Below are 72089 nucleotides of genomic sequence, written 5' to 3' on the forward strand. Positions count from 1 at the left end.
TTGTTTAGTCCAATGCAAGTCATTATTCACAGTACTTGCTGACATTGCAGCCATTTATAATTTTTTGTAATCTTTGAAACTATGATTTATTATGCATTACTTTGAAGTAAAGTAAACACCAAACTCAACTATGTTTTGTTTCTTTAGATGGGGCAGGAAAAATTAATCATCACTTCATCACTTCATAACGCATAGACAATTTACTAAGGTTATGGTACTATCTAGCAAAACCTGAGGAATGTACTGTATAATCTGTAGTATCTATTTCTAAAACACTAATTTGATCTCTAAACAAGACTAATATGGCCTCTATCATTCACTATATTTGAACACTAGATGTAAGGAAATATCCCATTCTGAGGATGAAAAAATTAACTAAATCATGGGATATTGACATTTCTTTATTAACCTTTTCACTAAAGTCATTGGTAATCTAGTGCTAAAGAAGTCAAAATATTTTTTTTACAGCAGCGATCTGTCAGTGATACTTTAACACATGTAAAATATGTATTCAATTGCTGTTTACTAAAGTACTCAGTGCAATCATGTTACAGATGACTATGTATATAATGGTGACTACACATATTTAAATAGTCACATTAATACTGGCAACCTGGAGCTCAACAAGTAACAATAAATTGCATGAGTTACAATATTAACACCTCCGTTGCCTGTGTGGCCAGCTAGACATGATAAACCCAGTAAACCCAATCATTGCATTTATCACCCTGAATCAACATCTTTCCCATGTTTAATTATTTTTAAACAGAGTCAACTAATTGTGTCCCATTGAATTTGTAAGTGTACTGTTTATTCTTGTTTCCCAAATTTCATGACCTTACTGTGACGGTAGGGGTTGCTGGCATCACAAAACTGTTATGAAGCACAACTAGCTGCCCCTAAATCTATGTAACATGGCCACATTTGTAAGGCTTATTTTGGCCAAATGTATTTAACATCTGGGGAAGAACAGGGAATGTGTAAATGTATTTCCATGTCTGTAAAAATGTATTTCAAAGTCTGTATTTGTTATTACCTGTAAATGCAATCCCACAGTTTAGTGAATCAACATTCTTCTGTAAATGTGCTTTGAGTGTCAGCCCTGCCAGAAAGCAAATGAAATATTCCATTCTTACTATCATTTCTATGGAGAATGCAATCCACTTAGTTGAAGCTTTCTATAGAATTGATAGGATTAGGGACAGCTAGGTGTCGGGACTCCTGGGGGGAGGTGAAAGGCTGCTGATCAGATCTGGAAGTAAGAGCATTGTATCGCACAGACTCTGATTTAATCAGGGATGGGTTTTAGCATGCCCTCTGGCTGTTGTGGCACTAACTTAATTGGTGCTTAATCTGTACTCTGATTGTCCGGTAGAATCTCCCATGTAAAGGATAGCCACAGAGGGCTATATAAGGGGTGCTGCTGATCAGAGAATCAGTTCTAACTTCAGAGAGCCTCTGTGTGCAAGAGAGGCTAACATTTAGAGACACTCTGGGAAGGAGTGTGGAGATCTACTCTCAGGGGACTATCTGAGAGACAGAGAGACTGAGAGACATTCTGTGAAGGAGTTTGATCTTTACAGTGACAAGCTGGAGAGATATCTCAGACGGGCTGCTGTGTGTGATCAGCACTATGAGATTCTGGATGATAAGAAGACAGGACTAGCCTTCTTGAAGCAGGCCCCTGCACCTAGCGAGGCTAGTGTCTACTCCCCAGGCCCCCAGTTGGTATTGTATCTTGCTTTGTACATCATTGTTGTGTCTGCTGGCGTGCCAGAATAAACGAACAAAGTGAAGGATCCAGGGCACTACGGATTTGTAGAAGAGAAATTTATTCTAGGCACACACAACATTTCGAGCTGTACAAAACTCTTTCTCAAGTGACTGGCAGTCACTTGAGAAAGAGCTTTGTACAGCTCGAAACGTTGTGTGTGCCTAGAATAAATTTCTCTTCTACAAATCCGTAGTGCCCTGGATCCTTCACTTTGTTCATATACTTTGAAATTACACTAGACAGGTTTTTTTCCCTGAACCACGGAGCCCCGGTACCTCTAATCGCAAGTATATTGCTTATATTATACATGTTTAGGTGTGCAGACATAACTCTTTATTGACAAAAAGAAAAGAGTAAGAAGCGCAGACAATGGGGGTTGTGATTAAACTAATATACTTTAATGAATGAACTTGTCCCAAGAAAACATCCTCTGGGACAACAATGTTGTCAATGCGTGAATGGTAATTAAAACAAAATATATGTAGTGCTGATTGAAAAGATATGTGGTAACACCTGATCACTCTACAGGGGATTGAGAACGGGAGTTGCCCGATGTAAAAGTCTTAGGGCCTCATGCAGTAAGCGACGATTATGTGAAATCGGCAAGCTTATCGATTAGTCATGTTATTGGCGTTTTTCCCTCTCCGTATGCAGTAAGTGCCGAATACATTCAAAATCAACCCGAAAACAAATCCGCCCACTCTCACGATGATGAGCCGATCACACACAGGTGTATCGGCGTGCGTGGCGGGGTGCTGTTAGGTTGCACAATCACAAATCTTGCTGAATCAGGCGAAACAAGCATGTTTTTGATTGCGCGCCATATTTAAAGGCAACGTGTACTGCTAATCATTCTCTGTGTTGTTGGGAGTGAGAGAGAGAGAGAGACGCACAGAGCTGGACGATTGAACATTTGCATATTGACTGAGAGACTTGTTGTGTATTGGGTGAGCTTTGTCCTTTGTTGTTTTGTTTACATCTTTGTCTTGTTTTATATGTGGAAGTGGGTCGTGTGATTGCCTGTACATTTCTTGTCTGTTTTTTGTGAGTGCTGGAAGTATGCCCGCAAAGCGTGGGAAGAGTGATGCTGGTGGGAGTGGGAGTGCTACTCGTGCGAGTACGCGTCGGAGTGAACGTTCTGTTCAGGGGAGTGATGTTGCTGGTGCACCGAGTGGTGTTGCTGGGAGTGGGAGTGCTGTTGTTGGGAGTGGGAGTGCTGGTGCTGCGAGTGGTGTTGCTGGGAGTGGGAGTGCTGTTGTTGGGAGTGACTGGCAGTCACTTGAGAAAGAGCTTTGTACAGCTCGAAACGTTGTGTGTGCCTAGAATAAATTTCTCTTCTACAAATCCGTAGTGCCCTGGATCCTTCACTTTGTTCATATACTTTGAAATTACACTAGACAGGTTTTTTTCCCTGAACCACGGAGCCCCGGTACCTCTAATCGCAAGTATATTGCTTATATTATACATGTTTAGGTGTGCAGACATAACTCTTTATTGACAAAAAGAAAAGAGTAAGAAGCGCAGACAATGGGGGTTGTGATTAAACTAATATACTTTAATGAATGAACTTGTCCCAAGAAAACATCCTCTGGGACAACAATGTTGTCAATGCGTGAATGGTAATTAAAACAAAATATATGTAGTGCTGATTGAAAAGATATGTGGTAACACCTGATCACTCTACAGGGGATTGAGAACGGGAGTTGCCCGATGTAAAAGTCTTAGGGCCTCATGCAGTAAGCGACGATTATGTGAAATCGGCAAGCTTATCGATTAGTCATGTTATTGGCGTTTTTCCCTCTCCGTATGCAGTAAGTGCCGAATACATTCAAAATCAACCCGAAAACAAATCCGCCCACTCTCACGATGATGAGCCGATCACACACAGGTGTATCGGCGTGCGTGGCGGGGTGCTGTTAGGTTGCACAATCACAAATCTTGCTGAATCAGGCGAAACAAGCATGTTTTTGATTGCGCGCCATATTTAAAGGCAACGTGTACTGCTAATCATTCTCTGTGTTGTTGGGAGTGAGAGAGAGAGAGAGACGCACAGAGCTGGACGATTGAACATTTGCATATTGACTGAGAGACTTGTTGTGTATTGGGTGAGCTTTGTCCTTTGTTGTTTTGTTTACATCTTTGTCTTGTTTTATATGTGGAAGTGGGTCGTGTGATTGCCTGTACATTTCTTGTCTGTTTTTTGTGAGTGCTGGAAGTATGCCCGCAAAGCGTGGGAAGAGTGATGCTGGTGGGAGTGGGAGTGCTACTCGTGCGAGTACGCGTCGGAGTGAACGTTCTGTTCAGGGGAGTGATGTTGCTGGTGCACCGAGTGGTGTTGCTGGGAGTGGGAGTGCTGTTGTTGGGAGTGGGAGTGCTGGTGCTGCGAGTGGTGTTGCTGGGAGTGGGAGTGCTGTTGTTGGGAGTGGGAGTGCTGTTGCTGTGAGTGGGAGTGCTGGTGCTGGGAGTGGGAGTGCTGTTGCTGTGAGTGGGAGTGCTGGTGCTGGGAGTGCTGGTGCTAGGAGTGTGAGTGCTGGTGCTAGGAGTGTGAGTGCTGGTGCTAGGAGTGGGAGTGCTGGTGCTAGGAGTGGGAGTGCTGGTGCTGGGAGTGCTGCTGGTGGCGCAGTTGCTGATGGGGTGTCTGGTGGTGGCGTGCTTGCTGGTGGCCAGCTTTTGGAGGCTCTTCCATTGGAAGAAGGAGAGTCCAGTCAGCACCAGCCAAGCTCTGACCCTAAACCTGCTCGGAAGAAACGTGTGGAGAAGCCACGTAATCCTCGCTTCAATGACCAGGAAAATAGGGCTCTTGTCACTGGCATTCTGGAGCACTATGACAGTATATATGGACATTTAGTAGGTAAGTGTAACTTTACATTTATTATTCAAATACATGTGACCCTAGGTCATCTGAGTTTTGTTCATATGCAAATATGGGTTCTGAATATCTTTCTATGTTAATTAGTCTGGAAACACAGCTTTTTTTCATGCCTTACAAGGACAACTAAACACAGGCGGTCAATTTGCCAGAACTGCATACAATATGAATGCAACCTTGCTTACATGTATAGGTTTAGTAGTGAATGCTCATGTGCTGCACATATTACACATAAAACAGCATGTTTGCTATCACTTGGAACAGCTAGCAGTGTAGGAAACTGGTGCTTATATTATTATTCATTTACCTCATATCTTTTATATGTTTTTCAAGGGCGGACAAGTGCAGCAAGCAAAAAAGAAATGTGGGACACAATAGTCATTGGTGTCAATGCCTGTGGGAATAGTGTCAGGGACAAGTATCATTGTCGGAAAAGATTTGATGATATTAGGTCCAAATTGAAAAAGAAAATACAACACCAACGCGTGCATGCTACTGGCACTGGAGGTGGGCCCACACCACAACGTCTCATATTGACTCCATTGGAGGAGCTGCTTCGGCCAAAATTACTTACCGTCGTCGTGGAAGGCTTGGCTGGTGACCGTGACATTGGAATTTATCCGTCACAATTTCCAGCAGGTGATAAATATTACTGTACTAGGCGTGTCGTTGCTTACAGTTATTTTGCATAGTTACACTGCTTTTTATACTGTCTTCACAATATAAGCATACCTGCATCTATATATGTATATGTCTGATTCTGTATATATATATCTCAAAATAGACATATATGTAGTAGTCCTACTAAAAGCAGTAACTAATATAGCACGTGCCATTGCGTGCTCATTTACATGTGAATTCCCAAAATGCATAGCTGCAGTGGAAGCAATTGATGGTGGGCGAAGATGGGGAACAACAGGGTAGTACACGTGTAACACATGTTCATGAGAAATTATTAGTAGCTACAGGTACAGAACAGAAATATGTATCATGTTATTGTGTATTTTATTGATTTTACTCCGACAAACATGACATTACTGCCTATTTTAAGCATGCATCAAAGAAATTGCATGTAACGGCCTACAAACATCACTGGCACTAACACATCTATAGTTGCTTATGAAAAGGTCCATTTTTGCTTTATGTCATATACAGACAGCATAATGAGGCACACGTAGCATATGTTATGTCATTGTTTTCATAACTTAAACACTGCAGATGACTACTTAGCTCATCTACCATTGTGTTAAAGCAGCTGCAATTAATATCTCATCACAGCATACACTTCAACAGAGGGGGTGGGGTTCAGCACACACACTAATTACAGCCTCATTTCACGGTCAACTTAGTTCACACCATTTGCACCTGTTTCAAGTCATTGAAAGGTGTGGCTGATTAGGCTTTTTGGGGAAGGGAATACCTTTCTTACAACCTGAATAGCACAACTGAAGTTAATCACACTCATTTGAAAGCTTAACTCTAGCTACTAAATGCCCCAACAACTCATTACTTATCAAAGCGTACGTCACACATTAGTTCACTCATATCTATAGTTGAACTACTATGAAAGACACATTATCACACACTGCATGTGTTGTCTTGTTGAGTCACAGCCACATTCAGGTGTGCCACATCTTCGATTAATGTACCACACATATCCTCTACCAAAAACAACACTTTTTGCAATATGACCACCTTCATGATAACCATTGTGAATGGTCATCTCATGATAGTTATGTACATTATGATACTGATATCACTACACAACATATGATTTTTATGTACTCATTTAATCTATTTATCCTCACGCATTACTGCAGAAACATAGTATGTTGTATGTTAGGGAACTCAAAAATTCTAAGTACACAGGCATGTACAGTGTTATTACAACTATTTATGTTCACTTTCACACACATTTTCGGTTAAGGAACTGATGTTGTTAGTTAATCATAAATACAGAACATACAATAAGTGTTTGTTCAATATTTACACATGTAAATGTAAAACTTATGTTATTGTTATATATAGTTGCCCCTGGAGGACATGTGTCACCTGAGATGGAACAAGTGTCTTCACCTGGGTCAGCCAGCTCAACACTACTAGAAGGTGAGTGTATCATTTGCTGGCCATATAATATGTGCTCTTCTATATGTTATGTTGTCATGTGCATTATTTGTTTTGCACATCTTCTTTAAATAGGATTACTTAGTGTCAGTGAAAATTAAGTGTAAGGCAACATGTATTGTGTTAGTGATGTTAATTATCATGTAGGACTTCTGAGTTTAGAGCAACTTTTCATTCATTCATATTTCATACTGAGTCCAAACATTATTCGTAAGTCAAGGTAGTTTTTAATGAGGTTATAAAACGTATGCTAACATGTTAGGTGTTACTTAGGACACAGTACAATTACATAGTAACACAGCATACATTAACATGCCATTTAATAATGTGTACATTTCTTTTTAGAACATCATGGTGATGAGGATGATGAGTATGATGAGGATGACGCCACAGAAGAGACTGAAATACAATCATGTGACCATGAAGAGGTGCCAATAGAAACTGTTGTACCGCCAAATCGTCCATCAACTTCCACATACGATGCAATTGTAGCTTCAGAGGGAAAAATAGTGGACGCAGAAAATCGTCGCCATTCAGACATGATGACAGTGCTGGAAAGGATGATTGGACTGCAGGAAGAAACAGTATCACAATTGGCACATCTCCACAGAGTCTTCATTGAAGTGCCTAAACAGTTGCAAAAAATCAACACCTCATTCGAAGCATTAGTTGTTCAGCAAACACAAGCTAATTACTGGAGAATGACTAATGTACCACAATTCAACACCTCCCAGCCAGGATCTGTTCATGCAGGTCAGTTTTCACCACATTCATCTGATATTCATTCACCAGGCCCAAATGTTACCGGTCAAGTAGCAGACATTGCTGTGCAGGTTCCTGATGACATCCTACCGCTGCCATCTGTACAAATTCAGCAGCAGACACCTACAAAGGAGGCGACAAAAACAAAACAAGACACACATGAAACAGACCAACCATCACTTGTGCAGTGTCTACCAACTTGCTCACATGTGTCACTGGGCACAAGCCCTGTCCGTGAACAGTCACTACCCAAAAGCCCTGTAGGTGAATCGCTGCCCAAAAGCCCTGTAGGTGAGTCGCTGCCCAAAAGCCCTGTAGGTGAGTTGCTGCCCAAAAGCCCTGTAGGTGAGTCGCTGCCCAAAAGCCCTGTAGGTGAGTCGCTGCCCAAAAGCCCTGTAGGTGAATCACTGCCCAAAAGCCCTGTAGGTGAGTCACTGGCCACAAGCCCTGTAGGTGAGTCACTGGCCACAAGCCCCGTAGGTGAACAGTCACTGGCCACAAGCCCTGCCCGTGAAGTGCCAGAGGCCACTCAAAGTGGCTCTGTTGTGCCTAAAGTTGGTGGCAAAAGAAAAAGGAAAATTCAAGAGACAACAAGCAGGCCTGTTACTCGCTCGCAAAAGGAACAAAAAAAATAAATGTTATAATTCAGAAAATATGTCTTTGGCCTTGTTTTGTTGACTTCAGATTATCTAATTACTATTGTATGTATGCTGAAGACTGTGTTGTTTCCAAACTTTCAACTATGTTCTTGTACACGTGAAGTTTTGGAAATGTTAACACTCATAATTAATTGTGTTATAAATATTTATGTTGTAATCGTCTGTTCAGTAATGGTCCACCAGGAGCCAGTTGCTAAGTTTAGAGAAGCTGCCATTGACTTTGCAGCAAAACATTGCATTTGGGTGTGTTAATTGATGTAAGAATTGCATATGCATATTAGTCACATGCAATTATTAAAACACCTAAGTAAGTGCAAACATCTTTCTTGTACGTGTACAGCAGGATTATGTGTAAATTATTACTTACCTTTGCCTTGCTTGGCCATTGTAATTTTGTCCTTTAATCAGTTGTGTGTTCGTTTCTATAACATCTCAGAATGTATAATAATATATATACACACACACACACACACACACTGAGTGAGTGTGAGTGTGTGTATATATATATATATATATATATATATATATATATATATATATATATATGTGTATATATATATGTATATATGTGTACTGCACCGACACACTTTATTCGAGCAAATACCTGGTATGTACCTGGCAGATACCTGGAATGCGCCGCTCCTCACCTCTGACAAGCCCCGTTGCATTTGCCTTCCCAGCCTGGGTTCATGCCTGGCTGATGGGCGGCTGATTTGTTAAATGATAATGATTAGGATTTAATAGGCTGCAATGCTTCGCGTGTCTACCAGATGGCATAAATTCATGAATTGTAATGCAGTATATATATATATACTGTGCAGTATTGCAGCCAGGGGGAATAAAATGCTTCAATCCCTGCCTAGAAAATAACCCAATATACTCGGGCAGAAAACAGTCACAAACCTCAATACACCCGGGTATACCCGAATTCGTGGGACTAGCCGAGCTCGAATAAAGTGTGTCGCCAGTGTATATATATATGTATATATGTGTATATATATATGTATATATGTGTATATATATATGTATATATGTGTATATATATATGTATATGTGTGTATATATATATGTATATGTGTGTATATATATATGTATATGTGTGTATATATATATATATATATATATATATATATATATATATATATATATATAGTACTATATAAACTGGTATACACAAAGTAATACACTTCATGGTTCCTTGTGAAAGCACACTATTTTAATAATACAGGCCTAATGTTTGAGAAATATCCTAAGTATGAGACTCTAACAGTATTGTGCTTAAACAAATGTTTATTACTTAATTCAATCATGTTTCTCACCATTTAAATAGGTTTCATACAAGGTATACTTAATGCCATCAATGTTGTGTGTACTCCTGCAATATAAAAAAAAAAAAAATATTATATATAAATATATATATATTTTTATAAGAGATATATTTATATATATATATATATATATATATATATATATATATACACACGTATTTAAACTCATGCAGACAGGGAGTTAACCAGACTTTCACATACACACAGAAATGTAAGCGGGGAAAAAACATTTCTTTTTGCAGGTGTGTTTTTACTGATATGCCTGGCTAAGAAATATTTTCACACACTGTTCTTTGTTAGTTTTCAAAAAAACACTATGTGAACGCATTCACAGTCTAGGGATGTTTTTCACAAACGAGATAAAAGAAGGAGAAATGTTTCTCCCACAGTCCCATATCACGAACCACAACTGTTAACCCAATTAGACAAACAAATCCAATTGGCGTTTGAAATAAGGAGTCAAAGTAGTTACTTTTGTTGACCTTGACAAGGAAAAACAGGAGTTTGTTAGCCATTCAGCACATTCATTTTGATGAGCAAATAACACAGACCTGCACACAGCTTTTGTGCTACTCAGACATGGCTGATGAATTCGTTAACAATATTAATCCCCTTTTAGGGTATAAGTACATGATCTGTGAAGCCATCTTGAACAGTCGCGGACAGAAAGCAAGCACACGCCAAATCGATGATTTCATTCGAGCAAAATATCCTTATTACCAAGACCGTAAGCATGCACGGAATTTTAATTCCTCAATAAGATTCACTTTATCAAGTAATGACTTTTTTGAACGTGACCAGGATAAGCTACAACACACCTATGGTTTCTGGAAGATTGCCCCGGAAAAACAATTTATCCTGAAAGACGGCACTTATATTGTCGTGAAAGGCATATTTATTCCTAATGGCAATAGCAATGTATCCGCTACTACTGATCCGTTTGAATCGATACGTGCTGCAATATCTGCAGCCTCCATTCCTGAAACCCACATTGTACAAGAACAAAAGTACTATGATTATGTACCAAGCCTTTCAGCTGAAATTGCATTGGAATGGGAACCGGAAGAAATGAACCTACCTCCCGACCAATTATTTGAAGAAAGCAGTGGCGATTCCTATGAGCGCATCCTGGAGGAGATATGTGCCATACTGGATTCAGCGGTTGGGTTAAGCGTGGATGAAAATGGCTTGCATTTCTGGAGCGACCAGTTGCAGCCAGGCGAAGAGTTAATTCTAGAAGAATGGTAAATATAACAATCGTTATGCGTTGACTCTGCGTTTAAAATTTTTTTTTTTTTGTAACCACCATTTTCACTTTCAATGCGTGGATACAGCGTAACATTGCAGACTGCATAACATGTAGCGATCACAAACAAATTGTTTCCTAATACAATATAGTAGGACCTGAAAGAGTAGTACACATTGCTGACGGAATAAATATACGTACTTTCCTATCCCTTTAAACATATTAGCAACATTTTACCATTACTCTAACACATACCTGTTTTGTTATCATGCAACATCTACAACATTGAAAACCGGGTCCACCACGTATGACGTGGGACCCTTGTCATGGGCCAAGGCGTCCTTAAAAAGGATTAGTGATGTAAGTCCCGCCCCCAAGCGACGTGCGCGCCTCAAAGCCTATTGGCTGTCATGTTTTGTTATAGTAACGGTAACTGCAGTGTGTGATGCGTGCGGCTCAGTGTTTGTAGGCGTATCCTGGGCGTTAGCCGAATGTTAATTGAGTGGGAGGAGTGTTAGCGTGCGTTTCACGCTGGCTTAACATGACGTCACACGTATTGCATTTGCGCATTGTGTTATCGGCCGTGCTTTCTGTTCAAACACGTCTGTTTAAAAAGAATACAGATGTACTCGTTTAGAACGAATGTAGTTTCGTCTTCATTGTATTTGAAATAAAGATGTTATGTTTACTGGTATTTTCAACATGTATTGAACGCACAACGTACGCTTTGTTTTGCGCATGCGCTAACAGTTAGTGGAGCCAAGCGTGAAGTGCGTGCGCACACAAAGATGTGCGCGCACATCTTTCAGTATACAGGCAACGTTCACTTCTTATACATAGTTATGCCTGCTACAAATTTAAAGAAATATTACATACTGATGAACAGTTTTACTTCTAACATATAAGTGAGTGACGTGTGTATCTACACAATCATATAGAGCTGCGTAACGCGTTGTCACGGATGCATATCTAGTAAGGTGCCATCTTTGACCATCATGTGTTTGCTGTATTTCAGAGATGTCGGGGAAGATACAATCGGATCAATGTATGATTTCAGAAGAGTCTACCTTTATATGAGATGATTGTGAGGAGGAGCCACCGACTACTATACTACATATGGAACTAATTTTATATTGCTTGCAGCGCTTATTAACAAACAATTAAAAATGTGATACCCTTATGCCTATATTGCATAAGCACTTAATTAACATAATGATGTTGCAAAAGAGTGCCTCATGAATTTTTCTTGAGTGTTCTTTAATGACTACTAACATTTTATGACATGGTGTGTTTTATATATAACAACCATTCCCACTCTGCTAACACATTTGTGTATTCTAATATGTAATGGAACGTATGACTGTCGAAACTATGTAACAATAATAATAATAATATGAGCATGTTCATGTATAGGGCTGCTAGTTGTACGCAGCGATTTACAGACACATGTTTCAGCCTGAGGTCCCTGGCCCGTGGAACGTACAAATGTTTTTTTGCCGCATGAGGCACAGGGAGATAAAGTGACTTGGCCAAGGTCACAAGGAGCCCACACCGGGAATTGAACCAGACTCCCCTGCTTCAAACTATCAGTGCCAGTGTGTGTCTTTACTCAGTGAGCCACTCCTTCTCCCAATGTAAAGGACACTTACAACCAAGTAGCCATTTATTTTTAAAATCTCTTGTTACATGGGTATGTAGATAAAATGGTTTGGGACTGTAGCAAATAATGTTAGTGGCCAGATGTTATGGTCCCCTCCAATGCATGATGTTCTGAATATGACATCACCATCATGTTATGAAGTACGTTTCTGTGTATATTTCATTAACCTAACTAACTATAGTTTACTGTGTTTATTAATCGTTTAGAAATACATAGTATAGTCAATATGATGATATAAGCTACCATAATAAAGCTGGTGTTATCATTTGTCGGTGTTATACATGGATCCTACACCAATTGATAGAGACACAAACAGTTGTCTTAAAAAGTGTGTCTATGCTAGTGATGAATGTGCTCCCGTAAGTAAACAAATAAGTACAGTTATCCCCTTTTCTCCAACCACCTCTATATTACATTAATGGAAATTATAAGGAAACATACATAAAATGTGATGAAATGTGAGTAATCATTTTGTAATACAATGCACATGAAAGCTCAAGAGTAGCTAAATGCATATACATGATACAGAAAGTACATATATGTAACATTTGTGTTTAAACCAATATGTTGGGTTTTTAGTTCCAATAATTATAGGAAGATTGAGGTAGCCACATCTTATGAGAGATGTCAGCAAATATACATACCATGATCAGTCATACTGGAGATATACCTATAATGCAAAGGAACAATATATAAATTGCAAACATTGACATGCCATCTTCAGTACCGTAAACAACACAGCAAAGTGTGTATTTGGTGTTAAATGTACAACACCATGTATATTTCATGACATTCAAAATGTAAATCAGCCTGGTGTACACATCATCTGGATGTACATGTTACACTGCACCAATAACATTGTATGTAAGCATACTAGAAGCATGAATGATTATGGGCATAATGTGTTTTGTCTTAGCATAAGGAATAACACAATGCTAAAATATTATTGCTTTGTTACCCAAGTTGTATTCACATACACACAACTAAAGTACAATTGAAGAGGGATTATATAACCTGTGCAACAATAACATACCGGTGCCACATCCCTTTGTGCACACAGCAGAGAAAAGAAAGGTGTGCAACCCATATTCATCTGTGTCCTAACAGAAGGTTATATAAAGAAACATTATTGTTAATATAACATAATTAAACTATAAAAGTAGTACTAGGAACATATGAGTTTGTACTTACAAGAAAAAAATGAATTGATGAGATTCTGTCGTGTCTGGCCACCACTGGCTGTTTGTTCATTTTCAGCAGCTACATGGGTGGGATGCTCGTCTACCAAAGCCTCAGCTAGGTCTGACTGTACATTGTGCCTGAGTGCAACATTGTGCAAAATGCAACAGGCAAGGATAATATCAGACACTTTTTGAGGCTTGTATAGAAGAGCCCCACCAGTTCTGTCCAGACACCTAAACCTGGTCTTGAGTAGGCCAAATGTCCTCTCTATAACAGATCTTGTAGATATATGGGCTGCATTGTACCTGTCCTCTGCTTCAGTTTGAGGGTTTAGCACCGGAGTCAAGAGCCACGGCCTAATTCCGTATCCTGAGTCACCTATAATGAATGGAGCACACATAAGCTGACATTAGTGATCAAATTGTACAATGCCAACATTCCTAAATCAACATGTGTTTTGTGTTAGAACATGTAAATATGTACTCACCCAGCAGCCAACCATGTTCAAAATGTCCCTCTTCGAACGCATGGAAGACTGAAGAGTTCCTCAGGATAGAGGAATCGTGACTGGAACCAGGGAACTTGGGTACCACATGCATTATCCTCATCGTGGCATCACATACCACCTATACATTGAGTGAATGGTAGTGCTTCCGATTGCGGTACACATGCTCACTCTGACTAGGTGCAATCAAAGCAACATGTGTGCAATCGATTGCACCCAGCACACATGGTATCCCTGCTATATTATAAAAGCCAGTCCTGACTTCCAGCCACTCTGTCGCCTCTGTAGGAAAATGAATATAATTCCTAGCGCGTCTATTGAGTGCATAGAGAAACTGGGTCAAGGCCCGCGAGAATGTAGATTGCGAGACCCCGCCCACTATGCCCACAGTTGTCTGGTATGACGCGGAAGCAAGATAATGTAATGAGCACAGCATTTTAACAAGCCCAGGGACTGCACGACCTCTGGCTGTGAAAAAATCTAAATCCCCCCTTATCTCCTCATAAAGAGCTAAGATTGCTGCTGAACTCAAACGATAGCGACTTACAATCTCCTCCTCACTCATCCCATCTAACAGGGTTCTCTCCCTGTACAGACGCGGACGAGGCACAAGTTGTCTCCTCTGTCTTCTCCTCTGATCTCCTGTCCCTCTACCTGTCCCTCGGCCTGTCCCTCTCCCTGTCCCTGTCGTATCCGCGTCACTGTCACTGTCCCTCGGTGTGTCCCTCCCTTGCCCTATATGATTGTCTTCATCATCAAGCATGTCATAGAAAAGAATGTTCCTCCGTCTCCTAAACATTCGCAACATTTTGAAATGAGTAGCTGTGAATGAGCAGGTAATGTGCGTCCTTTAAATAGGTATGTGATGATGTCAGGTGACATAGTAAAATGCAAGGTGTTACATTAACATAATAAAGTACTTCTGTGGCAAGCTGTGTGCACTTGTTGTTCTAAGTATTTGTTGTGTGTATTCTGCAGGGAATGATGATATTTGGCAATGATGTGACGTGAAGCTTTGTACAAAGATTGCTTGCAAATAAATAGTTGCATGTGCAATGCATGTAACACTTGTGAACGCAAGAGTCAGTCATGTAATGAGACAAAAAGGCTGAGATTGACGTGGGAAAAGTTTTGTGTAACATGTGTAATTATCCATGTTATTGTGACATGTTGGCAACAATGAATAGTCGTGTGCATATGCATGCATTTGTGTAAGGAGGATAGTTGGTATAGAATGAGTTTACAAGGTGTCCCAATGCTGAATTACTGTACATGTGTGTATAAGTTAGGTTGAAGTGCTTGTAATGCAACGGTTACAATGTAAACATGCAATGTGATTGAGCGTCCAATAAGTGACGTCATGAAAACAGGGAGGACCCAAAAGTATATGTAAACATGAGAAGACAGATGTACATGAACGTTTAAAGATGCGTGTCACATTACAAGCATTGTGTAATGTAAAGGAAGATGAATATACTGTGTATGAGTGACATGTGTGACATGTGTGACATCATGTAAATAATTGTCGCTGAGTTGAGTAAAATGTGTGATATGATGTGAGGTTCTCCTTTAAGAGTGTAGTATAGTATTTTCCCTTGCCACATCATCACATGATGAGTAATGTGACCCGCAAATGCTGCAAACATGTAAAAGTCGAATGTTATGCAAATAAGACACATCAGCTGTGACACAATGCAGGGAATGCCCCCACACTGTAATGCAAATCCCCCTTGTATTGTGAGCAATGAAACGTAAACAGTACTATACTGTTATACGTCCCCGCTCCATTGACTCCATTGATGTACAGAAGATTTTTTTTTTCTAAGTGCCGTTCCGGCAGCCTTAGCGATCGTTCTCCCGTCCAAAATGCCAACTTTAGTTGGCGGGAGAAATCGGCCATAACATCTCAATTTCGTAGTGCCGATCAGCCCCGATAAGCTGTTTTTTTTTGTTGAATCCAGCCGATTTAAAAAAGTGGCGATCAGTGTCGAAAACAGGCTTATCGGCAGGCGACTGGCCATAACCAAATAATCGGCTCCGAAACCTGGCGATATGAAGCACTTATCGGCGCTTACTGAATCTCAAACCCAATTTTGGCTATAACATGGCCATATTTCCCTTATCAACGCTTACTGCATGAGGCCCTTAGTCCTGTAGGTAGTGCACTGCCCGGGCAGGTATTGGTGAAGAGGGGTACCCCAGGGTTGAGACAATATTGGAAAAGCTCACCCTTCGAATACTGCAGATCCTTGACGGTCCTGTTTTCCCTCTGATCACGAAAAAACTGCTCCGGTGCACACAGCTTGAATGTGCTGCACCTCGCGATACCACGCAGCCCTCCGGGTGTCCAGGTCTGATGTCACTTCCGGCTGTGACGCACAGACCCTTCCCGGTAGTCTCTGGGCTCCGTCTCTCAGCGCTCCTTCTCCTGATGGTTGAGAATGACCATACAGACAGCGCAGCGAGTGGTATTGACCGCTCCTCTCAAACGCACTGATAGCAAGCAAACACTCTATTTGCTCCTCCTCCTACGCGTTTCACCAAAAGGCTTCGTCACCTGACAACCACCGGGTTGTGATTATTTTACTTTCATCTGCATTTACTTTCATTATTAGCAAACACTCACTTGCACCGGACTGGTTCATGTCACATGACCTTTTTTGTTTTTTGTTTTTTGCTTTTTATTTATTTTTGCTCCAGTGCCCATATTCAAACCCACAACCCATTCGGCGCTTTTACACTTTTTTGTTTTATCTTGTTATAACTCTTTATTGATTGTGCCAGAATAAACCCCATTTTATTCTACAACTTTGTCCTGTCTGGTGCTAATGATCCCGGTGGATTTGGTGTTAAAGTGCTGGTCTCCCATGACACTTACATTTACAGTATCTGAATTAAACCTCACCTGCCATTTTCCTGCCAAAGTTTACAGTCTTTCCAAATCCTTCGGGAGAGAACTAAAATCCTGCTTTACTACCTTATATAATTTAGTGTCATCAACAAAGATTGAGACTTTTCTCTTTATACAAACCTCAAAGTCATTAATAAACAAGTTAAAAAGCAGATGTTCCAGTACCGATCCTTGAGGTACTTCACTTACTACTAGACCTTTGCAAAATCTAAGTAGACCATACTGTATCAACTGCATTAAACTGGTCTAAATTCCAATATCCTCCTCAAAGCAACTAATAAGATTAGTTTGGAACGACCTACTGTATCTTTTATAAATCCATGCTGACTATTACTAATGTTGTTATCCATTAGGTTTTCCTGAATATAATCCTGTACTAAACCCTCAAGTAGCTTCTCCACTATTAAAGTAAGCCTTACAGGTCTTTACTGTAATTCCCCAGTTGTGATCTAGCTCCCTTTTTAAATATAGGCACCACATCTGCTCTACTCCAATATTGTGGAACTGAGCCTGTGGAAATGGCCATCGGGTCCAGGTGCTTTATTTACTTTAATTTTATCAAGCTATTCCTCGGTTAACCAATTGTTTATTAATATAGAGGTTGTGGCTTCCTCCTGTTGCACTGTATTTGCAATTGATTCCTCCCTTGTAAACTCAGAGGCAAATAATATATACCTCTTCTTTTTCCTAAACTACAATTATATGCCTGTCCATCTCACATTGAAAGGGTCCTATATTCTCTTTTCTAATATTTTTGTTAAGGTACTTAAAGAAACATTTTAGGGTTGAACTTTTTTTCTATTACAATCTTTTTTTCATTTTCAATTTTTGCTAATCTCATTGCCTTTTTGCAATTTTTGTTACATTCCTTATAATTCTAATATGATCCTTCTGTCCCTTCTGACTTTAAGAATCTAAATGCCTGCCTCTTCCTTTCCATTTCCTCCCCTAACTTTGTATTTAGCCACATTGGTTTAGACTTGTTTCTTTTATATTTATTACCCAAGGGTAAACACTAATAAGTGTACTTATCTAACAATGTTTTAAATACTGCACATTTATCTTCCACCTTTTTTTTCCTACAAAAATGTCATCACCATTTACAGTAGTTTGCAGAGGTATCCACCCTCTAAAAATACTGTCACATGTTGCTGAAGTACAATAATTTATGCACAGTTTTTCAAACAATTTATTTTTAGTCAAAGCTACAAAGCTCTAGTGGTTAAATGTAACCCTGTTATTTGAGGAGGGGGTTAAATGTTAGCAAAGGAAATGTACAAAATGAAATGTATTTGTTTGCATAAGTATTCAACTCCTAAAGTCAAGTCAGTACTTGATAGAAGTACCTAAAGAACCAATTACTGCTATGAGTCTTTTGGATATACAGTATGTACTGTAGGTCTTTACTAGCTTTGAACAGTAGGATGGTCACACATTTGGGGACATTGATCCAGTTCTGATAAGTTTGTTGAGGATCGTCGATGGACTACAATCTTTAAGTCTAGCCATAAATGTTCGATTGGATTCAAGTTAGAACTTTGAGCCACTCAAAAACATTAATTCCATTCTTGTTCAACCACTCCAGTGTGGCATTGGCTTTGTGTTTCGGCTCACTATCCTGCAAAAATGTGAATTTCCTCCCCAGTTTCAGAGTCATGGCTGACTCAAACAGGTTTTCCTCAAGGATTCACCTGTACTTTACACCATCCATTCTCCCTTCTATCCTGACAAGGTTCTCAGTCCCTGTGGAAGAGAAGCATCTCTATAATATTGTGTTGCCATCACCATGCTTGACAATTGGGATGGTGACATGCAGTGTTGGGCTTGCACCAGAAGAAACGCTTGGAATTTAGATCAAAAGTTCAATTCTTGTCTCATCTGACCACAAAAACTGTTTTCACATCTCTGCAGTATCATCTATATGCTTTTTGAGTAATGTCTTTTTTCTTGACACCCGTCCATTCAGACCACCTTTATGTAGGAACCGGCTTATTGTTGATGTGTGAAGACTGACTCCCATTTTGGACACAGAATTTTGCAGATCTCTCAAGGTCATTGTTAGCTTCTGAGTGACATCCTTAACCAGTTTTTTGCTTGCCTGGCTGCTCAGTTTGGGAGAGCGATCTGATCTGGGTAGTGTCTGATGCTATGATGCCCCTTCCACTTTTAATGATAAGTTCACTGTGCTGAGAGGGATAATCAGAACCTTCACATTTTTCTTGTAACCTCCTCCTATTCTGTCCCCCTCTACCACTTTATCCCTGACTTATTTTGAAAGCTCCTGGGTTTTCATGGTTGCTTTGTAAAATAACTACTGATGGAACATGATTTATCTCCACCCTGCCTGCATTTTGCAAGTGAAAAGTAGCCCAAGTGTGGTCTGATCCCAGCCAAGTGTAGTGCAGGGAAGAATTTCCCATTAGGATTAACACAGCGGGGGGCCCTGCTATCCTCTGATCAAAAAAGCATTCAGAAACAGGAACCCCCACTGTGTTTATCTTGATGGGAAATTAGTGTACTGGCTTTTGTGCATGGGAAAACTGTAGTCAGGCCTCGGTCAATTGAGCTGCAGATTCCTTGCAGCCAAGGAAATCATAAATCTTGCTCCATCGGAGTGTAAGTTACAACTTGAAAGTCTTTATATACATAACGGAAATGATCTACAATTTAAACCACTTTTATTACACACAGGCTGCCACCATTTAAATAATTTTGTGATCTTTTAAATAATTTGTTTGCACCTGAGCTAATTTCTATCCACAAAATCTCTACAATTTCATCATTCCCCTCATATACACTCTCCCTTATAATAGGATTTAAATCCAGTTTAACATATAAACATACTCCACCACCTCTTCTATTTCCTTGATCCCTTTGAAAGATAGAATAACCATCTAAATTAACTGCCCAGTCATGAGTTTCATTGCACTATCTTTCTGTAATGCCTATTATATCATACTGATCCCTTTTAATTAATTAAAAATTAATTCTAGCCCCCGCTCCCCCCATTTTATGTCAGGCTTCTTACATTAGTAAAAATGTGTGTGTGTAAGAAATAAAACCCCACTTATACTTTAGGGTAGCAGTTTGTCAGAGACTGATGTTTATTGTGTAGCTATCACAAGAGTACATATAATAAACAGACCTTAGTCTGAATAACATAAGCACTTGATCTTTAGTCTATCTTATACAAAACGGAAGGAGGTGTGCATGCATAAATTCTCAGTGTCTAACATAGCTGGGCGTTACTTTGCTATTCCGGCACCTAAAAAGATTGTGCTACACTTATTGGCATAGATTCTTGCAGATGAGACATACTGTACTGAAAATGTAGACAAGACATGTTTACACCATTCAAGGGCGCAGACTCGTGGTCTCTTGTTCTTTCGCAAAGACAAAAACAATAACAATATGCAAATCAAGAGCAATGGTGTCACCATATCAGTTACACAAGCCCCCAGAATGTTAAAACATATACTTTACATAAAGAAATATATAAAAAAAAGTGCATAAATCAAATGCTCAATGCTCTTAGAACGTGATGTTGCGCTGAACACGATACACTAAGCCATGCAAACAGGCACTTTGCGCTCTAAAACTGAATTTTTTCAGGAAATTTTTCTAAGTCCAACTTTGCTCGTTCGTTACCCTGTTTTCGTTAAATTCTGCCCTTAAGCGGGATTCACTAAGCTACGTAACCTTAGCGTACGCAAAAGTTGCGTTCAACAGAACACGTCAGCTCAAGGTAGATGCAAAAAAAGCTGGACTGTGAAAAATTTCTTGCTTTACATTTTTGCATGCGCAATACCCATACAACAGGCCGGCGGGTGTCCCTGGCTGACCCCGTGGGGGTCCCCGAGGGAGGCCGGGGGTCGCGTGGGTGTCCCCGGCTGAGCCCGTGGGTGTCCCGGGTCCCCACGGGAGTCCCGGGGTACCCGCGGGCCTGCGGTACCAATGTTGTGCCTACAAAAATACTAAACATTATTTGTAACTAAATACACCCCCCTAACACATACAGTACAATAATGTGCAAAATAACTATTATCCAGATATGGATAATATATTATTTGCCCATTATTAAACACTGCATTAGCATACTTAAATAAAGTAAATAAAAACAGTAGCCAGCTAATCCAATGAATACAAGCAGTAACAACATCAACAATTAATTAATTAAACCATTAACCAATTAAACCAATTAATTCCTTAACCAACTCAAAATGAATAGTAACACTAACCAATCAAACCAATGAATTACTACAAAATTAATGAATATAAACATTAAACGACAAAGAAATAAATTCAAACAATATCTGAAATAACCATAAAACACATTAGCTAACATAATACAATATTAACTACAAACGAACACCAATCGCAAACATTTTATTACCATTAAGCAGGAAAAAAACAAACAATCACATCTACATAAGAAATTTAAATTAAAAAACCAACAACAATACCAAGCCACAAATGCCTCCCAAATATTGTCATAATAATGTATTCATCTGTACCCTAAAGTGGTACAGATTAATATATTATCAGTCAATGTGCCTCCCCCAAAAAAATCAAAAAACACATCCAATAAAGAAACCTGTAAAAAGAGACATTTACAAACATTCAATATATTACATACCATTAGAAGCGGTGGCCCTCCGACTCCCAAATCTTCTTTTTTCTTTCTTTAATCACCTTCTTCTATCTTCATCTGTCACCATTTCTTGATCTTCTTTATCTATATCTTCATCTGTCAATCCCAAAAAACCCCATGTTAAATCGTAACCGATGTTGTCTCGTCGTCTTCTTGCGCTCAAATGAGGCGTCATGGCCTTAGATAGGGCTTGTGACGTCACATTTCGCCTCAAAATGGTTAACAGCCACCTGATTGGCTGTTCAAATCATGTTCCGACTTTAATTTTTTTTTTTTACATGACGTCACTTAAAGGGAATGATGCCAGCCAATCAGAATGGCTGTGCTTCATTCGCCTTTAAGATGACGTAACGAAGCCGGCGTCACATGGTATTTCAGCCAATCAGATCTTGGGAACCAATTCTACACTCTGGCTGAAATACCATGTGACGCCGGCCATCTTGGATTTAGTGAAGTCATCTTAAAGGCAAATTAAGCACAGCCATTCTGATTGGCTGGCATCATTCCCTTTAAGTGACGTTATGTAAAAAAAAAAAAATTAAAGTCGGAACATGGTTTGAACAGCCAATCAGGTGGCTGCTAACCATTTTGAGGCAAAATGTGACGTCACAAGCCCTATTTAAGGCCGTGATGCCTCATTTGAGTCCAAGAAGACGACGAGACAACATCGGTTGGGATTTACCATGGGGTTTTTTGGATTGACAGATGAAGATAGAAGATAAAGAAGATCAAGAATTGGTGACAGGTGAAGATAGAAGAAGGTGATTAAAGAAAAAGAAAAAAGAAGATTGGGGTACCTGATCCGGAGGCCTTTCAAGGTATGTGAGCTTCCTTTTACCCCGGGAGTCAGAGGGCCACTGCTTCTAATGGTAAGTAATATATTGAATGTTTTTAAATGTCTCTTTTTACAGTTTTCTTCATTGGATGTGTTTTTTGATTTTTTGGGGAGGCACATTGACTGATAATATATTAATCTGTACCACTTTAGGGTACAGATTAATACATTATTATGACAATATTTGGGGGGCATTTGTGGCTTGGTATTTCTGTTGTTTTTTTTTAATTTAAATTTCTTATGTGGATGTGATTGTTTGTTTTTTTCCTGCTTAATGGTAATAAAATGTTGGCGATTGGTGTTCGTTTGTAGTTAATGTTGTATTATGTTAGCTAATGCATTTCATGGTTGTTTCAGATATTGTTTGAATTTATTTCTTTGTCTTTTAATGTTTACATTCATTAATTTTGTAGTAATTCATTGGTTTGTTTGGTTAGTGTTACTATTCATTTTGAGTTGGTTTACGAATTAATTGGTTTCATTGGTTAATGGTTTAATTAATTCATTGTTGATGTTGTTACTGCTTGTATTCATTGGATTAGCTGGCTACTGTTTTTATTTACTTTCTTTAGGTATGCTAATGCAGTGTTTAATAATGGGCAAATAATCTATTATCCATATCCGTATGTGTTAGAGCAGAGGGGGGGGTCGTGTATTGATGTTTGTTAAATCTTTTTTTAATATACATGTGTTTCATAGTGTAGATGTGCAGGGGGTCTCCGGAGCTGAACCGCATTGGTTTCAGGTCCGAGGACCCCCTACTTCAGGAGACACAGGCCCCATTATGGGCTGCCGGTATCCCCTGCACTTTCAAGCGTCCGCGTCACGTGACCGGGACATTGAAATTCTACAGGGGAAACCGGCACCCCATAACGGGGCCTGTATCTCCTGAAGTAGGGGGTCCTCGGACCTTAAACCAATGCTGTTCAGCTCCGGAGACCCCCTGCTCATGTATACTATTATTCAAATGTATTTATTTAGTGTACAATCGCCTGTAACAGCCTTGCATGGAGATGGCAAATCTCCATGCAAATGTTACATGCAGCTTTTTTTTCTATCAGCTAGCGTACGTGAAGTTTAAGAACGCTAGCAGGGGGGGGGGGAAAGCAACACGTACGCTGTGGGTGTTTTGAGCACACACGTTAAAAATGGGCTCAAGGTAGTGAATCGCGTCCCCGGCCTCGCTTTTTAACGGATGTGCTTTTTTCGAACATCAGATCGCACACCCATTGAGCATAGTGCATATCCCCCATAAAGTGAATAAATTACCCCTTATCCTAAATTTTAATTTCATTTAATATTATTGTGACCATTATGCTCAATAAGGTGATTAAGCAACACCATATCCCTCTCCTTCTCAAACCATATAGAGAAGTGTAAAAAATTATTATCTTTACTTTGGTATAGCTTAATTGAATTTACTAGATCTCAAGAATTGAATCTATAGTATGAGTAAGGAGAAGGGTGAAGTAAACAAGACATTAAAAGAACACAAAAGAAACAGAACATTTTTATATTAAAAATAAGAAATAATAAAATAATAAAAAGAGAAATAAGATAAGGTGAAGTAAAGAACCACCCAACACTAAATAATTAAATACCAGTATGAAAATGTAAATATATTTATATATATATAACCAAATACAAAAAAATACTATTATACATATGAACATACACACACATAACTATAGATTCAATTCTTGAGATCTAGTCAATTCAATTAAGCTATTTAGGATAAGGGGTCATTTATTCACTTTATGTCTCTTTGCACACCTTAAACACTGTGTGGGGCGAGGAAGTAAGTATTGTGGTATTCACATGCTCTCTTTTGGATTTGATTTATGCACTTTTTTATATATTTCTTTATGTAAAGTATTATGTTTGTAAGGAATCCACTACTGGCTTTGACTATAGCCTTGCAGACCTATGCAGTTGCAAGCTTCCTCTGGCAATCTATGGCACATGTGCTGCTTCTCATTGCAGCTTCTGCCCTGTGCTTCAGCATTGGAGGAATACTCAAACACCCTCCTCCTGTGATTGGATCTCCGCCCTTTATATCCTGGGCGTTGGCACTGAACCAGTGCCGAGCATAACTCCTACCTGGGACGTTACTGTCTCTGCCACAAACCGCCCCTGGCCTCTCTCCTAGCGTTCTTACCTTCCATGTTACTGAGTATCCAGAGGCCTGATCCTGTCTCCTGTGCTGAAGCGTTGTTGCCAGCACTGGTACCTGCTGCATTCACTCCTAGCAGTGGTTACCCCTATTTCCTGGTACCTGCTGCATTCACTCCCAGCAGTGGCTACCCCTAGTTTCCTGCGGCCTGCTGCTATCTCTATGCAGTGGCCTGCCTTGGACTTCTGCGCTGAAGCGTTGGTTTCCCCGATGCTGCCCTGCGGTGTACTTCGGCCAGCCTGCTGTCTCCCCCTGCTGAGACCGGCGTCATGGGCCGAGGCCGCTCCTCACGCAGAGGCCACTCCCGCGCTCACGCTCCTAAGCTGAAGCTGGGAACTCCTGTCTGCCTGTTGCCGATTCCTTGCTACGACTACGACCACCCGGATGTCTTCTATCCCGACCCTGCTTCGGCCATCGATTGTCCTGTCTTCTCCTACCCCGACTTTGGCTTCAATAACGACGATGCTGCCTTCTCCAATCCTGACCCTGCGATGTACGACTACGAACTGCGCACTCTGGATCAGTCTGCGCGGACAAAGGTCGGTGATTATATAACCCCACCTCAGCCCGCGGTCCGATCCCGGTTTGTGGCGAGCATCGGCGTAACAGTATGCTCGGCCAACAAAAACCGGACCACGCCGTGGCGGGGGTTGGCAATTTTCCAACTGAAGTTATGTCCCGGCCTGCGTACCAGTCCCACTATGAAGGCCAGTATCTGTGTGAAATAATAGCCCTGATTGAAGACCTGTTTACGTATGAAGGTTTAACCCCTTTGCAAAGACAATGCCGTTGTGATCTCTTTATTAAGGCTTTCTGCATCCAGAACTTAAAACAGTCTCTAGCCGATTGTATTCGCTCCCCTGATTCCCCTTTAACCTGGATAACGTGTACCCTATGGAACTGGCCGACGCCCAAAAGGCACTCTATGCCCTGGCCTCATCACTGGACATTCATCTAGTACAACAGGGCTCCCTCCTCATGTTGGCTCAGTCTCAAGATACACTCCATGTACTTTCCTTAACACTTGACATTTGCATAAAAGAACAGGACCCCCTCCTTGCCAGCTACGCTGCTGCTTGGCAGATCCCTGTTGCTAAACCTGTGGGGGTACCTCCCTCTCCTAAGAATGGCCAAACCATCTCTCTGTGGCTGCCCACTAAGGAAGAAGCTGCCACGCTCCCTAATCCTGAGTTAACCTCCCTAAGTTCTGTCCCCGAGGTTATTCCGGTCTTAACCCCTGCTAGTCAGGCCTATGTGTCCCCCACTGTAAATCCCTGCATTCCCCAGGTCAGTGTGTTTTCCCTAGCACCAGAGAATAAATCCTGTTTGCCCTCTTTTTCTAACTCAAAAATTTTAAGCTCTGTTCCCGAGGTTTTTTCTGTTTTAACCCCTGCTAGTCTGCTCTGTGAGGTCCCTACTGCTAACCCTAGTATTCCGCAGTCTAATGTTATGTCCCTAGGGCAAGAGGCAGAACCCCCTATGACCCCACTCTCGGAGACTAGCTTCTATTTCTCTGATTCTCAGGTACAGAGTAATTTAACCCTTGAGGTTTTTCCTATGTTAACCCCTACAGGTCAGCCCTATGAACCTCCCTTGGTAAATCCCTGTAGTCCGTCAGTCAAGGACATCTCCTTAGCCTCAGAGGATGAACCCCTTATGTCCCCTGACTCGGCTAAAATTCTCGGGGCTATGCCCCCTGAACATTCGGCAATAATACTGGCTCCAGTTAAAAGTATTCTGGAGCCGTTTGTTTCTCTAAACCTGTTCGCAGAATCCCTACTCCTAGGTATTTCGCTGACCCCGTCTGTCACTCAGAGAGCTGAGACCCCTGCTTCTGAGCATAGACCCCTTTTCGTGGAATCTGTTGTCATTTCTGATGTCCCAGACACTCTTTCCCAAATACCTACTTCAGAGACCAGCACAGTCGTGGTTGCCCCATTTGCACTGTCTGTGTTCTCCTCTTCTCAAATCCTAGGGTTTAAAGCAAACAGTACATATTATGTCCCTTTCCAAGTGATCCCTTCTGAGATCAGCGTATCTGCTGTTGCTCCACTAGTACAATTACACTCAGGGCCCTCCTATTTGGAGGATCAGCTTTTCAAGTTTGAAACTTCCCTTATCCCTGATTTTGTAAACCTACAGTCCCTTCTCATTGTAGCTAAAAGTTCTCCAGCAGCTGCTGAGTTAAGCTCTGCCGCTGCAAAATCTTATGTTGTAGAAGCAACCTTCTCTAGCTTACTTCTGTTTTTCCTATCTGTTATGCCTATCACCTTTACTAAAATTTCTGTTTTGCAAGGTATTTCTCCTATTAAGTCTGTGATACCTGCAATTCCTTTAATTGGTTCCAAGACCCCTGTCACTGAGTTTCCCATGGAGTCTGATGCCCTAACTAGGGATTTTCAGGGATCCAATTCTGAAACAAGCGCAATGCTATCTGATTTCATTACAGTAGTTAGTTCAGTTCCTGCTGGTTCTCAATCACCCACTTCAGTGACTAGCAAGATGTCCCTTGTTTCTATTGGAGAGTCTACCCCAGTTTCTTTCACGGATCATGCCACAGCCTTCGGGATAATTAAAAATGACTTTAAGTCTGGGATGCCCACTCCTTTAATATTACTGTTTCACGCTGATTCACCCACAGTTTTCAGGGTATCCACTACTGGCTTTATGTCTACTACCACGAACTCAGGGGTATCGCATTTGGAACTTTCAGTAATACCCGCTGTGTCCCTTTTTTCAAAAGACCCCGTCTTGAAGATGGACTTATATCTCCCTGTGTCTTCCACAATACTTGGGGTACTTGCTATTGACTGTCTTGTCCCAAAACTAGGGTTACCTCTCAAGAAGGTGCCTGGAGCTACCAATGTTAAGAACCCTATGTTTAAAACAGTAATATTTAGCATTGCTTCTCCCATAGTATCATGCGAGACCTGGGTACTTGGGACCTCCACTCCTAAGCCAAGCTCTAGTTCTCAGTTTTCTTTCTCTGTGTTGGAGGTACCCAGCGTTAACCTCAAGACTATTATTCCTAAGGCTGATGCACCGCTTAACCGCATGCCTGTTTTTTAGGATAAAATCTGTTTTCTCACCTTTAAAACAGACTTCTTACTCGCAGGTCTCTGTGCGGTGCCTAAAGTGCCCTTTCTGGATGGCATTTGACCTTTCTCTAAGATGAAGACACCCTTACTGGACCTCGTCGCTTTACCTGAAGCGTCCGTCCCTGTTCTCTATGGTTCCACTATGGGTATAGACATGCTTATTTTGTCCTTCGCCAAGGCCACAATTTCGGAGTTGATTGTCTCTAAAGATCACAAACCAAAGGAAGCGGGTCCTTCAACTGCCAGTACCATGAGTTGCATACACACTGCTACAGACTCTCGCAAATTGCTTGGGATAGCAACCCTGCGTTGTATCAAAAGTACCGCTGCAATAGTGTGTAGTGAACCCTCCCGCCCCATTCCCTCGCTAACCATCACCCGGAATTCCTTGGAAGCTAAAGACTCTCGCAACTTCCTCTGTGCTGATTTCACCAAAGACATTGCCTTCTCTGAAGGTCCCTCTGCCATTTTTGTCTGACAATCTGTGTCCTGTGTCCCGTACTCTTGGACTATTACTATGCACCGGACACCTGGCTACTGCCCTTCTGATGTTCCCATTCCGGAGCCCTCAGGTCCCATTGTCCATGTACCAAGAACTGCAGTGCCACCGCTGTCTTTTATGGCACTCACCAATGTTCACCTGGATTGTGGACCTAATTCTCGCCGGAGACACTTCAGGAACAACTCAATGTCTCCAAGACCTATGAATGGTCCTGTCCACCCAGGCTTCTCACCCAGTGGTGGGTGTAAGGAATCCCAACAAACTATGGGCTTTCAACGCCACCTCTCGCCTAAGGAGGTTTAGGAACAATTCCATGTCCCCCAAATCTGTGATGGTTCCTGTTCGTCCGGAGGTCTCACCTGAAGGGGGGGGGGTACTGTAAGGAATCCACTACTGGCTTTGACTATAGCCTTGCAGACCTATGCAGTTGCAAGCTTCCTCTGGCAATCTATGGCACATGTGCTGCTTCTCCTATAATGAACACGATCCTACTGTGTAGTTGGAAACATAGGCCACTCACCCATTCTTGACACGCGGGAAGCCTTTCATTTGAAAGCAGCACTGATTGACACTGTTCTTAGCTGCGTTACTTCTGGCGTCCCGTGTGCGGTTTATATTACAGCTCCTATGTGTTCCAACTACACAGTGGGATCGTGTTCATTATAGGGACCGTTCTCTATCCACTATATAGTCAGGCTTGTCCTCGAGCATATCAGCGCTGATATACTTATGATCAGCGTTGATGTAGGGGACAAACCTTTGGTTAAGTTACCAATGATCACAGTCACGTGCTGTTCAATACATTTTCTGATTTTAAAGCCCATTTTTTTATTCATTGTATATTAATAAAGTATTTTAATCATGTCATTATACATTCAGTTTGACAGAGTGCTGGTAAACTAGGTTTCCTTTTCTTTCATATACATAAATATATGTATATTATAGGAAAGGGAAAATATCTAATGTTCATTTAAACCAAGCTGTACTTTTGTATACAATCCATATAACCATTGTTGTTCTCATTGCAATAACATTCTATTGTGATCTCCTTCTTTAATATTTAATTCTTCCTGTTCTGAACACATACATTTGAAATTTGTCAAATCACAATCATTGTGCAAAATAATCTGTCTAGGCAGACTATGTAATTTATTATTCACCCGTAAGTATTTTTTTTTAGCATGTTAAATATTATTTATATGTTCTTTTATTCTGTTTACATGTAGTTCTCCATATATACCCTAACCCACACGCACAACTAATTCTGTGCACTATATATTTAGATTTACAGTTTATAAAGTTATTAACTAGATTTTCCCTGCCTGTAGGTGTTTTGAAACTTGTTGTTAATCCATATTTTTACATACTACATATTTATTACATCTGAAGTTACCTATTGTATACTGTAGGTTTAGTAGGCAACCAAATGTTACCATCTTCTTTTTTAGGACTTATTTTGATAAGGTGGGGCTTAGAATATTCTTATGGCAGGTAGCTTTCCTAAAGCTAATTTTGAGTCTATTATCCAAAATGCTACATAAAATTGGATATTCTTTTTATAGTTTTCCAATGCTTCTGATAGGCTTTCTGAATTTTATAATGTACTGGATGATATTTTGTAATGAAAAGGGGATTAGTATTATTGAAGGTACTTTTCTTTTTGAAAGATTTCTATTTATCCTCATTTAGCAGTGTTGCTCTTTCTACTAGATGTGTTCTGTCTAATGCTTTCTCAATCAACTGTTCTTCATATCCTCTCCGTGTAAATTATATTTTTAGATCTTTTGCCCTTTGTTTCACAGTTAGACAGTGTCTCTGTGGGATGTGGAGAAGAGAAGGAGTGGCTCAGTGAGTAAAGACACTGACTGGCACTGAGATTGCTGCAGGGGAACCTGGTTCAATTCCCGGTGTCGGCTCCTTGTGACCTTGGGCAAGTCACTTTATATCTCCCTGTGCCTCAGGCACCAAAAACATAGATTGTAAGCTCTACGGGGCAGGGACCTGTGCCTGCAAAATGTCTCTGTAAAGCGTTGCGTACAATTAGCAGCGCTATACAAGAACATGCTATTATTATTATTATTATGTTATTCACCAATCTGAATCACATTCATTTCAGGTCCAGGGGCCCTCTGCTTCCTGAGTTATAGGCCCCAGTACGGGGTGCCAGAATCTCCTGCAAGTTTAAATGTCCCCGTCGTGGGCCGTTACACGCAATGATTAAACTTGCAGGAGATACAGGCACCCTATTCTAGGACATGTAACTCAGTAAACAGGTGGACCCATGACCTGAAATTAATCTGGTTCAGTTCCTGAGACCCCATAATTCAATTCAACTGTATGTAATTACAATTAAATAAAAACAGCGCGTTGACTGTTAAAACTGTGAAGAGACAGGGACCGATTCCTTCTGCTCTCACTGTGTAACTCTTCCAGACTGGTGGCAGCCCAATAGGATTAATGCAGTGGCAGTCCCATTCAAAATCATGACCCCTGTTGTGATAATTCTTATGGGCAATTAGTCTGACTGTGGGGAAGCTACAATCTGGCTGGTCAGGCTGCATTTCACTTGAAGTTTCCTTGAGGAAAACTGCTTAATGAAGCTGACTGCATCTAGGATTTGTGATATTGTGTAGTAGTATACCAGAATGGGTGAAGGAAATTCCACACATTTACATTCTACCAGGTGAACCTTTTAAGGACTCACAACAGAGTTTACAATGCTCTGAGGGAAAAGTGACAGTTCTGATTTTCCAATTTATTTGAGGATTATGGACCAGCAGCCTGTTTATACCCAGAATAACTGGAAATTTGTGACGGCTCAGGGGATTCCTGCTTCCCAATGTGTTCCCGTCACCCCTGTTCTCCCTGCCTCTGACCTTTTTCCTGTGCCTCCTCGTTCATCTCTCCCTTCCTCCTCCCATACATGTTCCTCTGCGCCCTCTCCGGACGCACGTTCAGCTGTCACGCGCGTTCCCCGCAAGTTGCGCGTTTATCCCCAAACTCCCGATCCCGCCCGCGGCACCCAGCGCTCGCGGCGCCTCTCTATTCCCTCTCCCGTTACGTTACCTCCTTCTGCTGCGCCTCCTGCCCCCTTGCCGTCCGTGGCGAGCGCCCCCGCGGCGCGCCACTCCTCACGCTCCCTGGCACACACTGTGTGCGCGCATCCAGCCCTCACAGAAGGCGCGTGCACACACTCCACTTGTAAGGTTTCCCTGAGCCCTGGTTCCGCTCCCCATAGTGTGCAAGCTATTTCCCTGTCAGATTTACCTGTCTCCTCCCTCACTCCTTCTGACCTATCTCTGCAACCTCTCTCTCTACCCTCTGCTCCACCTCTCTCTCCCATTGGTGCTCCCTCCTTTATAATCCTGTCTATCCTCTAGCTCATTGCTCTGCATAGCTTCTTGTGACCCCTGTGTGTGCAGTCTCTATGCTTGTCTCTCTTGTCTCTTTCAGTGCTGTTTCCTGTCCCTGTTTACCTTTGGATCTCCCTGGCTTGAACTCTGCTTTGAATTGGATTACTCTGCTTTCTCCTGCCCTTGGACCCTGCATTCAGATACGTCTACGCTGCCTTCTCCTATCCTCGAACACTGGCTTATGGACTTGTTTATGCTGCTCTCTATTACCCCTGAACTTTGGCACACGGACATTACTATCCAAACTCTCATACCCTGGACATTGCAAGTATCTGCTAACCTTTTCTCTACAGGCCCGGCAACGCATTACCGCACTCCGGGCACGCCCTCACTGCTGTGTGTGTGTGTGTGTTATAACCTTACCCACCTCAGTAATGGGGACTGGCCAGGTCTGCGGGCATACAGGCGTTACGAAACTAGGTTGAAGGAATGAGGTTCAATGAATTCTCTTGATGGCTGGGCTCAACTATGAGGGATATTTTTCCAGTTTCTTATGTAACAGGAATAGTGATTAGTGGAAAACCGTTAAAAAACATCCATCTTCATGAGAGTCTTTTTTACCTTGACGAAACACACAGATATCTTTAGAGAATTCAAGATCCATGAAAGCGGGTGGCCGGAACAACAGGGAGTGTGGATAGCTGGGGTCACGGGCTGAGGTCACTTGCAGACGGCAAGCTGGATCGTCGGTGTCACAGGCAGGGTTTTCTGGCAGTAAAGAAGAACAAGAAAGACTATGAGCTTACATCATACTGTTCCCTTGATATAGTTGTGTCAATAAATTTACGGTGTTCCTTTTTTGACACAAATATATTCTGCGCACATGAGTGCTTCCACACAAATAACACTATTCACTGCAATAGGACCATTTCATCAAATAAAACTTAACTGGTACAAAGAGCAACCCGTGCTTAACCAATAATAAAGGTAGTGATGAAAGATCATGGTGTATGCAGGATAAGTGGATAAGTGGTAATCAGAAACAGGGCTCTGCAGTATTGCACTTGTGATCTAGATATAATGTATGGATGAGTTAAACTTAAATCTTTAAAATAGAACAGGTAAATGTGGCACTGAGAGAGTTAATATGAAAAGGTAAATAAAACCAATGTTAGAGGGTGATGCACTGCCTAACAGTAATAAAAAGTTAGAGAAACGTGTAATAATTCTTGAAGTGATTGAACACACCTAGGTGTACAAGGCAGTTAACCGAACAATGTCCAGTCATGCATACAAATCCTGGGACAAGGTAACTGCAGGTGTGCTGCTCATCAAAGACATGAGCTCCACATCGTAGAGCTATACTGTATACAAAAAGGAAAAAAGAAGAGAGCACACAACCACTCACAGGGGCCTATTCACAAAGCAGTGATAAAATCAGTGCATTGCCAAACGACTTTGCATTGATTTATCGCACACTAAAACATGTTGGTAAAAATGCTATTCACTAAAAAAAATCCAAGTTTTTTAAAGTTTGATAATAAAAAAAGCAGTATCGAACAACTTTTTTTTTTTCTAAGTGCTATCGCGCTATAATCCTGTCGAGTAACTGATAGTTGAAACTGCAGCCTGGAAGAGCTGCATGGAGTCCCTGCATCTCCATGCACAGTTCTTCCAGGCGATTGTTCAGTTTCAATATTAATTGTAATAATAGTGCGTAGGAGCAGGGGGTCTCCTGAGCTGAACCGCATTGATTTCAGCCTTGGGGACCCCTACTTCCTGAGATACAGACCCTGGTATAGGGTGCTGGTATCCCCTGTGCGTATGAATCTCCCGCACCATGAGACCGTCTGCAATCAATGCGGATAAGCTCAGAAGAACCCCTGCTCCTGCACACTATAATCAACCCCTCCCCCCCCCCAAAAAAAAATCATTACCATAGCGGCTAGCTTTTAAGGTAATGAAGCTGCTTTAGTTTTATTTTAACTTGGTGTATGTGAGCAGGGGGTCTCGTGAGCTCAAACGTATTTATTTCAGTCTCGGAGATCCCCTGGTTCCCGAGATGTAGGCCCCAGTATGGGGTGCCGGTATCCACTTTGCATTTAAATCCCTGTGTCATGTGATGAGGGAGAATTTAAATATTGAGGGGATACCGGCACCCCGTACCGGGGCCTGTATCTTGGGAAGAAGGGGGTCCCCGTTGCTGAAATGAACGCGGTTCCGGTCAGGAGACCCCCTGATCACGTACTCTATAAGTAAAAATAAAATAAAAGCAGTTTCATTACCTTAGCGTCTAGCCTCTATCATGGTGGCGCGTGATGCGTCCGGGAGGCGGAGTCCCTTTGAGTCAAAGCAAATCATAAAAACAACACCTACTCCTTCATTGGAGTCTAACTATACATGCAGCTTCAGCCCTAACTAACGGAGAGGCCAGCTAAGTTGGTTACGACCCCAAAAACGGGTACTTTTATATCTAAACATCACATATTTTCTGCACAAAGTAATATAGTGTTTCTCTTATCTGGTTCTGTTGTGGCTCGAGGTAGTTCCCCCTGGACCCTGCAAGAGTTCAGAGAATCTCTCCCCTGTAGTTCCAACTTATGGATAGGATATCCCAGCTTCAGCACGGTCTCACATCTTTCCTTCTTCTTCCTGGGGTTAACAACCCTGGCAGTCTCAGCAAGGCTCCGCTACCACTGTCCAGCGAGCCTAGGGGACTGTATCATCCAGCTTCCTTTGCTGGGGAGTACTTTCTCTCCCCTTTTTCTCTAGGGAAAAGAAGTCTCTCAGAATGGCAGCTCTCTGTATCTGCCTTAAAACACTTCCTTGTTCATTCAGGAGTCAAGCCTGATTAGCTGCAGCTGAACTAGCTTCTCTAGGGGAAATTAACTCCTTGAAAGCATACTATCTGCAACACTCCAGCCAATACAAGGACAGTGATTGTATCACATATGTTAATTCTAACTACAGTAGTAAAATGTAAAAGGTGGGCTACACACTCACAAAATTAAACTTGATTGTAGCATTAATGGCTAGTATTCTTAGCAATGTGTCCTTTAGTTGTACTGTATTTTATATTAATACTCAACTCCATATGAATTCAGAGGGCATGTGAGAAGAAAATAAAACCCAAACAAATGGTGCAGTTCTATTTATTAGGTCAGTTTCATAAAATAAGAGAATTTAACTCACATTTATTTAGTGAGTAATAAAATGAATAATTACTCCAGTCCTGCAGGGTGGCACCAAAGAGGCACGTGTGTATGTAGTGTCTGCCTAGCAACTCCAGTTGGTTCCTGTATGCACTTTCTCTGTCTTCTGTGATGTCATAACTGTGGTATCCTAGTGTGGTGTCTCATTTTGCGATTGTGTTTTACAAAGGTACTCCATGACTACGTCCCAGTCAAACTCCTCCAAACATGTTTCGTATATCAACTATGACCACGGCATGAAAACAAGTTTTAATACATTACTGAGACATTTTGTCTTCCTACCCATGGTCATAGGAACTGTAATTCTGGCTACATCTGTAGTTTCGTACATCTCTAGTGACAGCAGTAAATGAAGCTGTAATGGCTGTCTGGAGCTGTTGCTTCCCTGGAAATTGCATTCTTCCTCTAGTAAGTAGGGCTACAACAGTAGTAAAAGCTAGAAATATAAAAGTCTACTTTTGTTAATTTTTTTCTGCAATGAAAACACAAAATGTCCTTACTAGTAATTTATATCAATTATATTTTATATTATATAATTTTACACAACATGGTAATCTGACATTTCAAATGTTAGAATTTTTCATATCATTATATATAAAAGTGACTGCATTTTTCTTCCTTATCAGTCACTAGCCTCTATTCAATATGGCATAAGGTAATATTTTCCATGCTGGAGAAGAGCTGAGCTCCCTTCATTTGAATTGAGATGCTTTCTACTTCTCTCCCTATCTATTTCTATTAACATCCGTTTCTCTATTTTTCACTCCCATTGGAACATTATGACTTTAAAATGTTAGGACTTTTAAACTGGAATCTTTATAATTTTGCACCTATCCAAAAGTTGTTTAATGTCAGTATAATTGGATTTATCCAGCATTGCTTTGAATTACTCCGTTGTTAATTCTTAGGTTTAATGTACTGTAGCTTCATTGTGAATTTCAAGGTTAATATACTCTGGCAGTATTGTACTAACTCAACCCTGACCATAATCAGTGTTCAACTGTCAGTACTCTCGTTTAATACTTAATCTCATCCTTAAATGGAACAAACAACATTTTATTCATAAGTGTAGTGCTATCGACAAGCCAGTCATCTGAAAATCATCCAATGCCAACTGACTGGGTTTTTACAATAGACTTGAATTTAAATATTCTGAAATGTATTATTGCTGAGATGGGTATTATAATGCAGATGTGCTTGAGAAGCAGAAAGTCAAAGTATCTGTTTATTGCAACAGAGTGCATTGAGTTATATTCAATTATGAAACAATTATATAATCATTTTTAAAAAAAATGTGCTCAGCCACTAAATTGCGGCTGCTAACATAAATGTAATCTTTTTTTACGTTGAATCTGTATTTATGTTTCTATTTTGCTCTCGCCTCTAAAAACATACACCAATATTTTGATGTTTCTCATGCCATGCATTATATTGTTATCAGTATTATTGTTGGGTATTTGAGTGGATAAAATGTGTCCCTTAGAGTTGGGTGAACTGCTATTTTTAGCCCCTCAAACACACCTTCAAACAAAAGTTGATAGACATCTGTGCAGTCGAAAATAATGCATACATTCAAACAAAGGTAGGCCAATATCCCTTTCTTTAAATCAAGCAATACATATTTGCTTTAGTGAACAAATGCCATATTTGCAGTGGAGTCTAAATCACGTCATTAAAAATGTGCAATTTTTATTTGTTATTTTACAAATCAGGTGAAATTTGGTGAGTCAATCGGACCATAATAATGTAAAAGAAAACAGACAAAGTTAAATTTACATAGTGTAGCATTTAATAAGAATGAAAACAAACAGTATAGTCAGAGAAACATACTGTATGAGTTAACATTCAAAAACACAGATATGTAAACTGCTTATAAAGATGTAACCAGTTGTAACTCTAATCTGCCTCAACACGTGCTGGTGAATTGCGGACTTAAAGTGGACCATTCACGACAAAGTGCATAGCAAGAGGGGATGGTCCATCAGGATTAATACATAGGGAGGCCCTGCTTCTGAAAGGGACTCCTGCTGTATTAATCCTGCCGGGCTGGACCAGTCTGTAGGAGACGCGGTAGACAGAATCAGTTACTCTCTTTGTGCACATCTAACAGGCGATCGTGCAGCTTTTATTTTATTTTAATAACATATTATTATAGCAAGGGGTCTCTGGATTTGCACCGCATTAATTTCAGCCCTGGGGACCTCCTGCTTCCTGAGTTACAGGCCCCGGTATGGGGTGCCAGTATGTCAGCAATGCTTACATGTCCCAGTCACTTGGGCCATGGTGTGAGAGAATTAAACATGGTGGAGATACCTGCACCCCTTACCGGGGCCTGTAACTTGAGAATCAAGGGGTCCCAAGAGCTGAAATTAATGCGGTCCCTGCTTCAATAATATGTCAATAAAATAAAAGCAGCTTCATTACCTTAGTGGCAAGGTAAGGGGGTTAACTAATATAAATAAAGATATAAATAGAAAGATTATTATTACTTAAAATTTCTATTAATTCAAATATTATTATTCAGAATATTTTTTATCGCACTTTTTTGAGCACTTTGCCACTATTTTACATTTGGCATTTTAAAGTTTAGTTCTAAAGTATTTTTCATTATAGTGTAGGCTAACGATTATACAGTCATAGCACAAAATCATTGTGTGGATGCAAGTGGACATTTTGTGGTTCATAAAAAGAAGTTCCCAAATGAGAGTGGACCAAAAATAAGTGCGAAAGAAAGTTTGTGTGAGGGTCAGTAACATAATGAGCAGAGGTGTCTATCCATAATTTTTTTTAAATAAGCTCAGCATGGGCACACACATTAATTAGCATTATAGGTTAAAGCAATCAAATTCCGGGCATTATTAAAAGCCCTGCTCTCTGATTGGTAAATGTGCCGGGCATTATTCATTCAGTAATGCCTGGAATTTTTAGCAATTTGCCAATATAGCTTCCAGAGATGGAAAGGGCATGCGCTTAAAATTTGAAATTAAAAACTGCCAAATTTAAAACAGTTACCATTCTGCTCCTCTCCTCACACACAGAATGGCAACATATGCAAGCTCTCTCTCTCACAGCTGTACCTCCGATCCTCTCCTCACACACAGCTCAGCAGCATAATGTGTGCAGAGTATTATTTGCTTTTTATTTAGTTTGTGGTTAAAATCACTGTTCCCCCACTTCTCTCCCCATCTCTCCTCAACCCACCTATTCCCCTCTCCTCTTCTCCCCCTCCACTCCTTCCATCCCGCCACTTCTGCCCCTCATCTCTCTCTCTCTCTTCTCCCTCACCTCTCTCTCTCCCCCCTTCCCCTCTCTCTTCCCCTCACCTTCCCTCTTCTCCCTTCACTTCTGTCTCTTCTCTCTTCCCCCTCACCTCCCTCTCTTCTCCCCCTCCCTTCTCTCCCTCTCACCTCTCGCACTTCTCCCCCCTCACCTCTCTCTCCTATCACCCTTCACCTCACTTTCCTCCCTCACCTCTCTCTTATTCCCCCTCACCTCTCTATTCCCCCCTCTCCTCTCTCTTTTCTCCCCTGCCTCACCCCTCTCCCTGCCCCCTCACCTCTCTATTCCCCCCTCTCCTCTCTCTCTCTTCTCCCCTGCCTCATCCCTCTCCCTGCCCCCTCACCTCTCTCTTCCCCCCCTCAACTCTCTCCCCCCTCAGCTCTGTCTCTCCCCCTCACCTCTCTCTCCCCCTCACCTCTCTCTCCCCCCTCATCTCTCTCCCCCTCACCTCTCTCTCTTCTCCTCCCCCTCACCTCTATCCCCACCCCCTCACCTCTATTTTTCCCCTTACATATCTCTTCTCCACCTCTCTCTTCTCTGCTCACCTCTCTCTCTATTCTCCCTCCCCACCTCTCTCTCTTCCCCCTACCAATCTCTCTTCCCCCCTCACCTCTGTCTCTCATCCTAACCTCTGTCTCTCACCCTCACCTCCCCCTCTTCCCCCTCACCTCTCTCTATTCCCTACTCACCTTTCCCCCCTCACCTCTTGCTTCCCCCTCAGCTCTCTATCATCTCCTCCTCACCTCTCTCTATTTATGAAAAAAGCCTACATTTAGCCATATTACTGGCCAATAATGCCCTGGCTGGGTTAAAGTCCCTCAGCTTTGCCTCTGGCCTTCAGCCAGGGCATTATTGGCTAGTAATGCCCTGATCTTTGGGTATTATTACTTAATTAATATCTAATTTATACATTTTGTGGAGCCATGGTTGATGCACATACACCACCTGGCAATGTTTTATATTATTGAGAATAGAGCAAGACCCGGAGAAGATGAGATATAATTTAAAGGACTTGAGTTAATGTACAGAATTAGGCATGTCTGATGGTGAGGTACTGGTGGTGAGGTACACATAAAGTGCCACCTATCACCTCGCATCATTATGAAAACATTGTAGCTTATTCAGGGGGATCTAGAGCCTACTATAAACATTATAACAGCTTTCCTTGCAATGACCAAACTACTGGCAGTACATTATTTATGTCCTAAAGAGTCATTTCAGGTTAGTGTTGAGTAGCTGTTTTTCCCCAACCTGTTTTTTTCTCCACATTTTGAAGCAAGTACTGTTGTAGGGCATTGCTAGTTAGCTCACTTTCCACATTTTATGTGAGGTGTGGACTTCACCCACACAGCCTTTAGTGTGTCCACACATGAATGAAGCTACGTTCAGCATATGCCTACAGTCATGCTGTCTCTACTTTAGCTCTGCCACAGTGCACTAGGTTGAAGCTTTAATTTGTAAGCCTTTCATACTGTAGACTTCTCCACCCCTGAGGTTTTCATGGCACCCTTTCCAAACAGCTTGTTCATGTTTTAGAATGTACTCAATGAGTACTTGAACTTTCTCTTATTAAGGGACCTAAGCAGAAAGCTCTGTAAAAAAAAATCGCTGCGTATTTGATTCACCATTTTTTGCCGAGTTGCTCTCACGGTATGCAGAAAGGCCCGAATACCTGTGAGAGCAACATTTCTAAACATGGCGAGTTGCCGGCGCCGAGATGACCTGCCTCCGCGAAGGGCTCACCTAGCGAGATTTATCTGCTGCAGAGAGATCCGCCTCTCGCAGCGATAATCTCGCCGGTAATAAAATTATTTACATTTACATTTTATTCCTAGTGTAGATGAGCAGGGGGTCTCCTGAGCTGAACCGCATTGTTTATTGTGTGCCGTTATAACCTATGCATTTAAATGTCCCGGTCACGTGATCGGGGGATTTAAATTCTGAAGGCGATACTGGCACCCCATAACGGGGCCTGTATCTCATGAAGTAGTGGGTTCCTGATGCTGAAACCAATGCGGTTCAGCTCAGGAGACCCCTGGTCCTGCACACTATTAAAACAATTACATTATTGCAGCTTCATTACCCTTAGTGGATATCCGCTAAGGCATTGAAGGGAGTAAGGCACCATAGCATGTTTATTGTCTGCTGATAGCTCATGCACCCTGTAATTATGCTGCACAGCTTCCTTCTGCTAAATCCATTTGTTGCAGACTCAGGTCAGTCCCCTAAAATTAATATTTGTGAAGTAGTGTGCTGATGCAATTTGGTGCAAATGTTATGCAGATGTAATTATTATGCATGGACATGCAAGTATGACAGTGAAAGATGCAAAATTACATATAGCTATGGGCTAATCTAAGATCAACTACTAATACCTCTGAATACCTACAGTAGGTTTAAATCAGGTTGATAAAGCAAATTTCACACCTGCTATTGTTGCAATTATAATTTACAATATATTTGTTACAATGTGTCTTTGATTTTGCTCTAATTTCTTCATTAAAATATATATAATCAAAGGCTCCTTACCAGGCAGACCAGAGAATCCAGGGAATCCAAAGCAGGCACAGCAAGGAAGAGACAGCACACTTGTTAGCAAAAAGAATTGTATTAGTGAAGCAGGCACAAAACACCAACGTTTCGGTCCTAAAAACAGGACATTTATCAAGGGAGTGCTATATAAAATATATATATTTATATTTTCTGCACTCTCATTTTGTTTTATGATTTTTGCAGATTGTAATCTGGATTGTAAACTGAGAACGCCTCTGTTCTCAGATGGGCACTGAGTAGTAGGCTGACTTTTTTCAACCCACTAGGTTGAAATAGGGCATAGAATATACAACAGCAGCCTAATTCTAGCAGTGTTGTCAATAATGAATAGTTTATAAAGGCCTTTATTTTCAACAATATCTAAGGGAATAATCTGATTCTCTGACAGTGCATTAAATTAACACTCTCAAACCCTCGGGAGTTTCACATTTAGTGTAAAAGGATGTATAGGTTCACAGGTTTGAAATATGAAATTCGGAAATATATTGTTATTTTTTTAATAAACTGTGGACACTTGAGTTTATAAATGAAATATAAATGTATTTTCAGTAGTTTCCATTGATTTTTCTAATATACAAAACTAAAAACAAAAACAATTGAGGAAAGCCTAAACAAGATTTTTTTTTAGACCTTAAAATATAACACTAGTGAAAACATGTGTACCCTTGGCAGTGCCAACAATGTAAATCAATCTAAAAATATCAACACTAGATCCCCATATCCTAAGTCAACTAAAGTAAAAAAAAATTCTTACACATGCTCTAATATAAAATGTACAGATGTAGCAAAACGTACTCTTCCCGTGACCGTGAGAAACTAGGTCTACAGATGCAGCAGACATTATTTTAACAAATCACTGTGCCATTTTCGTGTGCGCTGCTGTACTCCACGTGGAATGAACGCGGCCAATCACCCCAGGCACACATGTTTATCGCAGTTGCTTTGTTTGAATTTCATGGATTGTGTGCAATTAAATGCAATAAAATGAATGAATTGTAATGTGTACAGTACTGTACTACTATGTCAATTTCAGGTGTTTAGAAGACAGACCACTAAAATACCATTTTATGCACTCGCCTGCACTCTCGTCTTAAGGCGGTATAGTTGGAAGAAATCCCGCGCCATGACATGGGTATTCCGAGGTGTACACCGTGTGATTTGTTAAAATAATGGCCGCTGCATCTGTACATCCCCAGCAATAATAAGTTACATTGTACGTGTTGGATGTGAGTACCGCAAGTGACCGTGAGTGTACTGCGACCTGAAAAATTAAGTTTTAGTGTTGGTCATAGTACTCTACAACAGGGGAGCGCAAACTTTTGGAGCTGTGCCCCCTGCCTGCTCCCCTTCGCTCTCACGCCCCCCTTACCGGTTTGGTGGCGTCAAATGATGCAGCGGGGTCACATGATGTGACGTCACGTGACCCCGTTGCCATGGAGACGGACGTGTGAGGTCACTTCACATGGCACCGCAGTGTCATTTGACACCACGTTGCCATGGCAATGTGCGACAGCAACTCATCTGAATCCAGGTAAGTGAGTTGCAGAGGCCTCACACAATCCCGTGGCATTTAATTTAAATGCCTCTGGGAAAAGCGCAGGGCCTCTGCAACCTGTCGCGCCCCCCCAAAATATCCCATGCCCTCCTGCGTAGCGCTCCCCCCACTTTGCTCATAGCTGATCTAGAGTAATGATACCCGGTGCTAGTGTGCCTTTAATCTAAATGCTCTGTAACCACATCCCTTATTCCCATTCATTTCATATGATATGATATCCTATTTATTTCAATGTAACCCACTATTAATTGCACTAAAAACTTCAGATGACTAAAAAGTATTTTTATAAAGTATTATATATTTTTTTTATTAGAGTACAGTCAATGAGTTTCGAGATAAATAACAAAGACTTTGTGAAATAATAATAATAATAATAATAGTAATAATAATAATAATAGTAATAATAATAATAATAATCTTCTTCCAAATATACAATCAGCGGCTCTCTTATCTTTACTGTCTAAAATGGTAGAATATATAATCTATGTACATTAATGGTGCTATATAAATAAAGACATACAATACAATGCAATATAAGCATAATTGCAGACAGATATGCCTCACATATACACTACTAAGAGCTATGTTCCATGTCATGTACAAATGGGCTGAGAACAATTTGCTTAATACATAGTGGTTTGATTCTACAGTAGTGTGAGCCTGCTACAGTACTTCTGATGAAAAGTACAAGGTAATTAATCAAAGATAAGTAGGGTTTCAAGCAAGATATGTGTACATTGTATCTTATATAGAAACACGTGTGAAGTTGTTCGTGGCATGCAAGAACACAGACAGTAACGTACTGTGTGCAATGCACCATATGTCGTATATATGTTTGTATGTATGTATATCTTTTTTATATAGCGCCTTTTATATAGCGCCAAAAGTGTACTCAGCACTTAACAAAGTATACAGTACAGGGAATTATAATAATACAATAAGTGCAGCAACATCAGATAATAGGAAAGGAAATCCCTGCCCTAACGAATTTACAATTTAAGTGGTATGATGGGAGACTTACAGAGACAAAAGAACAATTATATGCTGCACACCATGTCATATACAAAAACAGAATTACCGGTGCTGTTGGTTCAAGGGATACCTGTAACAATCATCCAGCCTTGAATAAATAGAAGGATCCAGCGCTCCATGCCTTTTTCACTTGAGGAAGACCTACTAGGGTCGAAACGGTCGTTGTGTATGGCGCAATAAAATTTGAACTTTTGAAAATCCGTGGAGCACTGGTTCCTTCAGGTGAGGAAGTAAGTGCTATAAATAGCAGTGTTTGGCCACAATGGTTGGTGTGAGTGTGGGACATACAGTAGCCATGAGTGCAGGCTATTGGGATGCTTGATTTGTGAGGTGAGATTTAAGGTTTGTCAGTTCTAAATTAGATAGGTTAACACCATTAGCAGGGGAAGAGGTGGCAGGGAGGAGTGGGTGAGAGCAGGCTTGCATATGGCTGGGTCCAAGATTAGGAAATATTTCTCCAACAGAAGGAAGGAGTAGCAAAGAGGTGAAAAGAGGATTTCACGGAAGACCAGTACTTTTAATTTAACACCTTTACCTTCCGGGATCAATTCACTAGGCAGGACACAGTAGCTAATAAATAAGGGTTAATTCTGGTAAAACCAGCAGGCATACAATGTAACACAAAAACAAGGAAATACACCACAACTGGGGCTCTAGGGGGGAGACACTAGCCTCAACTATATGCAGGGAGCCTGCTTCAGGAATACTTACCCTGTCCGCTCCATGTCCAGGAACACCATGGTACTATCTACATTCTACAGGATAGATACCTGGCTTATCCCACTGGCCTGGTCTTCATTCGATATTAGACCTTGGCCGCATCTCTAGAACTTGTCCTTAGCTTGGCTAGGCTTCTACAGTACCTCAATGCCCAGCACTTTGCTATTGCGAGCAAAGCACCTTTGAAAAGCCTGCCTCTGCTTCACTGCACCAAGCCTAGGAAAAGTCAAGATGGTCTGGTTCTCTGATGGGGCAGTCCCCTTACATAGACCTCAGTGTCCTATTATTTATTTATTTGTCTAATATGGAACAGATACTGCTGACCAACCAGCACAAGGCTCGTAGTGCAACCACCACTCACAAGCGGGAGGCTTAGCTTGTTGCACTCAGAGGCGGGGGCGTACCGAGGGACTCAGGTAGCTGGCAAAGTGGGAAATTCGGACTGGCCAATGGGAACTGTGAGCAACGGCTTCCCTATGCCACCCCAATACCTCCCTCTGGGTAGGCTCCACAGTTCTGGGGGAATAAGGAGTCTCCCCCCGAGGGGAGCCTTTGTCCATGGACCTGGTTCTCCGCCCTTCCCCGGTCACACAGATGGCCCGACGCCTCACTACATCGATCTTCCCCTTTGATCCGCTATCTCTATGCAGGTATCTTTTCTAATCAAGTTACCAAAACTGCTTCCATAGAGATTAATACACATTTTAAATCACATTTCTTTCTCAAACCAACCTGAGCGCTGGGATTTGGGATGATAAAACTTGGCTTTTGGCAGCCCAGTTCAAATAACAAGTTTCAATAACTTGCTGGCTTGGCAATATTAATAGGGAAACATAACTGGATCCCAATGCATAAGCGTATCCGCAAAGCAGGCGTGATTTGCGGGTAAAATTATAGGACAACATTAACTTTGTCCTGGTACACTTATATACATTTTAACCCTTTTTGCCCACCAGTACCAGCCATTAAAGTCCCTCTCCCGAAGTCTCAGTTCTACACCTAAAACACATTGTGGGTCAAAGCACACATATTGTATAGTTACAATAGGCCGCCAGGGACCCATGGATTTTAGGGGTAGCTAGCCGGGCTTCACCTTTATTATGAAGGCTAGCTACCCCCACCATCACAGATGATTTGCAGGAAATGAACACAAGAAACCCACAATTAGGAGTTTCTAAACACGTTGGACGTTTTTTGGCACAGCAGGGACACCGTAGCAGCAAGATACTGGAGGTGACGTCAGCAGAGGAGCCGATCGATGAGACTCTGGCAGCAGTTGACTCCGAGCACGGAAGGCGGATCTCCTCGAGTTGCTGATTTATTTCACCCCACGGCGAGCGGTGTCTACCAGCTAAAGAGACCAAAAACCAAATGTGCATGTCCTATCCACCTCTCGTGAGTAGGATTCCAATTTTTCTCACGGCGGAGCAAGTTTTATTCCATCAGGTGCAGCCGCACCAAGTTGTTTTACCATTGATACTTATGTATGCTGTTTTATGTTTTGCATTTTTGTCATATTAAATTGCTCTGTTCTTATACAACATATATTCCTTGGGTAATGCACTATTGCAGTGTTTTGTATGTTTTGTTTTCCCTATCTTGAGGTCATCATTCATAAGAAGAGGACTTTGTCCACGATCCTATCCATTCCTATAGGCCACCCTTGACTTAGCGCCACAAGAGGTTTATCACTCCTACATTAAGTACAGTACAGATGTAGCAAGACTCATTATTCTCGGTGCTGCAAAATATCAACTGTTAATCTCTGGCATTTATTTGTAATTTGCAGTCCCCCCCACTAACGTCAGCATCTCTAGTTGTGGTCATCAAGTTTGAAGCTCAGATTTTCTCTTCAGCACTGGAATTTACAATAGGAAATTAACAAGATGTTTATGTGCAGGCCATATATACAGTAGTCTGGCATGCATCATCAAAAAATAAATGCAGTTATATACAAGGTACATAAAACCATTAGCAAACATGGAATAATCAAAAAAAAAAAAAATATGTAGGACCAGGAGGAGAAATATTATTTCTTTCATATGATAGAACTTACATACCATTCTACTTCTTTTGTATTACATTGTACATTTATCAAAAATTACCAAAAAATAACACTGAAAATGCAATAAAAACTAGTTTCACAATTGCTTTCCCATTTATTTTTTTTAGAATATTACAGTACTTGTGCATAGTTGTAACACAGGTCTTTTTTTCCATTTCCATTTATGATTTTTTGATCTTTGAAGATTTGATTTTGAAGAGAACTTTGGCGCTTTGTACAGTACAGTATCTCTATTTTCAGTAATAAACAGAAGATGCTTTACAAGTTCAATATGTATTACCTTGTATCTTGCTTGAAGAAAAAGATGATAAAATAAATATTGATGAAAAAGAAAAAGGTAAAAGACACCTATAAGGCTGTTACATTTGCAATATATATATATATATATATATATATATATATATATATATATATATATATATATAAATAGACGATACCGTCTGGGGCTAACAAAATGCTTTTATTTGTGCGAGATTTCGAGATACACTGATCTCTTCTTCCGGCGATGGTACATTGAAAAAAGCAGGCAAGGTTAAACTTACAAACAGTGCATATACTAGGAATGTTATCTGTGACTGAAACTTAACCTCCCGCCTCCCCCCCCCCCCCCCCCGTGTAGTATGCGATTTATGACTTGAGGTGTTGAATAGTCTCTGAATGTTAGTGATGTAAGAGTCTGTATGTTTATGCACAGTTAGGTCCGGAAATAATTGGACACTGATACAAGTTTTGTTTTTTCGGCTGTGTACCACAATAAATTCAAGTTACAGTTAAATAATGAATATGGGCTTAAAGTGCAGTCTGTCAGCTTTAATTTGAGGGTATTCACATCCAAATTGGAGAAAGGGTTTAGGAATTACATCTCTTTAATATGTAGCCCCCTCTTTTTCAAGGGACCAAAAGTATTTGGACAATTGACTCAAAAGCTGTTTCATGGACAGGTGTGGGCTATTCCTTCGTAATTTCATCATCAATTAAGCAGGTAAAAGCTCTGGAGTTGATTCCAGGTGTGACATTCACATTTGGAAGCTGTTGCTGTAAACCCACAACATGAGATCAAAGGAGCTCTCAATGCAAATGAAACAGGGCATCCTTAGGCTGCAAAAAAAAAAAATCCATCAGAAAGATAGCAGGAACATTAGGAGTGGCCAAATCAACAGTATGGTACATTCTGAGAAAAAAAGAAGGCACTGGTGAGCTCTGCAATACATGGAAGACAAAAGTGGTGGATGATCGTAGGATCCTTTCCATGGTAAAGAAAAACCCTGTCACAACATCCAGCCAAGTGAAGAACATTCTCCAGGAGGTAGGCATATCATTATCCAAGTCTACCGTAAGGAGAAGACTTCACGAGAGCAAATGCAGAGGGTTCACCACAAGGTGCAAACCATTCATAATCCTCAAGAATAAAAAGGCCACATTAGACTTTGCCAAACAATACCTAAAAAAGCCAGCCCAGTTCTGGAACAGCATACTTTGGACAGATGAAACTAAGATCAAAATGATGGGAAGGAAAAAGTATGGAGAAGGCTTGGAACGGCTTATGATCCGAAACATACCACATCATCTGTTAAACATGGTGGAGGCAGTGTGATGGCATGGATATGCATGGCTTCCAATGGCACTGGGTCACTAGTGTTTATTGATGATGTGGCAGAAGACAGAATCAGCAGGATGAATTCTGAAGTGTATAGGGATATATTGTCTGGTCAGATTCAGCCAAATTAAGCGAAGTTGATTGGACGGTGCTTCACTTTACAGATGGACAATGGCCCAAAACATACTGCGAAAGCAACCCTGGAGTTTTTTAAGGCAAAGAAGTGGAATATTCTGCTATGTCCGAGTCAATCACCTGATCTCAACCCGATTGAGCATGCATTTTACTTGCTGAAGACAACATTTAATGCAGAAAGACCATGAACAAACAACAACTGAAGACAGCTGCAGTAAAGGCCTGACAAAGCATCACAAAGGAGGAAACCCAGCGTTTGGTGATGTCCATGCATTCCAGACTTCAAGCAGTCATTGCCTGCAAAGGATTCTCGACAAAGTATTAAAAATGAACATTTTATTTATGATTGTGTTAATTTGTCCAATTACTTTTGAGCACCTGAAATAAGGGGACTGTGTATGAAAATGGTTGCAATTCCTAAACGTTTCATATGATATTTTTGTTCAACCCCTTGAATTAAAGCTGAAAGTCTGCACTTCTATTGCATCTCCGTTGTTTCATTTCAAATTCATTGTGGTGGCATACAGTGTAGAGTGATGTGAAGATTGACGCTCAATATCAGTGTAGACCCAGAGTAGAATTGTAGAAATGAATGAGGATAGGAACTTGTCATAAATCCATGAGGTCATATATATGATATAAAGTTAAGGGGGGGCAAAATAAAAGACCTAGCGGTCAGTCAGCCAGACTACCACAGATATGGTTCAAAAGCACACCCCACTTAACATATAGACTTCCCCAATACAAGGTCAAAGGTAAGAATATAAGGGCTATTGCCCATTACCTGTCCACGGGGGTACAAAGAAGTCCAGAAATCATCGGAAGAGGTAGTTCCACTGCGTGTAATCCTGATGTGTAGAAACTGCAACAAACGAGCAGAGCAAAGGAGCACTGCTGGCAAGAATATCCTGAGGAAAAAATCCTAAAGGAAAAAATCATGGGCAAAACTCCAGAATTAAAACTGAGGGTATTTATTCCATAAACTCACAGGGACATTGTTGCAGGGTACATGCAACTACAAACGTGGGTTTCTTGACAAGGCTGTTTTATTTTGCCTTGAAAAATATACAGCACACAAAACAAAAATAGCTCTTTTTCAGCAACAAACGAAAATGGCTTTTCCTTCAGCAAATCCAACAAAACAGTTTCTCTTTAGCAGACAGTTTAAATATATGCAGCTACCCTTTTTCTATGCAGGGGACAGACAGTTCACAGTTTCACTACTTTGCTACTCAGACCTTGTTTTCAGGAATCACTTTAGCAGCTTACTTCTCTCTCATCAACAGCCAACTCCATGTGTCTACAACCTGGGTTTTAACACACCTTGATTAGGCAGCTGGGATCCAACTAATTGTCCTGAGGTTCCCAGCTGAAGTTTTACCTAGTCAGTGCTGCACTGCAGACTAGACATAGGTTTTCCAGGCATATAACTTGTGGCTTTTATTTACCCTGTCACATTATTCCCCTGTTAGTGTGTGGCTGGGGCTACGCACGGCTGAAGCCCGACCATCCACCCCTTCTCTAGAAAAGAAGTCAGCATTTGCGTTCTCTTTTCCTGGCCTATGCTGAATCTCAAATGAGAAGGGTTGGAGGGCCATATACCACCTAGTCAATCTAGCATTGGAATCCTTCATGCTATTTAACCATTTCAGTGGAGCATGATCCGTCACCAAAGTAAAATGGACTCCTGCCAGGTAATGCATCAAAGCCTTGATTGCCCACTTTACTGCGAGGCACTCTTTCTCAATCACTGAGTAATTTTTTACTCTTGGGAACAATTTCCTACTCAGGAAAAGGATAGGATGTTCAACTCCCTCAAACTGTTGTGACAACACTGCCCCTAGCTCTATCTCTGATGCATCTGTTTGCACTATAAAAGGGCTGATGAAGTCTGGGCTTCTAAGAATGGGACCCTCTGATAGACACCTTTTTATGTCCTCAAAGGCTCTCTGACAATCCCTTGACCACACCACTTGTGTTGGGGCATACTTTTTGTGAGGTCCGTTAAAGGGGCTGCCACTTCCGTATAGTTGGGGATGAACCGCCGGTAGTACCCTGCTAAACCCAGCAGAGAGCGTACCTGCGTTTTTGTTGGGGGGTCGGAACTTCTTTCAGGGCAGCTACCTTGTCGGCTAGTGGCCTTACTTTTCCACCTCCCACTGCATACCCTAAATATTTGGTTTCCGCTTTACCCAAGGCACATTTCTTAGGGTTGGCTGTGAGCCCTGCCTCTCTTAGAGATTTGAGGACCGCTTTCAGCCTATTTAGATGAGCCCGCCAGTGTTTACTATAAATGACAATGTCATCTAGGTAGGCTGCGGCATAAGTCCTATGGGGCCTCAGTACCTTATCCATGAGTCTCTGAAATGTGGCTGGGGCTCCATGCAGTCCAAATGGCATTGTCACAAACTGGTATAAACCCATGGGAGTGGCAAAGGCTATTTTGCATTTGGACTTTTCCTCTAAGGGTATTTGCCAGTACCCTTTTGTCAAGTCCAACGTGGATATATATTCCGCGTTACCAAGGGCGTCAATTAATTCGTCCACCCTTGGCATCGGATATGCGTCAAACTTGGATACCGCATTGACCTTCCGGAGGTCCACACAAAATCTTACCTTCCCATCGGGTTTAGGGACCATAACTAGTGGACTACACCACTCACTGCATGATTCCTCAATCACTCCTAAGTGTAACATTTCTTGTACCTCTTTCTCTACCAGAGCCCTACGACTTTCAGGCAACCTATAAGGACGGGAACGTACTTTTACCCCAGGTGCTGTCTCCATTGCATGGGAAATTAAGTTAGTTTGTCCTGGTAAATCAGAAAAAACATCCTGGAATTGTGTAATTATTGCTAACAAGTCCCCTTTTTGTTAAGAGGACAACTGTTTCCCATTGGGATTTTATTGTCACTCACGATGTTCTCCCGTGGAGGCTGAGGACCCAAGTCCGTTTCCTCCTCCACCGGGTGGATGAATAGAGACCGCTGCATCTTCCAGGGTTTCAGCAAGTTCACATGGTAAATTTGTTTACCCTTCCTGGACTCTGGTTGAGCGATCTCGTAATCCACATCACCCGTATGGCGGAGTATTCGAATGGGCCCTGCCATTTGGCCATGAGTTTACTCTCGCAACTGGGTAACAATAACATCACCTGGTCTCCTGGGTGAAACACTCTCATGCGAGCATTCTGATTGTAATGTCTCTCCTGACTGTCCTGGGCTGATCTAAGATTCTCCCTGGCAAAATGGCCGACCACATCTAGGCGCTTCCTAAGGTCTAGTACATATTTCAGGGTATTCTTAGAAGGGGACTGCTGTTCCTCCCAGGACTCCTTTAGGAGGTCTAGGATACCCCGCGGTTGGCGACCATAGAGCAATTCAAATGGAGAGAATCTCGTGGAGGCCTGGGGAACTTCCCACACTGCATACAGCAGAAAAGGGAGAAGTTCATCCCAGGCTCTCTTCTCTGAATCTACAAATTCCCTCAGCATCCCTTTTAGAGTTCGGTTAAATCTTTCCTCCAATCCGTCAGTCTGTGGATGGTAGACTGATGTCCGAACAGACTTGACCTCTAGTAACTTTAAGACATCCTGCATCAGTTTATCCATGAAATTTGTACTTTGGTCTGTCAACATAACCTGGGGAAGTCCAACCCGTGAGAACAGTTCCAACAACTAGTTGGCTACTTGCTTCGCCGTTGATGTTCTCAGGGGGAACGCCTCAGGATACCTTGTTGCATAGTCCACTATTACAAGGATAAACCTGTGTCCTTTTGCAGAAGGTTCTAGAGGTCCTACCAAGTCTACCCCAATCCTCTGAAAGGGAACTGACACCAAGAGTAGAGGAACTAAAGGGGCTGGTTTTTGTCATTTTGGACAAGTTAGCTGGCACACCGGACATGCTGCACATAGCTTAGCAATATCACTATGCATCCCTGGCCAATAGAATCGGGATGAAATACGGTCCAATGTTTTATCCCTGCCCAGGTGACCACCCCAAGGGACAGTATGGGCTAGAGTGAACACAGATTTAACAAATGCCTTGGGAACCAATATCTGTCTGGTGACCTCCCCTGTTTGTGTCTGCTTATTCACCCTATATAGGATATCCTTTGATAGCTCAAAATGGGGGAATACTATCACCCCCTGTGCATCTAAAATCTGTTCATCAATTTTCACCAACTTGTCATACTGTCTCGCAAGGACTGGGTCTTCCCTTTGCTTCTGGCGAAAGTCAGGGAGGTACAGGTCTGGTAAATCTCCAGGGCCCATATCCCCCTCCCTTTGGCCATCCCCAGCCATCACTTGTGACCTCTGACTACTAGAATGGTCACCTTGAGATCCAGATTTCTGCAACCAGTCCTGTTTATCAAAGCGTCGTTGCTTCCGAGACTTTTGAACCCGGTGTCTACTGGGAAAAAGGTCTGCCGAGAAGGGGAACAGTTTGCCAGGGTTCTCCTGAGCCCAAGAAGGAGGTTCCTCGTGAAAGACTGGGGCCATTAGGTCCATAAAGAAAGGCCAGTCCCAACCGAGCACAATGGGGGCAGGTAGCCAAAGAGCGACTCCTACTTCGAGGTAAGCCTCCTGACCTTTTACCTGTAGCCGGATTTTGGCCGTCGGATAAGGTTTTACATCGCCGTGTATACATTCTATGCTTCATGGGGAGTCAAAAGAACACACGTTGGGCGGTAACAGTTCCTGGAGGACCAGAGTTTTCCCAGAGCCTGAATCTACAAGGGCCTGGATGGTTTTTCCCCCAATCAGGGCTGGAAGTAGCCAGGGCTTGTAATTTTCCCCAGAAAAAGCCGAGGCGGCGGTTCTGCTGAATGAACAATCCATCAGTGGACAGTCCACATACCGGTGGCCTTGTTCACCGCAGGCAGAACATGGAGAGGGTTCCCTCGCAGGAGGAGCTGTGGATAGCGCTCCGCTGGACCGGTTACTGGAGACCAGGCATCTGGTGGGTCCTGTGGGCGACGTCTTCGGAAGTTCCTCTCACTTTGCGACGAGCCGACATCCGGAAGGAGATGAGGGTCTCTGCGGGGACCAGCATTTGGACTCCGTCCTTGCTGGAACGACTGCTCCTTCCTTTGGACTTGGCAGTTCCGTGACGGGCCGTAGGTTCCCCATTGATTTGACCTCCCTTTTTGGACGTCCGCAAGTGCCGGTGGAGTAGGGTCCAGGACACTCTCCTGCTGCTCAGCCCCAAGGATGTTGTCCACGAGTCGGACCGCCAAAGCTAGGGTTTCAGCAGCGTGGCGTTTTACCCACGAGCGTGCGGGAGGGGGTATTACTTGTAGAAATTGTTCCAAAACCACCTGCTCAAGAATTGCCTCCTTTGTGCACTCCTCAGGTTGTATCCAGCGCGTACACAAGTCCAATAATCGCTGAGCGAGGACCCGGGGTCTCATCTTAACGGTGTACTTCATGTTCCGGAACTGCTGCCGGTAGGTCTCTGGGGTCAGACCTATTTGATCCAGTATGGTGGCTTTTACTTGGCGGTAGTCCATTGCCTGATCTGTAGGGAGGCCCTGATATGAGGCCTGGGCTTCACCTATGAGGAGCGGGGCCAAAGCAGTTGCCCAGCCCTGAGCTTCGGCGACTCTTTCAAATGTAAGTAAAAAAGCCTCTGGATCCTCATTCGGAGCCATTTTCCTCTGGAGTATCGGGGGTCTGCTGGCCAGTTCTGCACCGGCAGACCCTTGGAATTGGGTCAGCAGCTTGGCAATCCGCTCATCCTGTGCTGTCTGTAGTCTTTCATCTCTCTCCGCTCGCAGCCAGGCCTGCTCTCACAGAAACGCTTTCAACATTTCTTCCATTCTTGTGTGTGTGTGTGAGGACATTTAACTGCAGGAGCCTTTTGAAAAAAATCAAACCCCACTTCTGACACCATATGTTGCAGGGTACATGCAACTACACACGTGGGTTTCTTGACAAGGCTGTTTTATTTTGCCTTGAAAAATATACAGCACACAAAACAAAAATAGCTCTTTTTCAGCAACAAACGAAAATGGCTTTTCCTTCAGCAAATCCAATAAAACATTTTCTCTTTAGCAGACAGTTTATATATATATGCAGCTACCCTTTTTCTATGCAGGGGACAGACAGTTCAAAGTTTCACTACTTTGCTACTCAGACCTTGTTTTCAGGAATCACTTTAGCAGCTTACTCCTCTCTCATCAACAGCCAACTCCATGTGTCTACAACCTGGGTTTTAACACACCTTGATTAGGCAGCTGGGATCCAACTAATTGTCCTGAGGTTCCCAGCAGAAGTTTAACCTAGTCAGTGCTGCACTGCAGACTAGACATAGGTTTTCCAGGCATATAACTGGTGGCTTTTATTTACCCTGTCACAGACATAAACACAGCCCACGCACCACGTGTTTTGTCCCGTGGACTTTATCAAGGTGTGATAAAGTCCCACGGGATGAAACGTGTTGGTGCGTGGTCTGTGTTTATGTCCCTGTGAGTTTATGGAATAAGTACCCTCAGTTTTAATTCTGGAGTTTTGCCCATGATTTTTTCCTTTTGGATTTTTTCCTCAGGATATTCTTGCCAGCAGTGCTCCTTTGCTCTACTCGTTTGTTGGTGGCGTACAGAGCCAAAATTATGAAAATGGTGTCAGTGTCCAATTATTTCCGGACCTAACTGTATATAATTAGTTAAGTTATGGTGGGTAAAAATAGTGACAAAAACCCTCCACAGCAAAGCATATGGCAAATGGAAATATTACTTTATGCTCATTTGCATGTCTTAGGCAGGTCTGCAACCCTGCCTTTCACCTATCCCTTGCTGCAGTGGAAGTGCTCTGTGCTGGGTGATAATGGTATATATATATATATATATATATATATATATATATATATATATATATATATATATATATATATATATATATATAATATATATATATATATATATATATATATATATATCAAAATCTTATGGCTTCAAAACTGTAGGAAAACTGGAGCAACAAAAAACATGCACTATGTTTATTAAAGCACAAAGCCTTTCCTATGGGACCTTCTGTATAGGTATTTGTTTGATAAATCTGATGCAGGTTTTTTCCCCAGTTTTGCTGTCGGGAGACTTTTATACATAACCACTATATTTTCCTTTTTGTGACTAATTCCTTTTACTGTACTGTCATCAAGTATATTGTTAGAAGTCTTAATGGGTCTGAGGCCGTTAAACTGGAATTTCTATTGTGAATAAAAGAAGAGTATTATCAGAAATCTGTTGGCTGACTGAAACAACATGCCATACACCAAACTGAATATGTTGACCTTGTAATTTTTTCTGTGCTTTTCCTGGTACTATGCACTGCTTTTTGAATTAACACCATTATTTTGTTCAGCAAGTCTTACTGCACATATGTTGCAGCAAGCTGTTTTTCAATAATTATAATAGGAACCCCTTGTTCTGCACTAGGATCCCTGCAAACAATAGCAGCACTAAAAATATTGTTCATTGCACAAGGCAGGTTTTGGAGATTATCTATACTGTGACATCTGCTTTTTGTTTTTTGTTTTCTTACTATGTAAGCACATAAAGACACTCAATGATGATCATAACCAGAGATTTCAATAGCCACACATTATGCACACCTCACATTATCTGGTTCAATAATGTCTGCTACAGTACATCAGTACTATATGTCATGTTATTACAGCACATTTAAGAAACAGACAAAAAATATAGATTTAGTGCAAAGTAAAGTAACCTTCCATATATGTATGTATATATGGTAATATGCAGTTACACGGGATCTAGAACTTGTACTGTACCTTTGAATTGATTTGACAAAATCATTGTGCATTGTGGGTAAGGGTGGGAAAAATGCACCTTATATCAACATATTATTAGATATAGGAATATTCTCACTTTTGGTGAAAAGAGTGCATTATGTAAATTATCTGGTATAATAAACAAGCAGACAAAATGAGAGGTATGATCATATAATATTCTAAGATCATATTTTATTGTACATATATGTTGTGATAAAAAGTAGTTAAAATGGGCATTGTATGTATGAAGGTATTTATGTGACTATATATACAGATCTAGCAATACTCACTGTTCCTATTATTGGAGCAAGATGAGAGATTCCACCTGCAGGAAGACTTGTATTACCACGGGGTAGTCACAGGAAGTCTACAAAATGAAATCCCGCAGTTACATTAGGTGTAATTTTTTGTAATTTAAATTTCAATATTTGTATGCCAGATGGCATAGTGACTGCCTTTGTCCATGGCCATATTAAGGCAGTTATAAGTACTTTACATTACAAAGAATAAATATTTTAATATTAATATAATTTTACACACAAATATTTGTAATGCTTTTGGCTGTTATAGGAGTTACTCTAAGATTATACAACATTTCTTTTTGGAGACCACAAATCTTATGAACCGTAAGTACTTTTTTAAACAATAGAATTCACAACAATGTTACATTTGCAATGGATTTGTAAAAAGAAAACTTTATTGTATGTGTATTCCAGGGAGATGCCTACGTCCTTTGTATGCTCTTTCTATGTACTGCAGTACGCATCACTGCTCGTTGCACAATAATGTACATGTGCATGTCAGCACACATTTTAAACATTCTCTTTTATACTTTATCATCAGTATACATCAAAACACTACCATTTTACCCAATCCACCCCCCCAATACATTTTCTAAAATAAATTAACTGCTCTTGTGCATTGTGGACATTAAAACCCTATTTCTGAAAGAGACTTCTGGTGACGTCAGCCAGCATGGTTGCTTGAGGGAAGAGCTCCCAAGACTCCCTGCCTTAAAGCATCTAGAAAGAGCATAAAACCACCAAAAAACAAATACCTTTTCAGGGACCCGACTAGGTAAACGTGTAGAGATGGCAAATAAACTTAAAAAAACAAGTAATCAGGACATTACTAAGTTCTGTGTGACCGCACAACGACTGTGTCATATTCTCTAGCCTGCTGTACCCATGCTTGGCCACCGGGACTGCTGCCACTCTCAATGTCTTGTTTTAGCCTGCAGTGCCTATACTTGTCCACCGGGATTGCTGCTGCTAAACTAAGGAACATTCCAGACCCTGACACCTCTGCACCTGTGCTCCACCTCTCAGCCTGCATATATTAACCTCCCTTTCCTGTTCCTCCCTTGCCTGTTTATACTGGTTCCTTAGCTCCTGCAAGGTTCCTGTGTTTACTGCTGTGCTAGCTATTGCTATCATCCTGTTCCAGTCTCCTCGTTGCCGACCTCTGCTTGTTACCTGACTGCGCTGTCTGCCACCTGCCTCGGACCCTCTGATTGTGACCCGCTACTACGCTCCAGCTGTTCCTGCCACTGGGATCCCCTTCAGTCGAAGTCCAATCCTTGACAGAATAAACAGGCCCTACCATGGATTCCGCTGGAACAGACCTGGCCCAGGCTCAGACACTCCATGTCTTACAACGTATCATGGTTGGTTACCAAGAACAACAGAGACACGTGTTCAATCGTCTTGGTCGCTTGGAAGAACAAGCCGCCACCGTGGAAGCTGAGAATTGTGAACTATGTGCAGCCTTAATCACCATGTCTGGTCAAAACACTGTGCCTGTACAAACCGCACCCCGTATATCCCTTCCGGAAAAATTTTGGGGGAAAAAACAATCTTTCCGGAATTTCCTTAATCAATGCAGACTTGTGTTCAAGCTTCAGCCCACCATTTATCATACCGAAGAAGCCCAGGTTGGACTGATCATAACCCTGCTCAAGGATGAGGCCCTTGCTTGGGTCTCCCATATGTTAGAACAAGATCGCCCACTACTAAGGGACCTGGAGGAGTTCATCGAGGCCATGAGTCTTATTTTTGATGACCAAATCGTAGTGCAACCGCTGAGGCAACTCTGAACAATCTTCGTCAAGGAAGACGCTCGGCAGCTGAGTACGCCGCTGAATTCCGCAGATGGGTTAACGATACTGATTGGAATGAGGCCACGCAGAAATATAATTTTCGGCAGGGTCTCTCGGAGCAAGTTAAAGACGAACTAGCCCGGGTGGAGCCCCCAGAGAGATTTCAGGACTTTGTCCGTTTATGCATCCAAATTGATCGCAGGCTTACGGAAGGACGATTGGAGAGACAGGGGTTCATGCCAAGCAACCCCGGGTTTAGAGTTGTCAGTACCCCAAGACGTTCCAGGGAGACTGAGGAGGAGCCGATGCAAGTAAATACACTGCAGGGACCCATCTCAACCGGGGAAAGGAATAGACGCCGAATAGAAGATCTCTGTTTATATTGCGAAAACGATGGGCACTATCTCGCTGATTGCCCAAACAAGTCCAGACGGTATTCTTTCCAGAGCCCTAGGAGAAATCAGCTGCACGCTATTTCAAAGACTGTTTTCTCTGCTTCTCAAGGGAACGATAACCCTCCTTCGCTACACCCTCACCTCCTGGTTCCTATTATAATTGAGGAAGGAACACATCGTTTTTCAACCACAGTAATTGTCGACTCAGGGGCGGCAGGGAATTTTATGGACATAGAATTCGCCAAGAACAATTCGGTATCATTTGTAACCGAGGAATCGCCAGAAAGGATGGAAGTCATTGACGGTTCTCCCTTGAGCTCTGGACCTGTTACCCATGAAACAAGTAACTTAACACTAATCATGGAGCCCAATCACCAGGAGAAGATTTCACTTGGTCTCATTCCATCACCTTAGTTTCCAGGGATTCTGGGAATTCCATGGCTCATGATCCATAACCCACTAATTGACTGGAAGACAAAGACCCTAACATTTCCCTTGGAGCACTGTCAGCTACCCTGTCTACCTAAAACTCCTATACAAGAGTGTGTAGGAATACATAAGATTTCCTCGTCTCAAGAAAATCTTCTGCTGGCTCCATACATAGTTTTTAGATGTGTGTGACAAGAAGAATGCGGATACGCTTCCCCCACATCGCTCTTATGACTTTCCCATTGAATTATTACCGGGTGCTGCCATTCCATTTGGAAGAATCTATTCCCTCTCAGAACCAGAATTGAAGGTCCTCAATGACTACCTACAGGAGAAGGGTAGCTATAGATGGAAACCTCGCTCAAGAACCCCTGGTTTGAAAAGGGCGTGCTGCCTAGGGAGTAAATCATAGACATATGACAGGTGTATCTACAGAGATACACAGAGAGAGAATCCCTTTGCAGGCGCACCACATACCTTTATAGAATAAATGTGGTCAGGGTAGATATAACATGTATAATAGAAAATTTTATTTAAATACGTGATGGTGCAATAAAAATAGCAAATGTATACGAGTTAATATTTACTATGTTAAAAGACACTAATGTCACAACAATGGGTCCAAAGAAGCTACTTTGGGCCCATTCAGCAGATGAGGATATTTAGTATAAATGGTGTTGATACACTGTCTTAGGTATTAACATATATCTGAAGTATACCAGTATATGTCTTGAGATTTGTGTATCAGAAGCTAAATCAAAAACCCCACAGGCAGAACCTCCCAATATTTAGCTATTTACAGATCCGACACTTCCTCCAAAAGTTCTCTCAGAATTCCAAATTTAATACCCTTTCGAACTTTGAAAAGTTATGTATGGAAGGCCTCTATAGAGGTGGTTTAATCTCGGAAATATACATGGGGATAGCATCTCACGCAACGTCCCAACCCCACAATTACATGCGGAAATGGGCTGAAGACCTAAATATAGAAATAGATAATGACGACTGGAGGGATATCTGGGAATCTGCATCTAAAACATCAATTTGTACAGTCACAAAAGAAAATATATATAAAATGTTATTTCAATGGTACTTAACCCTGAGTAGATTGAGCCAGATCTTCCCAGGAACACCAGATCTCTGCTGGCGAGGATGTGGTATGAGAGGGGACATGGTTCACATCTGGTGGGACTGCCCACGAATTCAGAAATTTTGGACCATGATTCAAAGCCTGATATTCGAGAGCACAGATCTGGGGATACCTATAGACCCGCTGATATTCATACTAGCAAAACCAATAGAGGAATTACAAACTCCAGTAAGCAACTTATATCATTTATACTCACAGCGGCTCGTTGCTCCATAGCAGCCGTGTGGAAAAATATAAACCCCCCATCTAGACGTGCAGTCATCATAAGAGTTAACAATGTTAAACTAATGGAAAAGTTATCAGCCCAATTAAACCACTCCCTTGACAAGTTCGACAAGATATGGGAACCCTGGTCCCTAGAGTAAAATACCTACTACCCCAGAGAAAGAAATGACAATACATAGATGACCGTAGTATAGGCAAACCCACGGAACGATATCAAGAGAATCCCCCCTAAAAACCTTAGCTCCGAGGAATTAGGTTGCTTTCCCTTTCTCCCCCCCCACCCCCCTTCCTCTCAGGTTCTCCTCTTCCTTCTTACCTTACCTTTTCTTTAACTCTACCTATTTTATAGGTACTATAAGCATGCCCCACAGGATGTGTTCACAAAGCTGCTATAACACATGCTCTGTATTAGAACTGCTATGCTTCTTATTATGTTAAAAATTCTACAAATGTTACATTGAACATATACCTGATGATGCGAAGATTAATGTCTAAAGTGATGTTACTGCGTTGTAAAAACAATAAAAAATTTGAAACAAAAAAAACCCCCTATTTCTTGTGTTATGTATCTTGGAAATATTAATTTGGCTTACAATCATGTTTGTGTGTGACACAGAAAATTGCTCTAGTATCTGTGACTAATTGATCAGTATTCATTACAGATCTCAAAGCACTATTCACACAGAAGTCAACTTTACCTAAAAAAAATAATTAAGGCATGGGGATGTGTGACAGGGTAAATAAAAGCCACCAGTTATATGCCTGGAAAACCTATGTCTAGTCTGCATGCAGCACTGACTAGGTTAAACTTCAGCTGGGAACCTCAGGACAATTAGTTGGATCCCAGCTGCCTAATCAAGGTGTGTTAAAACCCAGGTTGTAGACACATGGAGTTGGCTGTTGATGAGAGAGGAGTAAGCTGCTAAAGTGATTCCTGAAAACAAGGTCTGAGTAGAAAAGTAGTGAAACTGTGAACTTTCTGTCCCCTGCATAGAAAAAGGGTAGCTGCATATATATAAACTGTCTGCTAAAGAGAAACTGTTTTGTTGGATTTGCTGAAGGAAAAGCCATTTTCGTTTGTTGCTGAAAAAGAGCTATTTTTGTTTTGTGTGCTGTATATTTTTCAAGGCAAAATAAAACAGCCTTGTCAAGAAACCCACGTGTGTAGTTGCATGTACCCTGCAACAATGTCCCTGTGAGTTTATGGAATAAATACCCTCAGTTTTAATTCTGGAGTTTTGCCCATGATTTTTTCCTTTAGGATTTTTTCCTCAGGATATTCTTGCCAGCGGTGCTCCTTTGCTCTGCTCATTTGTTGCATTTTCTACACATCAGGATTAAACGCATTGGAACTACCTCTTCAGATGATTTCTGGACTTCTATGTACCCCCGTGGACAGGTAATGGGCAATAGCCCTTATATTCTTACCTTTGACCTTGTATTGGGGAAGTCTATATGTTAAGTGGGGTGTGCTTTTGAACCATATCTGCTGTTTGTTCGGTTTGCTGAAGGAAAAGCCATTTTCGTTTGTTGCTGAAAAAGAGCTATTTTTGTGTTGTGTGTTGTATATTTTTAAAGGCAAAATAAAACAGCCTTGTCAAGAAACCCACGTGTGTAGTTGCATGTACCCTGCAACATATGGTTGTCAAGAAGTGGGATTTGATTTTTTTCAAAAGGCTCCTGCAGTTAAAGTGCTACACACACACACACAAGAATGGAAGAAATGTTGAAAGCGTTTCTGTGCGAACTGGCCCGGCTGCAAGCGGAGAGAGATGAAAGACTACAGACAGCACAGGATGAGCGAATTGCCAAGCTTCTGACCCAATTCCAAGGGTCTGCCGGTGCAGAACTGGCCAGCAGACCCTCGATACTCCTGAGGAAAATGGCTCCGAATGAGGATCCAGAGGCTTTTTTACTAACATTTGAAAGAGTCACCGAAGCTCAGGGCTGGGCTGCAGATTACTGGGCAACTGCTTTGGCCCCGCTCCTCATAGGTGAAGCCCAAGCCTCATATCAGGGCCTCCCTACAGATCAGGCAATGGACTACCTCCAAGTAAAAGCCGCCATACTGGATCGCTTAGGTCTGACCCCAGACACCTACCGGCAGCAGTTCCGGAACATGAAGTACACCGCTAAGATGAGACCCCGGGTCCTCGCTCAGCGATTATTGGACTTGTGTACACGCTGGATACAACCCGAGGAGTGCACAAAGGAGGCAATTCTTGAGCAGGTGGTTTTGGAACAATTTCTACAAGTAATACCCCCTCCCGCACGCTCGTGGGTAAAACGCCACGCTGCTGAAACCCTAGCTTTGGCAGTCCGACTCGTGGAGAACTTCCTTGGGGCTGAGCAGCAGGAGAGTGTCCTGGACCCGACTCCACTGGCACTTGCGGATGCCCAAAGAGGGAGGTCGGATCAATGAGGAACCTACGGCCCGTCACGGAACCGCCAAGTCCAAAGGAAGGAGCAGTCATTCCAGCAAGGACGGAGTCCAAATGCTGGTCCCCGCAGAGACCCTCATCTCCTTCCGGATGTCGGCTCGTCGCAAAGTGAGAGGAACTTCCGAGGATGTCGCTCACAGGACCCACCAGATGCCTGGTCTCCAGTTACCAGTCCAGCGGAGCGCTATGCACAGCCCCCTCCTGCGAGGGAACCCTCTCCATGTTCTGTCTGCGGAGAACAAGGCCACCGGTATGTGGACTGTCCACTGATGGATTGTTCATTCAGCAGAACCGTCGCCTCAGCTTTTTCTGGGGAAAATTACAAGCCCTGGCTACTTCCAGCCCTGATTGGGGGAAAAACCGTCCAGGCCCTTGTAGATTCGGGCTCTGGGAAAACTCTGGTCCTCCAGGAACTGTTACCGCCCAACGTGTGTTCTTTTATTTATTTATAAAATATTTTACCAGGAAGTAATACATTGAGAGTTACCTCTCGTTTTCAAGTATGTCCTGGGCACAGAGTAAAACAAATAATACATGGTTACAAGTACAGTTACATAAATGAACAAGGTATTCATTATATACAAGACATTGCGTGCACAGTTAAAGAAAATGGAGCATAGAATGTATTCACGGCGATGTAAAACCTTATCCGACGGCCAAAATCCGGCTACAGGTAAAAGGTCAGGAGGCTTACCTCGAAGTAGGAGTCGCTGCTTGGCTACCTGCCCTTGTTGTGCTCGGTCGGGACTGGCCTTTCTTTGCGGACCTAATGGCCCCAATCTTTCACGAGGAACCTCCTTCTGGGGCTCAGGAGAACCCTGGCAAACTGTTCCCCTTCTCGGCAGACCTTTTTCCCAGTAGACACCGGGTTCAAAAGACTCGGAAGCAAAGACGCTTGGACAAACAGGACTGGTTGCAGAAATCTGGGTCTCAAGGTGACCATTCTAGTAGTCAGAGGTCACAAGTGATGGCTGGGGATGGCCAAAGGGAGAGGGATATGGGCCCTGGAGATTTACCAGACCTGTACCTCCCTTACTTTCGCCAGAAGCAAAGGGAAGACCCAGTCCTTGCGAGACAGTATGACAAGTTGGTGAAAATTGATGAACAGATTTTAGATGCACAGGGGGTGATAGTATTCCCCCATTTTGAGCTATCAAAGGATATCCTATATAGGGTGAATAGGCAGACACAAACAGGGGAGGTCACCAGACAGATATTGGTTCCCAAGGCATTTGTTAAATCTGTGTTCACTCTAGCCCATACTGTCCCTTGGGGTGGTCACCTGGGCAGGGATAAAACATTGGACCGTATTTCATCCCGATTCTATTGGCCAGGGATGCATAGTGATATTGCTAAGCTATGTGCAGCATGTCCGGAGTGCCAGCTAACTAGTCCAAAAGGACAAAAACCAGCCCCTTTAGTTCCTCTACTCTTGGTGTCAGTTCCCTTTCAGAGGATTGGGGTAGACTTGGTAGGACCTCTAGAACCTTCTGCGAAAGGACACAGGTTTATCCTTGTAATAGTGGACTATGCAACAAGGTATCCTGAGGCATTCCCCCTGAGAACAGCAACGGCGAAGCAAGTAGCCAACAAGTTGTTGGAACTGTTCTCACGGGTTGGACTTCCCCAGGTTATGTTGACAGACCAAGGTACAAATTTCATGGCTAAACTGATGCAGGATGTCTTAAAGTTACTAGAGGTCAAGTCTGTTCGGACATCGGTCTACCATCCACAGACTGACTGATTGGTGGAAAGATTTAACCGAACTCTAAAAGGGATGCTGAGGAAATTTGTAGATTCAGAGAAGAGAGCCTGGGATGAACTTCTCCCTTTTCTGCTGTTTGCAGTGCGGGAAGTTCCCCAGGCCTCCATGGGATTCTCTCCATTTGAATTGCTCTATGGCCGCCAACCGCAGGGTATCCTAGACCTCCTAAAGGAGTCCTGGGAGGAACAGCAGTCCCCTTCTAAGAATACCCTGAAATATGTACTAGACCTTAGGAAGCGCCTAGATGTGGTCGGCCATTTTGCCAGGGAGAATCTTAGATCAGCCCAGGACAGTCGGGAGAGACATTACAATCAGAATGCTCGCATGAGAGTGTTTAACCCAGGAGACCAGGTGATGTTATTGTTACCCAGTTGCGAGAGTAAACTCATGGCCAAATGGCAGGGCCCATTAGAATACTCCGCCGTACGGGTGATGTGGATTACGAGATCGCTCAACCAGTGTCGAGGAAGGGTAAACAAATTTACCATGTGAACTTGCTGATACCCTGGAAGATGCAGCGGTCTCTATACATCCACCCGGTGGAGGAGGAAACGGACTTGGGTCCTCAGCCTCCACGGGAGAACATCGTGAGTGACAATAAATTCCCAATGGGTAAACAGTTGTCCTCTGAACAAAAAGGGGACTTGTTAGCAATAATTACACAATTCTGACTTACCAGGACAAACTAACTTAATTTCCCATGCAATCGAGACAGCACCTGGGGTAAAAGTAGGTTCCCGTCCTCATAGGTTGCCTGAAAGTCATAGGGCTCTGGTAGAGAAGGAGGTACAAGAAATGTTACACTTAGGAGTGATTGAGGAATCATGCAGTGAGTGGTGTAGTCCACTAGTTACAGTACCGACACACTTTATTGCAGTGTGGTTGGTACCGCAAGCCGGGAGATTTCCCAGCTTGCTAGTGGCCGCCCCTCGGCGTGCCGCGCGTCATAGACGCGCGGTCACGCGTCTTCGGGAGCCTGCGCCCCCTGCACGCGCGTACAGGGCTCCCCGAGGGAGCCCTGGTGTCCCACGATCTGCGGGACGGCGGCAGGGGGTTCCGGGGGACCCGGCGGACCCGGCAGCGGTAGGGAGAGCGCCCCGATCAGAGGGCGCTCTTCCGCTGCTTCGGCGCGCGCCCGTCACACTCGGGCGCGCGCCAGGCTACTGCTGCGGCCAAGAACGGGCAAATGCTCGAATAAACTTGGCCGCAGCAGTATGGTCCCTAAACCCGATGGGAAGGTAAGATTTTGTGTGGACCCCCGAAAGGTCAATGCGGTATCCAAGTTTGACGCATATCCGATGCCAAGGGTGGACGAATTAATTGACGCCCTTGGTAACGCAGAATATATATCCACGTTGGACTTGACAAAAGGATACTGGCAAATACCCTTAGAGGAAAAGTCCAAATGCAAAACAGCCTTTGCCACTCCCATGGGTTTATACCAGTTTGTGACAATGCCACTTGGACTGCATGGCGCCCCAGCCACATTTCAGAGACTCGTGGATAAGGTACTGAGGCCCCATAAGACTTATGCCGCAGCCTACCTAGATGACATTGTCATTTATAGTAAACACTGGCGGGCCCATCTAAATAGGCTGAAAGCGGTCCTCAAATCTCTAAGAGAGGCAGGGCTCACAGCCAACCCTAAGAAATGTGCCTTGGATAAAGCAGAAACCAAATATTTAGGGTATGCAGTGGGAGGTGGAAAAGTAAGGCCACTAGCCGACAAGGTAGCTGCCCTGAAAGAAGTTCCGACCCCCCAAACAAAAACGCAGGTACGCTCTCTGCTGAGTTTAGCAGGGTACTACCGGCGGTTCATCCCCAACTATTCAGAAGTGGCAGCTCCTTTAACGGACCTCACAAAAAAGTGTGCCCCTACACAAGTGGTGTGGTCAAGGGATTGTCAGAGAGCCTTTGAGGACATAAAAAGGTGTCTATCAGAGGGTCCCATCCTTAGAAGCCCAGACTTCAACAGCCCTTTTATAGTGCAAACAGATGCATCAGAGATAGGGCTAGGGGCAGTGCTGTCACAACAGTTTGAGGGAGTTGAACATCTTATCCTTTTCCTGAGTAGGAAATTGTTCCCAAGGGAAAAAAATTACTCAGTGATTGAGAAAGAGTGCCTAGCAGTAAAGTGGGCAATCGAGGCTTTGAGGCATTACCTGGCAGGAGTCCATTTTACTTTGGTGACGGATCATGCTCCACTGAAATGGTTAAATAGCATGAAGGATTCCAATGCTAGATTGACTAGGTGGTATATGGCCCTCCAACCCTTCTCATTTGAGATTCAGCATAGGCCGGGAAAAGAGAACGCAAATGCTGACTTCTTTTCTAGAGAAGGTGTGGATGGTCGGGCTTCAGCCGTGCATAGCCCCAGCCACACACTAACAGGGCAGGAATGTGACAGGGTAAATAAAAGCCACCAGTTATATGCCTGGAAAACCTATGTCTAGTCTGCAGTGCAGCACTGAGTAGGTTAAACTTCTGCTGGGAACCTCAGGACAATTAGTTGGATCCCAGCTGCCTAATCAAGGTGTGTTAAAACCCAGGTTGTAGACACATTGAGCTTGCTGTTGATGAGAGAGGAGTAAGCTGCTAAAGTGATTCCTGAAAACAAGGTCTGAGTAGCAAAGTAGTGAAACTGTGAACTGTCTGTCCCCTGCATAGAAAAAGGGTAGCTGCATATATATATAAACTGTCTGCTAAAGAGAAACTGTTTTGTTCGGTTTGCTGAAGGAAAAGCCATTTTCGTTTGTTGCTGAAAAAGAGCTATTTTTGTTTTGTGTGCTGTATATTTTTAAAGGCAAAATAAAACAGCCTTGTCAAGAAACCCACGTGTGTAGTTGCATGTACCCTGCAACAGGATGTTAGTGCAAAAAGAAAAAAAAAGTGCTATGCACCATTATATTAACATTATAAAGAACCTTACACCTTCCAATTAAACACCCCCCACACTCCCTTGCGCTTTTTGTTAACAATAAAAAAACAGATGAGAGAGAGCTAATAACTTAGTAGGAGACACTTGAACTCAAAAAGGAGCAAACCTGAGAGATATGCAAAGTTTATTTAAACGACATCTCCTAAAAAAAACTTCCATAAAACCTACAGTACACTGAATTGACAAGTATAGGGCAACTTGAAAGGAATTTGGTGCATCTGTTATGCCCAATCAAGGTTAGAACCAACAACCTTTGTTATCCTAAACATCAGATTTAGCAGTGTATACAAGTCCACCCGCTGACAAGTAATGCCACTCTCACAGCATACTTTTGAGCTTTACTGCTCACAAATGTACAGATGCAGCAACGAGTATCCGAACACTTGCCTTTAAAAATCTGGGTTAATCTCCCAGTAATGTTGCTACATTTCTGTGACATTTCTGCAAACAGACTAATGGCCCATTGGATTAACACAGCGGGGGTCCCTGGCAGTCTAATTCAGTTTGAATGGAACTGCCATGGACTCCCGCTGTGTTAATCCGTTGGGCCATTAGTCTGTCTGCAGAAATGTCACAGAAATGTTGCAGCATTACTGGGGTATTGCCCCAGATTTTCCCAGGCAAGTGTTCAGATACTCGTGGCTGCATCAGTAACTGTCTCCCTCTGTCTTCCTTTTGAAGCAGACCACTGTTACATTCTGGTTGCCATTGCCAGATCAATGTTCCTAGTGCACAAAAAGGAGCACACCTGAGATACCTGGGAGGTATGCTAATAGCTGCATTATATACAGGTTTTAGCAGTAGAGCTCAAAAGTATGCTGAGACATTAGTGCTACACATTGTCAGGAATCCACTCCTGGCTTTGGCTGGAGCCCTTCCATCCGGAGCTTTGCAGGTTCCAGACAATCTATTCCCTGCTTATGCAATCACCTGCCTCCTGCTGCCTCCTGTGCAGCTCTGGCCTGATTGGCCTCCTGTGCTATTTAGTGCCTGCCCCGCCCTCAGGAAGTTGCTGGATATAGACTTTGCAATCCTAGTTGCAAGTACACTGGCGACACACTTTATTCGAGCTCGGCTAGTCCCACGAATTCGGGTATACCCGGGTGTATTGAGGTTTGTGACTGTTTTCTGCCCGAGTGCATTGAGGTATTTTCCAGGCAGGGATTTAAGCATTTTATTCCCGCTGGCTGCAATACTGCACAGTATATATATATATACTGCATTACAATTCATGAATTTATGCCATCTGGTAGACACGCGAAGCATTGCAGCCTATTAAATCCTAATCATTATCATTTAACAGATCAGCCGCCCGTCAGCCAGGCATGAACCCAGGCTGGGAAGGCAAACGCAACGGGGCTTGTCAGAGGTGAGGAGCGGCGCATTCCAGGTATCTGCCAGGTACATACTGGGTATTTGCTCGAATAAAGTGTGTCGGTGCAGTAACTGTGCTTGTCACAGACTCCCTGTTTGGTCTGCTGGGCTCCTTGTGCCTTGTATCCTGCGCCCTGTCCCCTGCTGCTAGGGCTTCATACATAGTAGCCTCGGCACTGCTTCCTTGTTCCTGGCAGACTTCGCCTTCGCCGCGCGGATGCGGCTACGCTGGTTTCCCTAGCGTTTCCTGTGGCGTGTCTGCACCTCTGGATCCTGCTTCCTCCAAGTGGAGTTCATTCCTGGCCTTTTCCTGATGCACGGCAGCACCTTCGCTGAAGCAGCTCCGCTGCAGTGGCTTCTCTCAAGGTTCTAGCCTCCTGTGCTTGAGTACCTTCACCCAAGATTTCCTGTTTATGACCTCGGCTTGTTTCCTCGACCACTGCTCCTGTGCCGCCTGCCTTGACCCCTGCCTGGATAACGTTAACCCTACCTTCTCCAATCCTGACCTGGCTATGTCTGATTATGGAATCCGCACTCCAGACCTGACTCCGTGGCCTAAGGTCGGTGTTTATATATCCCCACCTCAGCCCCGCGGTCCGGTACCAGTTTGTGGCAAGCACGTACGTTACACACATCAGCAGGTTTAGCTGCTTTTGCTTGCCAATGTCACTATCCTTGACCTGCTGAGGACATAGATTATCACAGTGACAATCAATGGATTACATATCTAGAGCTTTGTTTTATAGTAATGTATATATTATAGTAATGTATTTTATTGTATTGCACTGTAATGGTTATTTGAATGGGCAAAATCTATATTAGCCAATTTTTGGCTAAGAGCACACATTCCTGTGTGGTCTGGGTGGTAGAGAGGGTGGGTTAAGTGGGCAGTTGCCCCGTGGTGTGTGTTTAGGCCTTGCTGGGGTTAACCCCTTCATTACCTTAGCGGTTATAACCCCTAAGGTAATTAACGGCTTAACTCCTACTGCAACCCTCCCGGGAGACCTAAACACTCACCCTATGGCAACTACAAGCTTAACCTATACCCTCTACCAACACGAAAGCAGTTCCTGCTACTTAACCCCTTCATTACCTTAGCTGAAATGAATGCAGTCGGCACCAGAGATCCACGGCATCAATGTATGCAGTAAAAATACAATAAACCTGTCAGATTCAAATCGCGATTCTGCCAAGAATAGAATGTGAGTGTTTAATTGGTGAGCTTGAAGCTTTGTAAATAGCAATTACAGGAAAAAAATGCGAGTTTGGGCATTTTTTTCAACTACCGCACTACTTCTTATAGCCATGGTTTTAAAACTTGTTAAAAAGCTATTTTATGCTATCTTGCTCAGTTATAAAAGTTTTGTGAATAGCTACACATGCAATATCACTTTAAAAGAGCACTTAAAGTATGGCACTTATAGAAGTTTAGGGAATAAGCCTCTAAGGGGCCTACTGTATTCTATAAGCCACTTATCGAGGCCTTTTCGGACAAAATGCCTACTGCTATTCTGTAAGCCTCAATAAGTTGGCGATAAAAGCATGAATCAACAATTTTTTTTCAGCCATCAAAAAAGATCGCCAGGTGAGAGGCGATAAGCCACTTATCGGCAGGTTCTGAAACTCGTGCAATTCTAAACGTGGTTGTAGAATGGCGAGTTTCTCCGAAAATCCTCACGCCAGAAAAAGTTGGTGTGAGGCTGGGGAGAAGCTGCTGAGAATGCGGCGAGAGAGAACTTAGAAAAAAAATGCATTTTTCCTGCATCGGATTGATGTTGGGAGTCTCCGGAGCTGAAACCTATTAATATCAGCACAGGAGACAACTGGCATGAATCCCATGCAATAAAAATGCATTTACAAGCAACTTAATTACATTAACGGCTGACCGTTAAGGCAATGAAGGGGTTAACTGCCAGTGCCAAGTTTATTATGGTTAGCTGGGGTGAGTGAAGGTGGTATTTGGATCTTGGTGGGTGTTTAGGCCTTGTGGGGGTGTTTCTGGTGGAGTTAACCCCTTCATTACCTTAGCGGTTGATACCACTAATTTAATGAAGGAGTTAACCCCTCCCTCTACACACCGATAGGTATAAACACCTACCAAGGACCAAATACCAACTTCACCCACCCTCGTTACCTACAATAAACATTCAAAAACACAACAACACTACTACCCACTTCCTCTAGCCCCAGCAAACCCCCCAACACATACAGTTCAGCAATGGGCAAAATAACTATTATCCAGATATGGATAATAGCTCATTTGCCCATTCAAAATAAAACATTAGCCAACCAGCATAAATAAAGTAAATGCAATTTTCTACTTACCCCTGCCATCATGAAGGGCATCCTCATCAGCATACTGAAGGTCCATGTCCACGTTGTAAGCAAGAGTACATACAAAAATACAATCTAATGGCCCCTAACCCTTAAATCACCTTAGCGATTAATAACCGCCATAGTAATTAAGGGGTTAACCCACCCTCCTTCGCTACCCACTCGGGAGGCCTAAACACCCACCCAAGGGCCACTATACCCACCCTCTGCTCATTGATTGGCACAGTGGGCATGATAAGCCACTATAGCACTCAATGGTCAACCTAATACAAATTAAGGCCAAAAATACACAATAATAAAAAATACACAACCACCTAAACACCCCAACAATAAAAGAATTAAAAAGCCTAATAGTACACATGAATAAAAATTATACATCACCAAAACAGCAAAATAATAAAAATGATGTTATTCCAAAACATAAGAATTAAATTAAATAAACACCTACAGTTTCCAACCAATTCAAGAAATAAAACCACTAGCCAACAAATCAATTAAATAAATAAAACTACATGTCAACAAAACAAATAATTAATTTAAAATGCTAACCAATCCTAAAATGTACTAAAAACAAGCCATCCAAATTCCAAACAATTTAATCCTAACAATAAATAGAAATAGAAAACATAACAATTAATTGAAAACAAGCATTTGTCAAAAAAATACATCACCTGTCACTGTATTTATCTGTACCCTAAAGGCGCACATATTAATACATTAGCAGTCAATTGGCAATCACAAACATAAAAAGAAATAAATACAATAAAAAACCCTGAAAAAAGACATTTACATACATTCAATTTTTAACTTACCTTTAAAATTCTTCAGGTGTATCTGCAAGCTTTCAACCCGCAACGTCATCTCCCGCAATCAGTCTCCATCCTCCTTCAAGAACAGCATCAGGTAAAAAAATCTTCTTTTTGATCTTCTTTCACCTTCTTCTACCTTTATCTGTCATTATTTTCATTTTTTCTTTTATCTTCTTTCTTTTAATCCAAAACTCATGTCAAATCCACAACGGATGTCGTCCCGTCATCTTCTTGAGCTAAAATGAGACGGAACATGCCTTATATAGGGCCTGTGATGTCACAGTTTAGGGTCAGATGGTACAGCTCCAATACTATTGGACACTGTATCATGTGCCTGCCTCTTTTTTTACGTTAGAAAGGATGTGACATAACTTTAAGGGATGATGTCACATATTTTAAACTTATGTAACATATCACATTGTACATGAACAAATAGTATTGTTTCAATCCCATTGGCTGCAATACCATGTAATATGAAACGTGTGCTTTTAAGGATGTGGCGTACCTCCCTTGAAGATGCTGTCACATCCTTAAAAAAAAAAAAAAGGAGGTGGTACA

The 72089-nt window shown here is 42.1% G+C and overlaps 1 protein-coding gene across 1 annotated transcript; it reads left to right on the plus strand.

The window, feature by feature from the left end:
• Nucleotides 1-6604: 6604 nt before the first annotated feature.
• LOC142489161 (uncharacterized) lies at nucleotides 6605-30135 on the plus strand. The gene is made up of 3 exons (XM_075589496.1): nucleotides 6605-6749; nucleotides 7113-7820; nucleotides 30059-30135. Exons 1-3 carry the CDS (start codon nucleotides 6653-6655, stop codon nucleotides 30133-30135), a joined length of 882 nt encoding a protein of 293 aa, XP_075445611.1. The 5' UTR covers nucleotides 6605-6652.
• The last annotated feature ends 41954 nt before the right edge of the window (nucleotides 30136-72089 follow it).

The sequence above is a fragment of the Ascaphus truei genome, chromosome 1 (assembly GCF_040206685.1).
Source record: "Ascaphus truei isolate aAscTru1 chromosome 1, aAscTru1.hap1, whole genome shotgun sequence".
Taxonomy (NCBI): Eukaryota; Metazoa; Chordata; class Amphibia; order Anura; family Ascaphidae; genus Ascaphus; species Ascaphus truei.

Excerpts from the sequence above, each read along its gene's own strand:
- LOC142489161 (XM_075589496.1), top strand. The coding sequence starts at position 6,653 with ATGTTATTGTTATATATAGTTGCCCCTGGAGGACATGTGTCACCTGAG. Across the intron at positions 6,750-7,112 it reads CAGCTCAACACTACTAGAAG|AACATCATGGTGATGAGGAT; the intron begins GTGAGTGTATCA and ends ATTTCTTTTTAG. Across the intron at positions 7,821-30,058 it reads GCTGCCCAAAAGCCCTGTAG|ATCTTTTGCCCTTTGTTTCA; the intron begins GTGAGTCGCTGC and ends TTATATTTTTAG.